We start from the raw sequence: 72089 nt of genomic DNA on the forward strand, positions 1-72089 counted from the left end.
ACTTGTGGGGCACAGTGAATCTCAAAAGGGATATAGAATTCTACACCAAGACACAAGCAAGATGACCATCAGTAGAAGTGTAATTGTCGATGAAACTTCAGTGTGTTCAAAATTTAATGAGCAAACACCTCAAACTGAGGAAAATTCCACATCAGTGTCAATTGAAGATAAGCAACAAATTGACACAGAAATAGAAGTTAACAGAGACAATCCAAACACTGTAAAATAAGAAACGAGGTCACAACAGACTTCAATCTAGAAATCTACCAGAAGCAAGAAAGGCATCCCAGCCAAACGTCTGTCCTATGTTGCACGCATAGCATTAAAACCAGAGCCAGATTCATGAGACGAGATGCAAAGACTTGAGAAACAAAAGTGCATCACATGCTTTGACAAAACCTCTTACAAGAAACAGATTAATAGAACTGAGATCCAAAATGGGACTAATAGTAGTTATTGAGTGGGGGTGTTGGAATACATTGTTCATGTATTTTTGTGCAACCCAACTACTGTACATCAGTATCAGTATTCAACTGGTAGATGGCAGTGTTTGTTGCTGCATCTATGACTATACTCTTTTTCCTGAATAAAGTTTCTGTGTCCTGTTTGTAGAGAAGCAGCAGATAAACACACGTCGACTGTCTGCTGTCTGTTTTTTAGGGCTATATACATAATCTCTAACACTTTCTAGCAACAAAAAACTGTCAGAAAGAGTCTAGCACACTATATAAGGACAACAGAAACTTGAACGTAATTTGGAAAGCGTGTAGAAAAAAAGGGAAAAAACATTCATGAGTGCCTGCACACAAAATCAAGAACTGAAGTTTTTTCATCATCCTTGGCTGTTCAGTGTTCTCTCTTTTCCATCCAAAAAGCTAGGTAAAATAATAGATTTTAATTTGTTTCAAACTAGGTTTTGAATTATTTAAATATTTAAATTTATTTCCATAAAAAATGCACAGACTATTAAAATATAAAAACACAGCCAGTTATTTTCAATTCTGAGATTATCCCCACAGTATTTTTTTTTTTTTTGCTGCTTTATGTATAAAAGGATGACAATCAGCCAAATGATCAGAGGATAATTTTATTAAATAGGTGCAGAGTAGGATTCAGAGTTGCCAACCCCCCAAAATTTGTTTTTTTACTGACAAACAGGGAATATTTACTGACACAGCACATTTTATACTGACAACTTTAAATATGATAGAAATCCCTATTTAAAAAAAAAAAAAAAAAAGTTTAAACAGTATAACTTACATGTAAACGTTAACTATACGCATAGGGATAATCTGCCTGGCTTTGCCTTTAAAAATTCAAAATGGCATGTGAGCATGACTAGTGTAGCCAGGTGCTTGGCTAAGAATGGAGAGTGAGAGAAACACTGGCTGCAGCTGCTATCTGTAGCTGCTGCCCTGTGGTGCTCAACTAATTAGCAACTACAGAGGTTGAACAAAATTATAGAAACACCAGGTAAAATAATGAAATTGTTACATAATATGGTATTGGACCGTGTTTGGCATCCAAGACAGTCTGAATTATCCTGGGAATTGACAACTATAAGTCTTGAATGGCAGATAATGGAGTCTGATACCACTCTTCGTGCAAAACTCCTTGCAGAGTTCTCACAGAGATGCTGGCGGTGGAAAATGAGCCCAAACTTTGTTCTCCAAAATTGACCATAGTGGCTTTATTATATTGAGGTCTGGCAGCTGCAGCACCCAGGGAAGGGGTGAGACTTAATCTGCATGCTTGTCAAACAATTTGACAACACTAGCTGTGTGAATTGGAGCATTATCATGGTAATTGGCAGTGTCTTCAGGAAACAATGTCTGCACCATGGGGTGCACATAGTCTGCTAAAATTTGAACATAGTCTCTCGCAGTGACTCTACCTTTCAAGGTGATGAGGGGACCTGCAGAATGGCAAGATATGGATGCCCAAACCTTGATTGTGGCGCCACCAATGGCACAAGACAGTCATGATCATAAGCATGGGATGGTGTTTGCCACACATTGGGAACAGTATGAAGCTCAATTCGTCCGAACATATTACAGTCTTCCATTGATCGATAGTTCACAATTTATGGGTGTCGCAACACTTTCTCCTCTTCTGAGCATTAAAATTGGTCACTAGTGGTTTGGTGATTACAGCTAGCCGGGGAATGTTTTGTTTATGAGCTACCTCGGTTCCCAGTTTTGTGGACACAGGCTTTGGAAGACTGAGATTGAGCTCTGCAGTCACTTTTGCAGCAGTTGTTTTCTTATTTCGGGTCACAATCCTGCACAATGTTCTTTTGTCTCTATCGGCCAGTTGACCATGTCGATCGTGCTTATGCTTATCAGATGGTGTTTTCCCGGAAATTGTATATTCTGTCATAACCTTTAATACTGTACCTCATGACACTGCAAATATACTGAGAAATTCAGTAAAAAGAACAGCTAAATGGGCACCAACAGTTTGCCCTCATTGAAACTCCGTAAGCTCTGACATATTACTAGCAGCACACCCCGTGAATGAGGAAAGTGAGGCTTCCCACCTGTTAGCTAGGTGTCATCATCATCTCAGAAACTTTACTGTTATCTGAAAATCTATATATCGCTCAACTCTTTAACTACTTATTTACTGATCTAGTTAATATGTCTCATTTCCTTTCACCTACAGCTCAGATCTCACATTATTATAAGATTCCTAATTGTATATCACCACTAGTCTGATTGCATTCATAATTACTGGTCAGTCCCGTTCCCTTACCTACAGTATAATAACCTTTAGAGCCAGTTCACACTACATGTGTTTCAGTTGCTTTTTTTCTGCATCCAAAACACACAGAAAGTGGGTTATATGGCTGTCAATGTCATAGTTCACATCAGTGCTTGCAGTTTCAGTGCGTTTCGGTTGCAGAAATAAAAGTAGAACAGGCTGCGTTGTTTCTGCACAGAACTGTAGTGGAACATTGTAAAGTGCATCAAAAACACACCGGAATGCACCACAAATGCACTGGAACACACATATCCCTAATTAAATTGAAGAAAAAGACAGGACAAAATTAACTGGAATGCATAAAAAATGCACTGGAACACATTAAAAAACGTATAAAAAACAGTGTAATGCGCTAAAAACATGTCAAACACGTGCATGCAAAAACGCATCTGGAATACATCTAGACGGCTTTTCTATAGTGTGAACCGGCCCTTAGGACTTGTTCACACCATTTGTGGTGCAGAAACACATGCATTTTTCAGCACAGCAAAGAAACGTAATGCCCTTTGCAGATGTGCGCAGGTACCATGAATAATTAATTGCAACTCCACATATCTAGCAAACACAGATGCATTCACAGCCACCATTGAAATTAATGGGCTGAGGAAAAAGGTCCTCTATCCTGTACAGCATGAATGAGTGGGTTGTTCACGTGGCTGGAGCCACCTGTTACTCTATGGGGACACAGCAGCTGTATGAACACAGGTTTTAATCTGACAGGTGTGAAGGCGTGGGGAAGTGGCCCTGAATGCTCACTGTCTGTTCAGGGCTGTACACCTGCACCCATATGCTTGTCAAATTAGGACCTGCAGTGTTTCCATAGGGTAACATAGGTTGCCTGCTAACTGCTCCAAGCGGCTCCAGGCACATAAACAAACCACTGATTCACACTCTACAGGCCACAGCACCCATGTGAATGAGCCCCAAGACCTCAATTACGCACACAGCTTTATTAACTCAGTACAGTTTATCATTTAGATTTAACAGGAGATTTGTTGGGATTGTGTACATTAATAACGATTTTAGTGTATTTTTACCATAAATATATTTTTGATATTTTCACTGGCAGGGGGGCCTGTCAGGTAGGCTGTTCGGGGCCCTGTGACATCTAACAGCGGCTGTTCTGTGTGTCCAATCTAAGCATTGATAGTGTGATCTCTGTAACTTACAGTTGTGATGAGATAGCGATAACTTGAACCTCAGTTGGGGTCCACAGTCAGTGACTCAATCAGAATGATATCTTGCAGATCTTGTGTAGTTTATTCCATAAACTGACAGAATCTTACAACAATAAACATTCGATAGGTCGAAAGAACATACTGTTTCTGCTTCTTGCCATGAGGCTTACTGCAATGCATCTCTGGGAGAGGGGGAGGGCTATCTATGCAACATTAGCTAAACTAAAGGAAAGGGAGGAGCAGAGACAAAACACTGAAAACATTTAAAGGCATATGACAGTCAATATGATAGCCATGCGAAACATGACAGCGTCCCTTTAACCACTTGACTTCCAGAGGATTTACCCCCCTTGATGACCAGGCCTCTTTTTGCTACTCGGCGCTGCACTAATTCAACTGATAATTGCGCGGTCATGCAATGCTGCACCCAAACGAAATTTACGTCCTTTTTTTCACACAAATAGAGCTTTTTTTGGTGGTATTTGATTACCTGTGTGCTTTTTATTTTTCACGCTATAAACAAAAAAAAGGCCAAAAATTTTGAAGAAAAACAATATTTTTTACTTTCAGCTATAAAAAATATATAGTAAACTCAAAGTTGGTTATAAATTTAGGCCAAAATGTATTCTGCTCCATGTTTTTGGTAAAAAAAATCCCAATAAGTGTATATTGATTGCTTTGTGTGACAGTTATAGCGTCTACAAACTATGGTGTAGATACTGCAATTAACGCAATTTTTTTTGCTATACAGCGCTGCGCTAGTTTAACGGACAATTCCGCGGTCATGCAATATGGTACATAAATTAAATTTATATCCCTTTTTTCCCACAAATTGAGCTTTCTTTTGGTGGTATTTGATCGCCTGTGCGTGTTTTATTTTTTGCGCTATAAAAAAAAAAGGCTGACAATTTTGAGGAAAAAAAACAATATTTTGGACTTTTTGCTATAAAACATGTCCAGCAAAAAAAAATTTAAAAATCAAATTTAGTCATAAATTTCTGCCAAAATGCATTCTGCGACATGTCTTTGCTTAAAAAAAAACCCAATACGTGTAAATTAATTGGTTTACATGAAAGTTATAGCGTTTACAAATGGCGGGAAAGATACTGGGATTTTTAGGGTTTTTTTATACTAATAATGGCGGCGATCAGCGACTTATGGCAGCGATCAGTGACTTATGGCGGGACTGCGGCGGACATTCTGACATTGGGGGGCACTGACTTGGGGTCACTGATATCCCCAGTGACACCAATACAGTGATCAGTGCAAAAAAAAAAAAACACTGACACTGTACTAATGGCACTGGGGAGGAAGGGGTTAAGTTTATTTTTCAGGGAAAGGGTTAACTGTGTGTGGGGAGTGTTTTACTAGGGGGCGGGGGTGTGTACTGCAGAGAAGACCACTGATCGGGAGAGAGAAACTCTTCTGTCCCGATCAGCGTGTCCTGGTGCTGTCAGGGAACTGACAAAGCACAGCTACTGCAGCTGTGCTCTCTGTTAGCAATTGCCGCCGTGCGCCGGGACATAGCCGGTAACGACCGGCTGTGACCCGGCGACTGACATCCGTGGCTGTGATCGGAGGGACAGGTAGGGTGGCGGCATTTATACAGTGGCTGCGCGGCATGTGGTTAACAGACACATCATTTTGGACTTAAAAATAGTACAGCTATAGCCTATGTATGGCATCCTTTATATGTTCTACAATATAAAAATGAATCCTGTTGATGCAATATCTCAACAGGCTGCAATTGAAAAATAACAAATGACATCCTAACACTACTATAGTACGTGACTACAGAAATAAAACTGAACAAAAAAAAGCCACTAGAGGTCATCAAAGCACCAGAAATCTATAGAGATATATTTTATAAATACAACACAGAAAAAGTACACTGTATATGATGATGATGATAATAAAAATAGAACATAACTTTATATTGTCTACTATATATTATGCATTCCCAAAAAATGTTTGTCATACTTTTCTTTATCATTTGGTATAAAGCAGATAAACGGTTTCTTATGTACTTTTGATTTGGAAGCTTATCTTCTCATAACCAATAAAGGGACAAATTCCACTGGGTTTTTTCCACATTAATTCCTATCCTACCAATATCCCCCAAAGGAGTGATCCAGATTTCTCTTTTGTAGACTTTATATGACTGTGCACTATCACAATGACATATCTTTAGGTTTAGAAAAAACAAAATTTTACATAGGATCCTGGGCAAAAGTTTTAATGATTCTTCTTAAAATATAACTAATGCCTAAAACATTATATGGATCTGGGATTTTCTTTTCATTTTCGATGATAATGGTAAACAGGACAAATAAAGTGGGTGAATATCCCTTACCCCTGGTTCACATATCTGCGTTCCTGCGGTCTGCGTTTTGCATGGGCACAAAAGCCCATTCATTTGAATGGACTCCCGTGCCCCGGGACATGCAGGGAAGAAGTCCATGCACTTCTGAAAACACAGCCCACACGGGAATCTCAGTTCCCAGTACGGTTGCGATTTCCAGTGCGGGCGGTGTGCCATTAGAATTAATGGCACCCGCCCCCGGGTCCGCATTCTTCTGTGTGGGTGGTGGACGGATTTTTGTGCGGATCCACAGCAGCACTACCCGTACATACGTGAACCTAGCCCAACTGGGGAACAGACAGTAATAAAAACTGACAGGTGCTCTATCCCCTCTCCACTCGATCCAAAACTATAACAAAATGTTGCCTTTAGTTACACTTTATCTCTTCTGGGTACCCTTTCTCCACAAGCATTTTTATTGTCTTTATTGTACACAATCCTCAACTACAGTTGCATGCAAGTCAGTCTGATTGGCTGTACAGAAAATTCCTAATCTAATGTACAAAACACCCCAGAAATATCATATTATACTTTTAGTATGATACACCGATTTTCTCAGAAAACTGCACAAAGATACAAGTAACATTTATAGGCATCCAGTGCAACAGGAATTTCATTTTGCTGAGATTCTCCTTTAGGCTCATCTACTAAAGAGATTTAGACAGTGCAGTTTTCCTCATTAGAATGCTAACATATGCTCAGATAGTTATAATGAACCAAACCTAGGAATTCAGGAACAAAGCATGGCAAAAAAAACACCTATTTTCTTCAGAACAGAAAAAGGTATGCATTTGCAATAAAGTTTGTTTAAATTTTGACAATATACATAGATTACCCAGAAAGGATTTTGTTTTTAACAAAATTGGAGTTACAATTTTAATATGCCTCCTTATCAGCCATATTATGGCAAAAAGTCAAGGATATGAAGCTTTAACAAATACCAATACCAGTTGTCAATCTAAACCAGGTAACTCTTCCTAAACTGACTAACATTTTTCAAAGACCAGAAACATTTTATTATAACAATGTTGCATCCAAGCCAGATTGGGGAGCGCATCTCCTGCACAAACAGCAATGCACCCTACTACCCTCTCGGCACTTTGGGAAGGACAGGCATAGCCCACTAGATTTGACCAATAAGGGCTCATCTATAATAGTTACCAGCAAAACTGTTGATAAATGCCGGATTTAGTTCAGAAGCATGTTTCAAAATGGGGCTGAAAAGTCAAAGTGGCAGTACCTTCACTTGGTAAAGGAGACAAACTGATACTAAAAGAGGTTCATTGCTACTATTGTACTTTTTATCCGTGGCTGAATGAGACTTGTACAGCCCACAAGGGATGAAGCCAACCTTTTTTTGTTCTGTCCAACACACCATGTGCAGTATGTTCCTAAACTTATTCTTTGAACCTTAAGCTAGGGAATAATTAATAGTTCTATATTATCCAAGACTAATCATTTTCCAGTTTGTAAATCAGTAAACAGCTATAGATACAGACAATGAAAAACCAGATATCTAAACAAGACAGAACTCTGACACAGCCTGGAGAACAACTACACTGGACACGTCACATGAAATCACAAAAAAGGTATTGCAGGGGAGATATATCAAACGAAAATCACAGATTTCAGCTCTTCATTTTTTTAAAAATTTCCAAATATGTCTAAGTAAATCTGAAAGTGTGAACTTTAACCTAATAGATAAAGATTTCTAGTGTAAAGTCATTTTTTTAGCCCAGAATATCTCTAGTACAACCCTCCACCTACATTTTAGAGCATACATGGGGAACGTGTACTGGTATCATATTAGTTATAAATTTTGCAACAAATAGCACATGTACAGAGCAAAGGTTAGCTTCAAAGGGTTGAGGTTAGCTTGTGGAGGCTAGTCACACATTATGCACTTGGGCTTCGATCCAATTCTATCAGTACACAGATCTGCGTTACTTTAAACAATCACTGTGGATTCAGCAAACAGTAGGATAAGCAGTTCATCGCTGGAGGTTAACCCAGACACAGTAAGTGTGTATGTATGTATGTATGTATGTATATATATAAATATAGATAGATAGATAGATCAGCCTCTTATGACAGGTTGGTTTATTTCTAAACGTTAAACTGAATGCTATCTGGGGACTCCAAAACTATCTGGACCTGGTGACTAATCTTTAAGCTTGTATAGAAGTAACTTAGGAAAAGTTATATGTCCAAAATATGCTGTTTCAAGTGGAGCTCCACCCAAAAGGGAATGTTCCGCTTTAAGGAATGGTCCGCTGCTCCCCAATAAGGATTGGCACCTTTGGGGAGTGCGGGGGGGGTTGCTTTGGTGATCGGAAGCAGATGTTGTCCTCCCCAACCTGTGAAATGTCCCAGAAGACTATGGGACCATTCGCAAAGCACAGGGCTACTCGCACATGCTCACTCTGAAAATGCTGGTGCCGGGAACACAGGGTGGCCAGTGAAATGGGCTGCGGGATCGAGGGACAGGTGATTGGCTGTTTTTTAAAAGTCAGCAGCTACAGTTTTTGTAGCTGCTGACTTTTATTTTTCTTTATTTTCATTGGAACTCTGCTTTCACGTTTAGCCCATCCAAAAGTTTTCGGATTAAATTTTCAGTTTTCCGCAAGTGCTGTAGTGTTAAATCCCCCAACAGTTTGTTCTATCTCTCAAGTTCCATCAGACAGATAGTTATGATGTGCCCTGGCCCTGCAGTGCTATAGTTCTGGCCATGAAGGGTCATGTTAAACTGCTACAAGGAGACCACCACTCTCACCCAAAGAACAGAGGCGGTCAGCTCAAGGCTACAGGTGAGGAACTAACTTGCAATTCTATCATTTGCTGCACGCTGTCTTTTCACAACTTCAACAAAGACTTAAACTGGGATTTAATGGAGGCCCCATGAGCACCATATGTTACTTGTTTCATTAGTAGAGAACTGATTGTCTCTTTGGACAGGTTTCTGGTTGTGTAGTGCAGCACTTATTGTGTTTCTGGTTGCGTTAATACAGTAGTAAGTGTGTCTTTGTGATTGTGTCTTAGTAGAGAATTTTCTGGTTGACTCAGCACAATGGTGATTGTGTCCTAGTAGACATTTTTCTGATTGACAATAAAAAAAAGGAAAAAAAGATTCAAAATCAACTTGCCAGCCAGCTTGCCAACAACCGAATTAACCTGTCTAACAGTATGCATTAAAAACAGGGGTTTAGTTAGCACACATTTGCAAATACATACATACATAAGCCACAGAGCCACACCACGGCACCCTGGTATTCTGTTGGCCTAGCTCTTAAAATTTTGAGAGCCCCTATACTAGAGGCACATGTATTTAAAGGATAGATCAAGGGCAGGTGAACCTAAGGGAGCCCACCCCTCTTAAAGGTACAGGAGTGCACTGGGCACATAGCACAATGGCAGCCAGGGTGTCCAGTGCACCACTCACCTACAATTCAACAGTACAAAAGATAGCACCCGCCCCAGTCTAAATCTGGCTTAAATACATGTGCCTCTACTATGGGGGCTCTCAAAATTTGTAGAGTTAGGACCATAGAAGACCAGGGTGCCGTGGTGTGGCTCTGTGGCTTACATATGTATTTGCAAATGTGTGTTAACTAAACCCCTGTTTTTAACGCATACTGTTAGACAGGTTAATTCAGTTGTCGGCAAGCTGGCTGGCAAGTTGATTTTGAACCTTTTTTCTCCTTTTTTTTATTGACATGCGTTGCCTGCTTCATGTAGTCCTTGCTTCAAAATCCAGTTATAGAATGGGGCGGGTGCCATCATTTTGTACTGTTGAATTGTAGGAGAGTTGGTGCACTGGACACCCTGGCTGCCATTGTGCTTTGTGCTGGGTGTCCAGTGCACTCCTGTACCTTTAAGAGGGGTGGGCTTCCTCAGGTTCACCTGCACTTGATCTATCCTTTAAATACATGTGCCTCTACGGTAGGGGCTCTCAAAAGTTGTAGAGCTAGGACCACAGAATACCAGTGTGCTGTGGCTTACGTATGTATTTGCAAATGTGTGCTAACCCCTGTTTTTAATGCATACTGTTAGGTTAATTCGGTTGTTGGCAAGCTGGCTGGCAAGTTGATTTTTTTTAACTTTTTCTTTCATTTTATTGACATGTGTTGCCTGGTTCAGGTAGTCCTTGCTTCAAAAACTGTTTTGTAATGTTTCTGGTTGAGTCAGCACAATGGTGATTGTGTCCTAGTAGACATATTTCTGGTTGTGTCAGTACAATAGTAATTGTGTCTTTGTGTACATGTTTCAGGTTGTGTCAGCACAATGGTGATTGTGTCTTAATCCTATCATTTTGCTGCATGCTGTCTTTCCACAGCTTCAACAAAGACTTAAACTGGGATTTAATGGAGGCCCCATGAGCACCATATGTTACTTGTTTCATTAGTAGAGAACTGATTGTCCCTTTTGGACATGTTTTCTGGTTGTGTAGTGCAGCACTGATTGGATTGTGTCTCTGCAAATGTGTTTCTGGTTGTGTCAACACAGTAGTAATTGTGTCTTTGTGATTATATTTTTTTTTTTTTGTCTTAGTAGACAAGTTTCTGGTTGTGTCAGCACAATGGGGATTGTGTCTTTGTGGACACGTTTCTGGTTGTGTCAGCACAATGGGGATTGTGTCTTTGTGGACACGTTTCTGGTTGTGTCAGCACAATGGGGATTGTGTCTTTGTGGACACGTTTCTGGTTGTGTCAGCACAATGGGGATTGTGTCTTTGTGGACACGTTTCTGGTTGTGTCAGCACAATGGGGATTGTGTCTTTGTGGACACGTTTCTGGTTGTGTCAGCACAATGGGGATTGTGTCTTTGTGGACACGTTTCTGGTTGTGTCAGCACAATGGGGATTGTGTCTTTGTGGACACGTTTCTGGTTGTGTCAGCACAATGGGGATTGTGTCTTTGTGGACACGTTTCTGGTTGTGTCAGCACAATGGGGATTGTGTCTTTGTGGACACGTTTCTGGTTGTGTCAGCACAATGGGGATTGTGTCTTTGTGGACACGTTTCTGGTTGTGTCAGCACAATGGGGATTGTGTCTGAGTATATATTTCTAGATTTGTCAGTTGTTTAAATTGTCTCTGCAGTGACATTTTTGATAGTACTGTACTGGTTGTGGCTCTACAGACATTTGTCATTGTTTATTTCTTTTGTGTTTACTTATATTTGGGACATTCTATTTTTCAATACTGTTTGCTAATTAATATTTAATATATTTATATGGAAAGCATATGGATAGTACTGTAGCTTAGTGGTTTACATGTCTGCTTTGCAGCACTAGGGTCATTCTTCTGAATCCCAACTATGACACATGGAGTTTGCATGTTTCCTCTGTACTTGCACCAGTTTCCTCCCACACTCCAAAGACATGCTGGCAGGTGAACTGACTTCTATATAATTTGGCTCTAGCACTTGTATGCATGTGAAATATTTGGCTGTGATAAATGATTAAGCTTTTGTTGTGAGAGGGCAGCACCAAGTAGCTGGCCTAGGGAATAAAAAAGATATAAATATGGCACTGAGGCTGCATTCACACTTGAGCGTTTTGTAGCTTGAAGCTCAAAGCTCCAAAAAAAGCACAAACTTAAAAAATCAATTGTTCTCTATGGTGCCTGTTCCCTCGGTCAGATGAGAACAGGCACTTTAGAGAACAATTGTTTTTTTTTTTTTGTTTTTTTAAGTTTGAGCTTTTTTTGGAGCTTTGAGCTTCAAGCTGCTATATGCTTAAGTGTGAATGCAGCCTAAATGTGCCTGTAGGATTTTTTTTTTCTAACGCTTTTAATAATTATTTTTTATTTTAGGCTTTCACTACATCAAAAGAACATACAGCAGTCCAGTTGTCTATTGTCACAATAACGCACAATTTAAAAATGAAAGGCAGCTCAGAAGATTTATCCACAAATATAGTGCAGCTGAAGAGGGAGATGTCACTTCTCCATGCAGTGAGTATGGTTGTTGGGAATACCATTGGAGCAGGAATTTTTGTTTCAACAAAGGGAGTCCTTATGTACACTGGTTCTTATGGATTGTCACTCATTATCTGGGTGCTGGGAGGAATATTTTCAGTAATCGGATCTCTCTGCTATGCTGAACTGGGAACAACAATTACTAAGTCAGGTGGAACTTACATATATATAAAGGAAGCATTTGGAGGATTTGTGGCCTTTTTATATCTGTGGAGCTGCACGCTAATAATCTCTCCTGCCAGTGAAGCTATTCTGGCTGTGACCTTTTCCCAGTACCTCATTCAGCCATTCTTCCCAACATGTACTCCTCCTCAGTCTGCAGTGTTCCTGCTTTCTGCGGTATGTGTGGGTGAGTATCTTAGTGTTCTATTACTAATCATAGAGTTGCATTATATTTGATTCAAATAATGGGACTAATCTATGTTGGGTACCATGCATGTTTTGTTACTAACTCAAGTGCACAGTACAGGGAATAATTACAAACCAAAAACTGTTGTTGTTTTCATCTTAACATTCGTTGTTTCTTTATGAGCCTGCAACCATCCAAAATAAAAGTCAATTATTTTTTTACACCTTTTATCATTTGCAGGTACATTCCACCCCTTCATAATGCTCGAAGCAGTGTGATTGCAGAGGACACTTGTGCAGGTGTACGGTTTGGGTCTGGCTTCAACATTACTACTACATTAGAGCAGTGGTGTCATGCGGGTGACACCATCACAAGGGGGTGCAGGATGCCAGCAGAGCTTCTGGGCTCTGTGGGGGTCCTGGCCAGTTATTGGGGTTATCCCGGCACAGTGAAAGCTGCCCCTGCCAGGGCTCCCCGTCCATCCCCACCTCCCCCACCTCACTACAACTCCACAACTAACTTACAAACTTCCATCGCTGGGCTGACGGGGGGGAGTGCTCAGCCAATCAGCGGCCGCGACACAGCCATGACACCTTCCCGGATACAGACTCAGCCCTCCTCCCACTGGGGACTGTACGGACACTGACCTCAAGATCTCATCTCCTTCCAGGACCCCCTATACAGATCCCCTGGACCGATGATCACCTCCCCGAGACTGGACCATGGAAGGATCACACTAGAGGCTCCTTCCTCTCTGGAGGGGTGGCATCAACCCTAGTGACGCCTCTGCATTACAGTGCCCACCTTGCTTTGGCATGCTTGCCATTTGGTAGTGTGATGCCCAGCTAGTACCAGTCCCTACCGCAAGATCAGTAGTCCCTACAAGTTTTTACTAGGAGAGATGAGTTGATCTGCCTGGTTTCACTAATCCTGCTTGAAGATTGCATACTTTGCAGTGAAGCTCATTAGAGCCTATGAGGAGAATCTAGTTACTCAATTCTGGCCATTTGTAGGGCTAATCAAGATATTGTCAAACAAAGGGCATGGGAAATTGGGCACTGCCATAGGGGGCATACCTGTATAACAATGCTAAAAAATATATAAAGTAAACCATATCTTGTACACATCCAACACACATTGACAATATGGTTATGAACCCCTCTTTTATATAAAGGGGGTTAGTCATAATTTGGAGGGACTGTCCCTCTTTTTTGAAACCAAATCCCTCAGTGCCCCATGCAGTCTCAAAATGTACTGCTTTACTACCAAAAGTGTTATAGAGCTTGGATAAAATGGGGGAAAAAACAAACAAACAAGGGTGCACTGTCATCGTGCATTACCGTGGTAATCCACGTATTTATTAATAAAAAGGATTATATACTCACAAACCAACGTGATAAAAAGCAGTAAGGTGGTCCACAAAAACAGTCACAATATGGCTGTGTCTAGTGATGCGGATATGCTAACGCGTTTCGGGAGCTCTACCCCCTTCCTCAGAGCCTTTTTATTAATAAATACGTGGATTACCACGGTAATGCACGATGAGAGTGCGCCCTTGTTTGTTTTTTTTTCCACTAGTGGCCAGATTACCCGATCTCAGAAGGGCAGCACCTCTTCAGTTGGCATTTTGACATGTCCTTGGTTTGCATGAAGATTTGAGCGCTGGTTCTGTTTTGTTCAGCTTGGATAAAATGTTTTAATACAGTATTTGCAACTCTGAAAAGCCAATATAAAATAAAATGGAGATCAAAAAAAGCAATCCTTAAAGTAATGGTGCAGCACACCATTACTTTAATTATTGGCTATTGGAACACATATACATGAATGTGTTGGGGTGCTGGCAGCTGTTTGTTAGGGAATAATCAGCTCCCAAAACGCATACAAAAATATAAAGCACTTGATGAATTTTATTTAATCATTTTCGGCTTATTAGATCTTTGTGGTTCATGTAATTGGGGCCATGACAGGGATCTATCCTTCACCTACATACTGTGTGCTAAAAGGTGCTACTCTTCATCGTTTCAGAAAGCTGGGAGGTATATGGCTTAGTTACATAGTTGGTAAGGTTCAATAAAGACACTGGGCCAACCAGTTGAACTTAAGAGTGTTTATGTAACTACCATTTTTAATTTCCCTCTACATTGCGTTCACTAAGAAACACAATTGTGAATTTATCTACACTCCCTGTTGACAGCACCAACTGTGGAAGGAAGTTCCACATACTTACTACTCTAACAGTAAAGAACCCTTTACACAGTTTAAGACTGAGCTGCCACATGTGGCCTCGTGTCTTCTTTAGAGACCTTAAATTAAATAGTTTTCCCAATAATACAGTCACCATTTTAAAGGATTTGTATATTGCGATCATATTAGCTCTTAAATTTCTCTCCTCAAGGGAAAATAAGTTTTAATTGGTGTAGTCGTTCTAACTAGGTCTTCTTCTAAAGTTGCTATATGTTGTTGCAAATTTACTGTCCTGCTTAGCTTTGTATCATCAGCAGACACTGAGATTGAACTGTTTATTTCCAAACTCTATCGTTCAAGTTAAGCAGAATTGGTCCCAGGAATCATTTTTTGTGAATGGGTAGAAGTACTATGTACAGCTAACTTATTCAAATTGGGGGCGGCGCAGTATCTTGGAGCCCCGTTATCGTTAAAGATGTCTTCCAGATTTCAGTAAGCCCTCTGCCTGCAGACCCCTACAATCACTAGTCCAGAGTTGTGGGGAAGAGGCCCTTGTACTCATCAACATGGAAACTAGGTGCTTTCCCAGGACAGTTCTCCACTGGCAATGTACCAACCCATGATGAGGGCCTGGTATGTTTCAGGAGCAGGAGGGTGCACACTTGACTCTCTTTTCTGGCCTGCCTGACTGCATGCTTGGATAAGGGTCTGGTATGTATTTTTGGAGGACCTCATAATAATTTATTTTTTTTGTGCATGAGTTTTCTCCATAAAATCCATACCGGACACAAGGGACCTGGGATGATTTAGGGGGGAACCCCATGACATTTTATTTTGTGTGTGGGGGATAACAGAGGGAATCCTCGCCTGCTTTCATTACAAGCAGAATTTTTTTTTAGCTGAAACTCCCCTTCAAAAGAAGTAGTGTGTGTTGTGTTTTTTTTTTTTTTTGTTTTTTTTTTTCCCAGTCTGAAAACACCCCTGCCAAAAATGCTGATAAAAGCCTATGTGTGCATAGACACATTGGATAATGTGCTGGGGAGTTTACTGGTTATAGAAAAAAAAAAAAGCCTGACGTCCACAACAGCAGCTGTAAAAACGCCCAGTGTGCATGAGGCCTTAATAATCAATATCAAACTTTAACTGTACTATTTGCAATATTGTTGATCATCATTTTGTTTTTACTTAGATTTGTATTATGGAAAGTATAACATTTTGTAGATTATATTTATTATATATTTTTTTTTCTTCTTTTTTTATCCCACCATTACAATACTTGAACACTGTAAACACACAGTTACAATTTAACAGCAACAGTTTCCTATCTCATCCATGTGTACCATCTTTGAACTATTAATTACAAGTCCTTTGATATATAGTAAGTTGGTGCCAACCCAGGACCTGTCCTGAGGTCTATGTATATTATTCACCTGGATTCATTGCTGACCTCTGGCTATAGCAGGTGACCCTCAAGTATTGCAACAATTTAAAGTGTTACTTGACCCACAACAGTAAAATCCAGCTGTATATACGGTAGTTTTTTTGATTGTTATATTCACTGTGGAACCTAAGGGGTTAATCCTCCGCATTGTGTAAAGGATTTTTGATCCTGCCTTCACTGATCCTCCATTTCTTTTACTGTCCCCAATCCATCTGCTGATAGAACAGGGCCTTGGGGGCAAGCTGCACATGCTCAGTTTGGTGCGTATTGCTAGAGAGTTGTGTTTTTTTTCTTTTTTTCTTTTTTTTTTTCTTTTTTTTTTTCTTGGGCACGTGCATGTGATCAGCACAGGGCCAATCAGCGCTGTCCAGACAGAGAAGCAGGGGTTATGCAGCCTCATAGGACAATCGGGAGAATGAAAACTCCTCCTAAAAGCTTTAACCAGTGCTCTGTTGGACACTGATAGAAGCCACAAGACTGCTCTAACTGCTGATGAGAAATGGTATTTAGCAGTTTATATTTTCTAAAATAATTGCACTTCCATGTTCTGTATACTGTGGGAGACCAGATATAGTGAATGCAGGGTCCTGGGTTTAATAACACTTTAAACACTGGATTGGTTGAGGTTTTATTAAATGGCAAGATATTAATGTGTTACCTAACCTTATTTTTCATACCACACAAGACACCAAACGGCTAAGTCATCAGTGCTCCCAACTGCAATATAGCAGAAGTACTGCTACAGGGCTGCGGAAAATCATGTGTATACATGATTTTGTATTGCCGGAAGGGGGCACACGTGCCGCCATTGGCGGATACAGATATTGATCACCGGGTCTTGCCAAGTATCACTGGCAGGGGAGAGACCTGTGTGTAAACAGCACAGGTCTCTCTCCTGCCTGCAGTAACCTACTGCTGTGTATTTCTCTGCACAGCAGAGAAATGCACAGCAGTAGGTTTCCCTAGTAAAGCACACAGTTAACCCTTTGATCTTCCCAGATGTTAACCCCTACGTGCCCTGTCATTAGTACAGTATCAGTGCTTTTTATAAGCACTGATTACTGTCATTGGGATGTCGGTGGCAGTTAATCAGCCCCCCCCCCGGTGTCAAAATGCCTGCCGCAGTCCTGCTATAAGTCGCTGATTGCTGCCATTACTAGTATAAGAAAAAATGTGAAACAAATTCCAGTATATATACCGCCATTTGTAGACGCTACAACTTTCATGTAAACTAATTAATATACTGTATATACTCGAGTATAAGCTGACCCGAATATAAGCCGAGGTACCTAATTTTACCACAAAAAACTGGGAAAAACTATTGACTCGAGTATAAGCCGAGGGTGGGAAATGAGGCACCTACTAGTCAATGTAAAAAATAAAGATGGAGACCAATAAAATCACATTAATATTTATTTAAACGAAAAACAGTAATAGCTCTGTAAGTGGAACATGGGGTCAACAAAAACAATATGGTATCAAAAATACCGTATCTTTAAAAGTACATCAACCTTAGCTTAATCAGCAACCAAGCTAACACACAAGAGCTAAAATCCTTCAAAACTGGAGTTCTCCTCCTCATCATCGGTATGTCCAAACAGAGCTTCAGGTGCTTCAGCTCCTGTGATGTTATCAGCATACACATTGTCATCATCACTGACTTCAGTCATCACCATCACTGCTGTCGTTCTCATACAATGCGCTGTCTTCACTGCCATCCATAGCATTACTAATGCCACATTTCTTAAAGGCGCGTTGCACCAGGTCCTCTGGAATATCTTCCCATGCATCACGAACCCACTGTGCTATCAATTCTATGTCTGGCTTTCTCAGATTTCCAACTTTTGTCAGTTGAGCTTGACCAGATGACATCCATTCATGCCACATCTTTCGCACGTGGTCTTTGAAAGGTTTATTTAAACACACATCTAGGGGCTGCAATACAGATGTAAGCCCACCTGGAATAACGGCCAAAGTAACTTGAGAAGACTTTGCCAATTTTTTTTATGTCATCAGATGGGTGTGCGCTGAACATATCCCAAACTAGCAATGATGGGTTTTTTTTTAAGGCTACTCCTGGTCGTCCATTCCAAATTTCTTCCATCCATTTTTTTTGTTCCGTCTTCATCCATCCAGCCTTTAATATGTGCACGCACTGTAATTCGTGGTGGGAATTTGACCTTTTTAGGCAAGGTCTTTCTTTTGACAGCTTCTGTGCAATCTTTGTTCTTTGCCGCAAACATAGGCCAAACCTATTCATGAAGCGGGTACACCATCCTGCTGATGCAACAAATTTTTTAGTGCCTGGTATTTTAAATTTTTCATCTTTAGCCATTTGAAGGGCATGTAAGCGAATTCCCATGCGTGTTACACAGTAACCATTTTGACGACACTCCATAACCCATTTATGCAATTCAGTCTCTAGAGCCCCATATGAAGTCGTTAAACCATGTCGAGCTTTTTATGCCTTTTTGGAATCTTTTCCAAGTCGGCTTTCATTTTCCACCACTCCCTTACTTGTTTTTCGTCAACACAAAATTCCCTACTTGCAATACTGTTGTTGCTTTCTTCTGCTCTTGACACAACATTAAGTTTTAAAGCAGCTTCGTATGACCTGCGTTTTTGTTTTGGCCCAGGATTAGAAGTACTGGCACCGATATTGGGATCCATTTCTAACAGGATAAAAAAAAGAATTTTTAGGATGGGGAGGGGGGCGTCATGCCCCGTCCCTCCTTTTTCTCCACTTGAAAAGTTTAACTTGCATTTGGCTTTATAAATCAGTCCCTATATTACTTAGGTGGTCAGTACATTAGGCAGTGGACAGTACATTTGGCACTGGACAGTACGTTCGCTCGGCAGTAGATGGTACATTAAGCACTGGACAGTACGTTCCCACTTAGGACAACTACCTTAAACATGGGCAACACAACTATCATGTTAAATAAAAATACCTGTAATATAGCACATTTTAATTTTACTTTCCCCTTCCTCGTGGCTCAATCTGCTGAATTTACAGGGGCTATGTGTGTGTTTTCACTGAGAGGCTGGCACATACATACATACAGAGGAGGAGCTTGTGCCTCTGTGTGATGTGCCAGCCTCCTTAACGCTGCCTGTGACAGCCCAAGCCTGTCACACTGTCCAGGATGTGCTGCTGCGGGTTCGAGGGGGGGCCAACTCTGCTCAACTACAGGTACCTCTGCGGGGGAAGTCGGGGAGGGGGGGGGGGAGGGTCCGTGCTTACTACAACTACTTCTGCGGGCGGCAGGTGACAACTTAGCACCCGCCGCCCGCACAGGCACGGCACACACTGTAGGAATGCCCAGCACATCACTGCAAAGGTTTCCATATCTGCAGCCGCGGTTATGGAAACCTTAGCTTTAGAAGCAGCGCCCCCTGCTAGACATCTGCAGACGTTGACTCGAGTATAAGCCGGGGGGGCCGTTTTTCAGCACAAAAAATGTGCTAAAAAACTCGGCTTATACTCGAGTGTATACGGTACATGTATTGGGATTCGTTAAGCAAAGATATGTAGCAGAGTACATTTTGACCTAAATTTATGATGAAATTTGTGGGTTTTTTTTGTTTTTTCCGGATATATTTTATAGCAAAAATTTTAAAAATTGGCTTTTTTTCAAAATTGTGTTTTTTGTTTTTTGTGTTTTTTTTTTTTTTGTTTATAGCACAAAAAATAAAACACACAGGTGATCAAATACCACTGAAAGAAAGCTGTATTTGTGGGGGAAAAAAAAAGGACATAAATTAAATTTATTTACAGCAATGCATGACCGTGCAATTGTTAGTTAAAGTAACATAGCACCGTATCACAAATGGCCTGGTCAGGAAGGGTAGTAAATCCTCTGGAGGGCAAGTGGTTAATGAATGCTTTACCAGGAATCGAGCAATTATTATTCAGACACAATTTTTAACAGAGTTTATACCAGACAAAATAACTTTTGCTAGAAAGAATGAAACTCATGACTTTGTGATAAAATCCTCTAACCCCTCTTACATGCCACCCTTAAGTTTGCAGCTACTACCGAATAATAAAAAAATAAGATTTTGTACTAACCATAAATTCTTTATCTTCTAGTCTATTGAGGGACACAGGAATATAGTAAATCAAAGATGTGTGAGTTATGTTGCTGCCTTTAAGAGGCAGATACTGGAAAACAGAAAAAAAATTATAAAGGCCAGTTCACTATAACCCCACTCCTAATTGTCGTGCCTCAGTTTTGTGATTCATTGGACTACAAGAAAAAAAATCTTGAGTACAAATGTTATTTCCTTTTATCACCCATTGAGGGACATAGGGATACAATAAATCAGATGTGTGGGGCGCCAAAAACCAATTGAACTGAGGGGTGGGCAACAGACATTGAGAGATCCAATGGGTGTGTAAATCTTACTAGAGGAATATCCAAACAAAGAATTGGCTAGCAAGCCAGTGAAAAGATGGGAGCAATATTGAAATTCCTACTATAAAAAGGAACAAAGCATGAATGTGGTGTACCAGAGAGAGACAGGTAGTACCACTTGGGGAGATTGTATCTGAAAGGAGAATGCGCCTCAACAACAAGTAAAAGACAGCCCACCAACCAAAACAAGGACACAGCAGGTGAGGGGAAAACTCAGACTAAAAGTAGTCAACAAAAAAAAATGTTTGAGGTAAAGGGATTTTTATCTTATACTATGGGTGGGCAATTATTTTACTAAGGGGACATTTGAGAAACTGGGACAGAGCCAATCTGAGTGGCTCTGCACCTTGTGATCACTGTGAGCCGATCAGACATTACACATGTAAACAATAGAAGTGGTTACAAACAATCAGTCTGTCAGACATTGGAAACTGAATTTTCTAAATGCAACATGAAAAAGTATCATGACAGGTTGAAGGTTAAGGTGGAGGATCTTAAAGTGCTACTGGCCAAATGATTGTGGGATGTTTTTTTTTTTTTTTTGTTTTTTTGTTTTTTTTAAATAAAGGAGGGGAGTTAAAATATCACTGACCATAATGGCTGCAGGATTTTTTTTTTGTGGGGAGGGGGGTGGTTAAGGTGCTACTGACTGTCAATAATTGTGGAATTTTTTTTTTTTTTAAAGGTGGAGGGAGTTTAACCACTTCAATACCAAGTACTTTTACCCCCTTCCTGCCCAAGTCAATTTTCAGGTTTCAGCGTTCTCACACTTTGACAACTGCACGGTCATGCAACACTGTACCAAAACTAAAATTGTATCATTTTTGTTCACACAACTAGAGCTTTCTTTTGGTGGTATTTAATCTCCACTGAGGTTTTTATTATTTAAAAAAGACCAAACATTTTGAAAACACATTTCTTTGTTTGCAAAAGTAAAAGTTTGCAAATAGATAATTGTTCATAAATTTAGGCCAATATGTAATTTGCTACATTTCTTTGGTGAAAATAACCCAAATTAGTATTTATTTAGTCTGTAGGAAAGTTAGAGTTCACAAACTATGGGATATATCTGAAAATTGGCTTTCAGTACTTCAGGATTGATCAATCTAATTTCTTGAGGCCCAAAAATGTCAGAACAGTACAGACCCCTTTTTACAAGTAGACAGTCCAATATATTTCATAAGAGGCATGGCGAGTTTTTTTTGAAGTTGTAATTTTTGTCAGTTTTTGGAAAATGAAGAAATTAAAAAATTTTCACTTACACAGATCTGTCATCGGCCGTGTCTGAAGTACACAGCCGGTGACAGATCTGGCCACAGTGCGGCCCTGTGGGCACGCGCAAAGCGCGATCCAGGAAGGACACATAGGACGCCGTACTGGAGGGACAAGAGGCTCGCCCGGCCGACTGACCATTCGGGTACTAGAGCACTGCCCGAGGGCCCAGGGTCAGTAGGGGGCCCCATGAGATGCCCCTAGTACCTTTTTTTTTCATAGGCTTTTTTTGGGTGTGGTTTTAAGTGTGGGTGAGGACACGGGGACCCATGATTTACTTTTTCCCAGAGGCCCCATGAGTTGTCAGTCCTCCCATGTCCCCGCCCCCTGCTTTTCAGAGCTTAGAGATCCTGTGTAAATTCTGAACTTTGAATGGAAGAAGGGGAAATGCCACTGTAGATAAACAGGTACAACTTATGTAGTTCCTGTGTGAACACACAAGAACTGTCACAACTCTGGGTTTGTAAACCGTGCTTTGCTAACAGGCACAGTACAAGGGCTGGGAGGTGTTATGGCAGAGCTGAATGTCCATAGGAGGCATATTAAATTTGCATCAAACAATGCATATTATTAGAGACTAATGTAGTACCTCTGCTCCAAATAATGTCAGCACAGTTTTGGCTAATGGACTCAGAACACACATAGTTTTCACAGGAAAATATCAAACTGGGTTACACTGAAAGTCTTACCACTGCTCTAAAATTTGGGTAGCGTTCTATGACCAACTGACCAGTACAACACTTACAGAAAAGATATTCCCTAGCAAGGTAAGTGTGTCATAGGGAAACACGAGACTGGACACCTAAAAGGTTGTATCACTGCTCTAAAAATGGAAAACGCTCTACAGCCAACTGACCTAGTACTCCCAGGTCTAGAAAGCACCCCATGGACAGCTTATAGTGCAGATACCGCTTAACAAGGAACTTTTGTCAGAGAAAATAGAGACTGGGAACACCAGAGGTTGTACCACTGCACTAGAAATGGACAGTGCTCTGCGGCTAAATTACATAGTACCCACGTGTCTAGAAGGCACCAAAATGTGGACTCTAGTGCCCACAGATCACATTCCAGTATATCTTCAACCTCCATGGGCTCACTCAAAGAGTGAAAAGCACTCTGTGCCCAATAAACTAGTACATGAGGTGTCCAGGAAGTGCCACAAGCAGAGCCTAGTGTCCTAGGGTCACCTCAGTCTGGCCCTACAACCTTCCATCCCAACAGGGTTTTGATATGGTCTCCAAGGCACTGCAGAGAATTACCTTTTCAGATAGCTGATATGTAGAGATGAGCTTAAGCAGCTTGATAAAATCTTGATTGAAGGAATTTTTTTTTCTGGGGGAAGTAGAAGTACCCCAAAGTACCAAGAAAGTTGATAGAGGAGAATAAATAGTAAATCAATCGTTTTTCTCAGCAGAGGACATAAAAAAAAAACTGAGGCATGGTGGTTAGGGGTGGGGTTATAGTGAAATGGTCTTTAAAGAAGCGGTTTGTGTTACGGCGCTGCTTTACCTTAACTGACAATTGCGCAGTCATGCAACGCTGCACCCAAATTAAATTTACGTCCTTTTTTTTTTTTTTTTTTTTTTTTTTTTTTTTTTTTTCCCCACAAATATTTGATCACCTGTGTGGGTTTTTTTTTTTTCTTTAAAAAAAAAACTAATTTTGAGGAAAAAACAAACAATTTTTTGGGACTTTTTGCTATTAAACATGTCCAGTAAAAATCAAATTTAGGCCAAAATGTATTCTGCAACATGTCTTTGCTAAAAAAAAAAAAAAAAATGCATGTAAATTGGTTTACGTGAAAGGTATAGCGTTTACAAATGGCAGTATAGATAGTGGATTTTTTTTTTTTATATATATATTAATGGTAGCGATCAGCAACTTATAGTGGGACTGCGACGGACATTCTAACACTCGGTGGAACTGACTTGGTGTCACTGACATACCCAGTGACCAATACAGTGATCAGTGCTAAAAAACAGCCCTGACACTGTACTAATGACCCTGGACAGGAAGGGGTTAACATGAGGGACAATCAAATGGTTAACTGTGATGGGAGTGTTTTAATAGGGGGCGGGGGGTGTGTGTGCTTCACTGTAAGCACACTAATCGGTATGGCTGTGCTCAGCCCTCCTCCCTCCTTCCTGTCGGTAATCACTGGCCGGGACCCGGTGATTGACACCTGGGGCTGTGATTGGCGGCGCAGGTAGGGCCCCCTACCCGGAAATGCAAAATCACGTTCATATACATGATCCTGCGCACAGGGGCTGCCCTGTAGCAGTAAATGTACTGTGGGTAGTCCTAAAGCAGTTAATTTTTTTTTCTGTTTGCCCACCTCCTGAAGGTAGCAACATAACCCACGTGTCTATAACTTACTATCATCTCTCAATGTATGTTGAGGAAAAATAATTGCCACCCTAATAAAGAAACTTTTTCCCCTTTAGTATTATACAGTATTTATATAGCGCCAGAAGGTTTGCTCAGCGCTGTACGTTATAGTGGGGGACAGTACATGGGACAATACAGTAACAAAACATGAGGGGATTGAGGGCCCTGCTCTTTCAAGCTTACAATCTAGGAGGGAGGGGATAGTGGTACAGGAGGAAGTGGCTGTGGGGGATGGAGTGGAGGAGATCGGCTGTTAGGTGAGGGTGGGGTAGGCTTCCCTGAAGAGATGGGTTTTCAGGGTGCTCCTAAAGGTGAGGAGGGTAGGTGACAGTCTGATGGATTGGGGTAGTGAGTTCCAGAGGATGGGGGAAGAACATCCTTCAGTAAGAACATTTCTTTCAATCGGCTATTATCTATGCGCTTTCTTTCTGGGATGTACCCAGTCTGACAGCGTGTTCTGCATTTTATCACTGATGTTCTCTGTCCCCCATTTTAAAAAGAAGTGTCTCCGTTCCAGTATCACTCACAGCAAAGCATGACTGACTACATTCCTGGAGTATAGCTAATTAAACCATATTGCAGGCAATGACCAATTATCCTGTCTTAAAGTTATAACTAAAAGCAAAACTTTTTTTTAGTTTTGGAGAGAGTGCAGAGGGATTCTAACGCTTTTCAATTTTTATTGCTGTCTTTGCCCCTGTTAAGGAGATTCACCCTCTCTATTTGCCCTGTTTACCATTATCATTGAAAGTGAAAGTAAATCTAAAATTTTGAGTTGTACTCAGAAAAGTAACAGGGGAAATATTCCAATGGAGACACTAGTTCTGGTGACCTGGGGGTTGCCAATGAATTCCCTTAATTTGCAGGGATTTCCTCTCACTTCTCCTGGTTTGGTTATGAGACAGGGAGTGAAGGGAAATCTCCGCAATGGGACGCCGATGGTAAAAAATAAACACAGGGATTAAAACCCTCCCTTACTCTATCTATCTAAAATGAAAAAAAGTTGTGCCTCCTATAGTTCTAGTTTAATAACCATTAACAATTTTCAATGAATATCACATAACTAGAAAATTATTCAAAAATTATTAAGTTACTGTTTTTGTGTTTTTAATTTATTATGTTTTTCTAAGCTATAATGACCACACTAACTTCATGACTGTATTATAGTATTGTTAACAGCAGTGAACTCTGCAAAAGTGAAATGGGGGGCCTGGCTTCAAGTATTGTCCACATTTGGCAAAGTCTTAGCCTTGGTTATCATCATCATCACAGGAATTGTACGACTGTGCCAGGGTAAGTGTGATCATTAACATCGCATTACAAACTGAGAACTAGTGTTGAAAACCCAGAATTAAAACTTAACTCCAGACCAATACACACATAACTAACTGCTCCAGCACTTTGGATGTTGTACGTTCAAAAAGTGGAGGGTTATGCCAAGAGAATGGTTGCCCTCATTTTCAGCAGTTGGCAAAGTAAAGTGATCCAGGTGGCTGTATAGCACTCAATCGCTTTTACAGTGAGAGTAGAGCAGCTGCATGGTTCCCAAGCCTCCCATTACTGGGAGCCTGCAGTAACTGAAATGAAGATTTTGTCACTTCTGGTTTAGTAATCAGCCAGGGGGGCATTCAACCAAACACAATCTATGCTTGGTTAGATGCTTTAGAATTCAGGGGAGACATAATAGACCCCCAATTTCCCCATGAAGAGTACCTGTCCCCTACCCAATGCCATCACATTGGGGTTGTTAACCTCTTGTGATAGCAATAGTTAAATTTAAAAAAATTATATAAAAATAAAATGCTTAAAAAAAAATATAAAAAATTAACTATGCCCTGTATACACCCGCAAATGCAAATGTGCACACATGGTGTGCATGTGTATGTAAACCACAATTACATCACAATCCATGTGTGAGATATTGCTGCAAATGTTGGATTGATAGCAATAATTCTAGCTCCAGAGCTTACAGTTAATTCTAAACTGATAAGTAGTAAAGGCTCTTAAAACAAATAGTAATTTTTTTTTTAGTCCTATCACAAGTGCACACAATTGTAAGACTAGGCATGTTTGGTATCTATTTACTTGACACAACCTCATCTTTTACCAAACAAGTTAGTATTTTGTATGTGTCTACACTAAACTTAATTTTTGATTTTTTTTTTTTTTTTTTTTTTTTTTTTTCCTGAAAACATGAGTTTGCTAAACAGTCACACAAGTACCATGCCACATAAAAAAAAATGCAACGACTAGCTTTTTATTCTACATGTCTTCTGCTTTCAGAAAATGTATAATGTCCTGGGGGTTTTAAGTAACAGTATAGCTAAAAATATAGATTTTTACATTTGCTAAAAATGTAAAAATTGTTCTAAAGCAAAAGCGGTTAAATGCACATATAAGAGCTGTTTTACCTACCAAGGGAAGTATATTTCTGTCCTTAGATTACACAGCATAGCCACCTCCTGACCCAATTTTTCTCTGCTAAGGTGCAATAGCATTTACAGGTCTCCTTCCCCTCACCTTCAGCCTGTTACTGAACAGTGAACAAAGAAACAGTGCGCTAATGAGATGTTACTCTGGGCTCTCCTATCAGTATTTCTAGGCATGCCAGTACTCCTTACTGGCTCCTTATGCTGCTTCTACCTCCCCAGTTGAAGCTCTGTTGTACAGACTGTACAATCGATTGAAGAGGCTGATTCAAATTCATGTTTTTATACTTACAACAAAGCATATTTAAAGATGTATTAACAAATACAGAGTTGCATTAATCCGTGTCTTTATTTTTGCTTGCCGTTTTGCTTTAAATCTGTTGGTTTTGAACCCTCTGCGTTAATATCTAGTTGAAGAAATTTTGGGCTGCAAATACAAACCAGTTTTCCACATCTGGATGCTGCAATTTCCCCATTTTTCTTGGAAACATTCTCCAGCTGTGTTGGATAGGGACCACTATTGATAAACGGCAGTTTTCAAGTCTTATCAGCTGGATTGTTCTCAGGACAGTGAGCAATTCTGAAGGAAAACCGAGGGCTGGGCCCACAGATTCAGAGGGTACACGATGCCACACAGACAGCGGTTCTTTTAAAACAATTACGTTTACTGAACAGTTATAGTGATCATGTAGCTGAGCATACATAAACAGAATAACAGCGTATAACCATACAGGAAGAATAATACTGTCTAACACTAACCCCGTACTTGCGGACTTTCCCCAATGTCCAGAAAGCAGCCTGGCTGCGCCTGAATGTTCCTGAGCAAGGTATAACGTTGGGGTGCACCCTAAGTATTGCACAATACTATTTGTAATCCAAAGGAAAGTGGAGTATGTCTCTTGTAACTTTCTGGTATATCCAAAATGTCACTGACCACGTGTGGTGCGATGTGCTGCGGCAAAGCCGCACTTACGGTTCCCTGGCAGGCTCTTGGTGCTTTCTCCTGACCCACTCCGGAACCGGACCATACAGTCACTTGTTTCTTGGTCTCGTTGTGGATCTTCCTTAGGTGCCTCGCCAGATTCCACTGTGAGCCGTAAATCCTCTTCCAGGCCCCACACAGATTCTCCAGATGTCCTCAGCATCCATCAGCCAGACCCAGACTCCACTTCCTCCGCAGCACAGGAACTCCTCCCCTTCCCATAGAGTTTGTGATGCAGTAAGTCATTTCTTAATTGCAGCCTCAAACCTACATTTACAGTTCACTATGACCCTTCTGAGGGTCCTACTCTGCCCCTAAATTCGTATTCATTAAACTTTATAGGGTAAATAAGCATTTATCTTGTCTTAGCAAAAGTCACTACAAAATCGATTCTTGTACTTTGCTGCCATCTACTGACCAAAGAGCATATTGCAGTTTAACATTACACACCAGTATTAAATCCATGCGTCACACCCTTACAATTCTAAGATAGTAAAGTATAACTCAAGGCAATTTTTTAAATTTGTTTTGGATAAAGTGGAGATGGATTAGAATCCCTGTCGTGCTTCTATTGTTTGTGGCCTGGTTAGGGAGATTTACTCTCTTTGTCCTTTTTACTATTATCATTGAAAGTAAAATAAAATACAAAATTTTGTATTCTCCCCATAAAAGTAACAGAGGGGAAATCTTCCAATGGGGACACAAGTGCTGGTGACCTGGGGGACCCCAAGGAATTCCCTGAATTTGCAGTGATTTCCTGTTTTGGTTATGAAAAAGGAAGTATCCCCACTGGCAAAAAACTGACGGGCTGTAACCCTTTGGGGGGGGGAGGGCGTGGCCGGAACAGGTGTGTCAGCAGATGTGATTCACGGAGCTCCCCCCTCTGATCCTACAATTAATTTTTTCATTGGTGTTACCACTGACAGTTCTCACCCATTCCTGTTCCTTATCCCTCCTGGAAGCTCTCTATACCCTTTTTGCTGTCACCCAACGCTGCTATGACCAGAACGAAGAGGAATGAGCCAGCGGCTACTGAGCTCAAAAATGGCTCCTAGCAGCCCCTTCCACAAAGGGAGTAAATCCTCCCACCCAGCTGGGAAAGAGATGCTGTGTGACATGCTTTACTATAGCCAGAAGCTGTTGAGCTCCTCTGAACAGGCATTACTTGATGCTCTGCATGACCAATTTGGGGGATTGAAGGAGGAAATCTCTTATCAGACAAGATCTTGAACAAATCTGGGAGAGAACGACAGCTGTGGAGAGCCGGATCAGCGTTGTGGAAGACCTGCTCTTTCATTTGACCCTATAAGGGATTCACCTGGTCCTTTTTGACTTTGCTCTTTTACTGTACATCTACCTGTTATCCATTGGCTCGCCACTAACAATGACCTTCCAGATGCACCACATGCTTTGGAGGACATCCGAGTGGGGATTTGTCCGCTCTATTGGTTTTATATTCCCTGCTTCATTTTTTCATCCACTGACAAGGCAGACATCCCTATAATTTCTTGGAATGTGAGGGGTATGCACAGTCCCCAGAAGAGAACTATGATTATGTCCACCTTGCATAAATATCCCCCTGCTATTTGTGGACTGCTGGAAACTGCGTTATTCATGGTTGGGCTCTGTATCACTCCTCACACCTTACTCTAGGGGGGTGAGTGCCCTGATTCACAGATTTATAGAGTTTCATGAATGTCTCAGATGTAGATACAGACGGCAGATATGTTTTTTTTCGAATTTTTATGATTACCTGTGTACTGGCCATGGTTTATATACCCCAGCCCTTCTCAACAAGTGTTTTGAGATGCCTCCTTTCTTTTTTGCTGGACAAGCCAAATGTCCCACTTATTCTTATGAGACACTTCAATGGCTATCTGTGTCCCCAGCTGGACAGACATCTGCCTCCTAATTGTGGGCTGAATTTCTTTTGGAGGTTGGATGGGTGGAAGCATAGACACCCACAGGAGTGTCAATTTTCGTGTTTTTCTAAATCATGTTCTTCATTGGCTAGAATTGATTGTGTTTGACTAATTCACAGGCCAATTTTGCAATTACCAAACTTTGCTATCCTCCCAGAGGGGTTTCAGACCATTCCTCCTGGTGGCTCGGCTGACTGCTAGATCTCACACTATGCTGTCCAGGGCTCCCTGGAAATTGAATGCCTACTGGCTTAACTTATTTACATCTCATGAGACCATCTCAGTACATATTGAGGACTATTTTGCCAGACCTGTTCAGTACCAGAATGTTTTGACATGGGAGACGTTTTGTATGGGAGACTTTTAAATGCTTTTTACATAGTATTTTTTATCTGAGACAACGGCAGTCAAGGTGGCCACCAGGGAGCATGAATCTCGGTTGGCTGTTCAGGTGCAATGACTGGAAGGGGCTTACGTATCAAGTTAATAAGAGTCTAACAAGGGTGAGTGGCTATCAGCTCAGGATGGGTTCTAACCCTCCCTTATTCTATCCAAAATGGTAAAATGTTTTGCCTATAGTTTCACTTTAAGGTTCTTGGTTTTTAAGAACTCCCCCACCCACCCCCAACTCAAACCCTTGCCTACATAAGCATTGAACTCCAAACTCTCAAATCAATATAATCATTGAATAACTTTATATTACAGGCATGTTTCCTTTCCATAAGCTTTAGATACTCCTTTACATCTGTTTTTTTCATTTGTGCACACTAGTTTCCATTAATAAATACTATGGCTACATTGACCATGTGTTCTTCTTGTAGGTAGCACATATTATTTGGAAAGATCATTTGAAGGATCAAAGACGAATATAGGCTCATTAACTATGGCTTTCTATGCAGCGCTGTATTCATTTTCTGGCTGGGACTGCATTAATTATGTAACCGAAGAAATGAAGAACGTTAAGAGGTATTTCCCCTCCATCTTAGTACACAGATTCCATCACATTGTCTGCTTCCTTCAATACTGATATTTTTGGTATTGTGTGATTACTGGTATACTGGATTCTTGTATCTCTAAAGGGCTTAACTAGTCAGTTGTTTGCAATTGTCACTGTGCTGTCCTACATGCTTTCATACCTTCCATGTTACTCGTTTAGAAAAGATATGAGATTAGGAAAGTCAGAAGCACATACCTGTGTAGCACTACCCCAACAGGGGTTACTTGATGATGCTTTTCCCCAGTGGTTGCCTTGACCTTGTAACACTCTGGATTCAGACATAGCTCAACAGTATGAACTAATAATGCAAGAGACACGATTCTTTAGTAACACCTCTATATTAGGCTTGTTCAACAGTAGACAGTACATCCCCAGTTAACGCATAAAAGCAAAACACTGATAAAATGGAAGTAACCAAATAGCAACGGTTAACAGATTATATGCCAAAATCGCAATGATATCTTGTAACTATGTAACTTTAACACCAGCAGCAGGAGGTGAGTGTCGGCTACAAGCTAGACAACATACCCATACGCCGCCTGGCACATGCACATTCCTGGGGCGTGCAGCAGCTTTATCTCATGACCGCTGTGTGCACGGTGCTCGTATCATGGCGATCAAATGATTACAATGTAAGCAAAACTGTCATGAATGGCTTCCATTTATGACAGTTTACTTACTGTTGTGGTGCTGTGTTTGGCCCACAGCTATCACATGGTGCCTGGCACCCTATACTATGTGATTAGCTGTACCTAATCACAGCATCACAATAGTAAGTAAGCTGTCATGAATGAAAGCCTTTCATGACCGTTAAAAATATTGCTTATACTGTAACTGTGATCATTACTGTTATAAGCAATAAGTGTAAAAAAAAAAAAAAAAAAAACTTTGATCACCCCCCCCCCCAAGAGTAGTAGTGTCACTATGGTGACACTGAACTACTCCGATGACCGTATGTAAAAAGAAAAAATGTCAAAAGAAATGGTTTTTTAAAAAAAAAAAAAAAAAAAGAAAATCAATATTTATTTTTTAACACGGTCACCAGTCAGTATCCCTGATCACTGCCACACTGTACTGCACTGATGACAATATGTAACTAAAAAATGTGAGAAATACAATTTTCATTTATTTTCTTCATTTTCCAATATATTGTGACGCAACTACAACTTCAAAAAACTCACCATACCTCTTACTAAATACATTGGACTGTCTACTTTTCAAAATGGGGTCATTTTGGGGGGTATTTGTACTGTCCTGGCTATTTAGAGCATCAAGAAATGATAGGCCATCAGTACAAGGCTGATCAAGTTTTAGATACCGTATATACCATAGTGTGCAGACACTATAACTTTCAAGAAGGCTAAATATCATACACTAATTTAGGTTATTTTTACCAAAGAAATGTAGTAGATTCAATTTTGGCCTACATTTAGGAAGAAAGCGTAGTTTTGCAAAATTTTATAGCAGAAACTAAAAAAATTTTTTCAAAATTTGCAGGATTTCTCCTCTTGTATAGCAGAAATTAAAAAAAAAAAAAAAAAACCCCAGTGGTAATTACATACCAGCAAAAGAGAGCTCTATTTGTGTGAAAAAATGTTATCAATTTAATTTGGGTATAGCATTGCATGACAGCACAATTACCAGTTAAAGTAGCACAGTGCTGAATACCAAAAAAATGAACTGGTCATGAAAGGGGGTAAAACCTTCCAGAGGTCAAGTTGTTAATATAGACACCAGTTATCAACAATTATGTGAAAACACAAAAATGAGCATGAGGTCTTTTCCAACACTTTTTTTTTTTTTTTTAACACACTAGAACAGTGTCATTCTATAGTTATCCCTCCCATAAGGGATATTTCAGTTTGTAGGTTATGAATGGAGTTTTGTATCTCTCAGATCTTTCATACCACCTAGGCGGCTAACTGTCACAACCATCTGAAAAGGGTCTCGGCCTTCTGTAAAATATTATACTACGGAACGTGAACTAGCAGAGGTGAGATTACTTTTTTTTTTTTTTAGAACAAGACGGGTGAGATCCTAAAGCAAAACAGTGAGGACCAGAATACTGTTGGATATTTCACCACTATAAATACCAGTAGATAAACCAGGGAATAATTAGTCTGTTTGCCTCTTAACTATTCTAGAATGTACTGAACCATTAGGCTCCATGTACACTGTAGCTGATAAACTCCCGTTTAGGAGCTTTTCTGCGTTTGTGTTTTTTTTTTTTTTTTTACTTTTCCATTTCCAGATGCTGTCCAAAGCCTTTTTTTTTTTTTTTTTTCCCATCATGAAAAATGCGTGTAAATCGTTTTTCCCGGAACTCAAATGGACCTGGTACACCATACTTTGAGGTTTCGCATGAAAGAAAATGTTAGACACTGCTGCAATAATTTCTGCACAGAAATGAGCTGGAACACATCCAAACACCACAAAAAAACCCCGCTAATCTCAACACATACTGCTCTCTCTGCTTCTGCTCTTTCTCTCAAAATATCTGAAATAGTTAATTTTTTACTGTTTTTCTGGGCATTTTGTAAGGTCTCCTGAGGTTATCTTTAAAAAAAAAAAAAAAGCTTCTAAACGCAAACTCTCATAAACGCGGTATGCAAACTCTGCTAAACAGATGTTAACCTACGTTTTCCAGCAGTCAGTTTCCATTCAGAAGTGTTTTGTGTACATGGAGCCTTAAGCACATATTTTGTTCACTCGAATATATGCATTACATTTAGCATACTCGGTCATGTAAAATACTGACTTGTACCATAAGATGGCGCTCATTACTAATTTGTGTTTTATTTGTAGTGTTACCCAATGTACAGTAGATGATACAACAGTATGAATCTGAAATCTGCTTTTTGTATTCGCTTCCTTTAACCCTTTCATAGCAGAAGGCCTACAAAGGGAAGAGGGACAGTGCATTGAGCTAATCAAGGGACCCAACTGTTTACTGGGGTTTAACACTTTTTTTTTTTTTTTTTTTTTAGCAGAATACCAGGATAAGTATGTATTCCCTAAATAACAGAACAGTGCCCATTCTTACTTGAATCTTGGTTTGATTTGTGTGCTTCTTCTAAACTTTACCTCTCTTCGGGAACTTCCTGTAATAAAGACCAGTCACTACTGCTCTCTATTTTTGAAGAGTGACTGGTCTTGTATCCACCCCTTTTATGTAGTTCTATGCAGGCCGCAGTAATGGGTGGGCCTGCTGGGTCCCTTCCACAGCTCTGCTTTCTGTGCAAGTTATGAGCACCTCAGTAATGAAGTTACTGCTACTTTTTTATATGGTAATGTACAACAATATTTGGGTTTGCAAGTGTATTTATGTCCTGTGTGGCGATTGATGTATATATTTAAATAAAAGTTCTTGTTTCCAGAGTTCAACTTTAACTGCTTCCATACCGGGCACTTTTACCCCCTTCCTGCCCAGGCCAATTTTTCAGGTTTCAGTGCTCCACTTTGAATGACAATTGCGCGGTCATACAACATTGTGTCCAAACTAAAATTTTATCACTTTCTTCACACAACTAGAGCTTTCTTTTAGTGGTATTTAATCAACACTATTTTTTGCTAAATTTTAAGAAAAAGGACAGAAAATTTTGAAAAAAACAAACATGTTTTTCTTTGTTTCTGTTATAAAAGTTAGCAAATCGTAAATTTAGGCCAAGCTGTATTCTACTACATTTCTTTGGTGAAAATAACCCAAATTAGGATGCATTATTTAGTTTGTAGGCAAGTTGTGGTGTGTGTGTGTGTGTGTGTGTGTGTTGTTTTTTGTTTTATATATAGAGTTCACAAACTATGGGATATATCTGAAAATTGATCAATCCTGAAGTACTGACAGACAATCTAATTTCTTGAGGTCCAAGAATGTCAGAAAAGTACAGATATCCCCCAAATGACCCCTTTTTGCAAAAGTAGACAGTCCAACAGTCCAGCCTGTGCATGTGATCGCTGTGACCATTCACAGCTAGGCACACTTGTATACAATGGATGGCATGAAAGGAAGCCATCCATTGTATACAACTGTCATGTGACCTGCTGTGATTGGTCGCAGCAGGTCACATGGTACTGGCAACGGGGCCGGTACACTGATCTATCAGCCGTGTCCAAGGTACATGGACGGTGACAGATCGCGACGCAGAGCAGCCCTGCGCATTACGCATGCCTGAAAGTACGCCATATGGCGTCCACCTGGAGGGACGAGCTGTTCGCCCAGCCGCCATCTGGCTATAGGCCGGGCGGCAACTGGTTAAAGCGGAAATACTTTTTTTTTTTTTTTTCTCAATTTGGCCCCAGGGGCTTAGTCATAATGTGCTAGTCGGGGCTTTTTTTCAGTGACAAGGTGGAAGAACGCAGTTCTGGCACTTCCAGCACTGAATGTATGTAATGACAAGTGGTGCTGGGGTGTGCTGGAGGGTCTATTGATGCTGGCTGCTGAGGGTCCTATTGTTGCTGGAGGGGATCTATATTTGTATGGGGATCTATTGTTGCTGAGGGTTTCCATTGCTGCTGGCCGGAGATCTATTGTTGCTAGGGGGTCTTATGTTTCGGGGGGGGTCATTTGTTGCTGTGCAAGCTCCACTGTTGAGGTAGGGGTCTTTTGTTGTAGGGATATCTGTTGCTGCCGGGGGTTATAGATCGTGGGGTGGATCTATTTTTGCTGGGGAGATCTATTGTTGCTGGGGGGTCTCTTGTTGGCTGCAGGGGATCTATTTCACTGCTTTTTCTTTTTATCATTAACAAATCCCATACAAATTACTTGGCACTATACAATTATACTTGATTTTGTATCCTCTTAAAGAGGCAGTACTGAGAGGTGGGTAGGTGGGTAAACTAAAGAAAACACAACAAACTCTGTACTCCTGCACTGGGAATGGACTCAGCAAAGGCTATGGTGACAATTCAGATGTCCTGAAAAATGCACTCCTTGCTGCCCTCAACGGACCGGGGTAGTCCAAAGTCACTGGATAGAAAGAAAACAGAGGGCGCACCGGATTAGTGCATTATCGTAAAATATTTATTAAAAGGCCACAGGGTCTGCCATATTCTTCCAGGTTCTGATTTGTCCGCTTGGTTGGACAGGCCGCCATGTCACTCCCTGCATGCGCATGAACCACATCATTACAGCAGAGGGGTTGCATATATTTATGCTGAGCTATGCATGTATGTCTCAGTGTACACAAATGTTGGCAGGTGGGGAGAAGCAGTTATGACAGAAGAGATTAATAGGTCTCCTCTCTCATAAAAAAAAAACTCTTTTTTTTTTCTTTAAAAAGGTTTAATTCCTCTTTAAATATGGTTAAAATGGCACTTTGATATAACTATATGATCCAGCAATCGTTTGATCTTGCATGCACAATGAAATGCTGGGACTTCCAAATCATTGAATATGGTATTTACTTGATTAGGCTTCTACTGTATAGATGACATGTGATGTTCTGCTTTTTAAATTTTTTGCCATGTGTTCCTGATATTATGCTTGGTGTGGTTTTTTTTTTTTTTTTTTTTTTTTTCTTCTTTATGCATAACAAAATATGGTTGGTTCCACATCACATGTGTAGCACCCTCCTAGGTAGGTGCCAGGATTAGATAGGATTAGTTATATTTTGGTAGGTAAATTATTTGTCACTTTGTAGCCAGAGTGTAAATATTTCCAGGTAAAAGCATAGTTGGCTCACTGTACTATGTGAGCTGTGATCATTTTTAGTGATGTCTGCTCAGGTGCTGCTAGTCTGCCTAGCTTCCTCTGTCCAGGAAACTGCTGAAGTTTCTGGATGATATAGGTGTGGAACTATACAGATGGCAGAACGACAATTGATACAGCCTCAGCCTATCCCAGAGTGAGGGGCTACAAGGCATGCTGTGTAACTGTATATATTCAGTGAGCACCCGGAGCTCTGGATCTTTCCTGGATAGGATCATCCAAGCCTGGGAGTGGGCACATTGCCCTCCTAAGCAGCTGCTGCTGGAGGCCTCAGGTGGGTTACCTGAGGGCCTGAATTGCTGAGACCTGGGTTCTGCTATGCTGACTGAGGAGGCTGTCTACTGAAGATCTGGCCTGGTATCACGGAGGAAGGGCGTTCAGCTGCTCTTGGGTGTTGAGTACAGACATCCCTAAAGGACCTTAGAGACTGTGTGTTGTTTAACCCCCTCTGGTGCTAGGATGTCAGCTGCTGGTTTAGCAAACGGAACACCGGCTGGTGTTCCGAAAATCTTTTGTCTGTCTACTACTACCTAAACAGAAACTGCTCTGGGATTCTAAAGACGTTACTGTTTAAAGCTGAAGTCCACTGTTCGGTTCAATCATGGACTCTGATATAGCTTTTTCTGAAGATTAGAAAAAGTCCTCAGTGTACATAATTCCTAATCTGGAGTATCCCACTCATCTCCCTCATCCCCATCCCTATTCAACAAAGATAAAACTGCCCTTAAACTGATTATTGGAGAAACGAGGGAATGAGCCTATGGCCTGGCTGTCGAGCAAGGTATTTGGGGAGGGCCTGGACAGTATTCCTGTGGCTCCTATGGGAGTAGCACTACACATGCATTCCTGTACAATGTTTAATTATGAGTGCACCATCAGAAATGTTTAATATGACAGAACAAAGAGTATTAACAGAACAGTAATGCATAGTACCAGATTTTACTTATCAAAGTAGATGGAGACTGGGAGATGTTTGCCAATTTTACTGTGGGGTACTGCACTTCTACATCAATAAAGCTGAAGTCCCAGATATATTAATTGCATACTTACATTGGTCCAAGCTGGACCAAAGTAAGTGTATGTAATATATATTTTACAAATTTCATAACTTGGGGACCACTGGGGAAGCTGGAAATTACTGTAGTAGTTGGCACTACTACAGTGGGAACTGTGATCTTCCGAGTCCTGTCGAGTGGCTACCCCACTGAACACCAACAGGAAGTTGCTCACATGGTATTGCCACCATCCACAGACCGCTTTTGTACTTTTTTCAGTGAATAGTGGTCCCAGGTTTTCTCTGATTGGATGAAGTAGAAAGTTAGAATGGTATTCATTGAAAAAATACAAGGCATTATGTGATTTGCGTCAATGCCAATTGGGGTCAGTGTACAGATGAGCAGCTGCTTGGCACAGGACACAGGAGATTGTGGCAATTGCTGTAGAAGCACTGATTACTACAGGGATTGTCACCTTCCCCAGCTGTCTCTAAGGCATGAGCTATGCATACTCGCATTGTACCAACTTGACCAATTAAGATCATGCCTGAAGTTCAGCTTTACATAAAGTCTTATAAGCATGTAGAGGTGTGTGACATATTTTACCAACATGATCTGTCATTGTTATAAACCAGCCTTTTTCAACCGGGGTGCCTAGAGGTATGTTCAGGGGCGCCTTGGCAAAATGCTTTTTAAGATTGCCCAAAAACTGTATACAGGCCCGTCTTTTAGTTACACAAAACCACAGGTTTTCATTGTGCACCATTACCACTACCCAGCCATCGACCTAAAAACAATGTCATCAGTTGATAAGGACATCAGTCCTCTGCACAACATTCTTGCTTGCCCCTCCCCTGTTCCTCTCTGTCAGCACTGGGGTCACATTAGCTGAGTGAGGAAGAGAAATTGAGGTAGAAGAGAAACCATGGAATACTAGTCAGTACCAGTGTGCAAAGGGGTATTTGCTTTGGAAGAATACATCACCTCTGCCATTGGGTATCCCACTTTGCAGATATTGCTTAGTTTAGTTTTTTACATTTTGTAATAGGAGCCCCACAATTGTACAGAATTGTAACGGGTGCCTCAAGATTGTGCAGAATTTTAAAGGGTGCCTTGACTGAAAAAGGGTTGAGAAACACGGCTATAAACTATTATACTGTTTTTCCCTAGAAATCTGCCACTATCAATGGTAATCTCCATGCCAATGGTTACAGTAATTTATGTCATGACAAACATTGCATACTACACAGAATTAGACGTGAACACCATTATGGACAGCAGTGCAGTGGCTGTGGTAAGACTTTACTTCTTTTCATCTTCTTTAGTAGCTTGCATGTTACATTGGGGTTGATTTACTAAAACTGGAGCGTGCAAAATGTGGTGCAGCTGTGCATGGTAGCCAATCCGCTTCTAACTTTAGCTTGTTCAATTATGCTTTGACAAAAAACAAAATGGAATCTGATTTGTTTCTATGCAGAGTTGCACCACATTTGCATTCTCAAGTATTAGTAAATCAACCACTTTGTCTCTCTGTATTAGGCTTCAGAATGGCAGCTAATGTGGAAATTAGGATTTTTGAACCTTCCAACACCTAAAAATGTGTCCCAGTTTTTTTTTTTTTACTTTTTCAGTAGCAATGATCCCTGATGGTGCTGCTAGAAATTAACTAGGACCCCATTACCTATTCAGAGGCTGTCCACCCTGCTTGTCCCAGTAACACACTGATAACTTCAGGCTCCTCCAGTCTAGAGGCCTTTTTTAAGATTATTTCAGGTCTAAGCCAAAAATGGAGGAGAAGGCTTGAGGGTGCAGGATACCCAAAGCACATGAAAAATGTGGAAGATTGCTTCCTGAAATATTCCAGTGGTAGTAGTAGTAGATCTTTTAGTAGCAGCCTCAAACATATACTGGTGGAGAGGGAGACGGCTAAGTAACCCGTGACTCTGAGATCAATCTTTCAGTAGCACCTCATCTCTTCTGACCAATTAGTACCTAAATACCTAGAGCTGTAGGTAAAAGGTCCTACTTACAATGTTCAGGTGGCAGCTTCTGCCCAGCCCTCCTGCAGCACTCTTCAGTAAGGCCTTGTTCACACCATACGTGCATGAAAACTGATGTGCAGATTTCACTTGCAGAGACAACAGTTTACATCAATTTTCATGCACGTTTCAATGAGTTTTATACATGTTGCAGATTTCTGCACAGAAAAAAATCTGCCCATGATACTAGTGTTGTGGTGTGAACAGGGCACTTAGAGAACAATTGACTCTATTGTGCCCTTGCAGAACACGTTAAAAAAAAAAAAAAAAAAAATCTCTGCACCATGGTGTGAATGAGCTCTAAATGTTTCCCTTGGGTAATTTTCCTCGAGCCACCAGCACATAGCACCTGCTGAGGCCTAGTAGTGGGTTTTTTTTTTTTTTTTTTCCCTAGGCTTTTTTGAGTTTGGGCAAGGATATGGGCCGTATGATCCCCTATTGCCCGGGGAGTCAGATAAACATTTTTCACTCCTGTGATTGACCCTCCCACACTATTGCTGGAAAATTCTTCTAACAGCAGGCAGGAGTAATCAACCACCAGGTATCAGGAGAACCTGATAAGATGTAAAAATTGCAGCTCAGCTAGCTACAGCTCAGCATTACCACTAAATTTTAGTAAGCCCAGAGCAGGGGCACTGCATTTCTTATTAGGACAAAAAAAATCTTTTTTTATAAACATTTTAGCCAGGTAAACATTACATATTGTATTTCATATTTAACATTCGTAACCAGCAGGGGACCCTTTAGAGGCAGCAGTTTAATTTTTCACAAAAAGGATACCATATGATGGTCGAGCATAGACAATTCGAAGATATTTTACCCATTCTGGTGTCTACCATGCATGCATTTTAGGTTTTTAATAGAAATTCGATATTAGCTTACTGCATGGAAGAGCAAAGCTCTCACTAATTCCTCTAAAACTATGAAAGCGCAGTGCCTGGAATTGGGTTGTAAAGCAATAATGTCCGTACCACAAGGGTACTGAACAGGCTGCAGGCAGACCCTTTTTTATATGGCCTTCCATTGCTGGTGGTGCCCAGATTCCCCAGCAACTATATGATGCCATACAATGAAAAGAGAGACCTAGCTCTGTCTTATTACTGGCTCATTATGTGATTCCTTCTGACTGCCCCTAGTCATTTAGTCACCGGAAGCAGCACAGGCTATGTACTGTAGATGTCCACTGCTGCATCTAGAGAAAGAGGCATACTGGAATTTCTCTGGACCATATGATGTGTTTGCCAGGTGAGATACCCCCAAGAATGGCCACTACTGGCAGCTAATGTTGATTCGAACCAATCCCTTAAATTTGACCAAAATATTGTTAATGACGTTCTGGGACTACTAAATTGAGCTCTACGGATTGGATGTGTGTATCCTCAATACGACTTCGCACCTGGCACACTGTAGGAAGGTTACTATTGGGGTTAATTTAAAACATAGAGTGGATACCCCATTACAGTTTGCAATACTACTGCATAGCACAGCCTGTCAATCTACAAAATGTGGCCATGGTAGGCAACCTGCAGCATCCTACAGAGTTTTGTCAACGCAACTCAGGAAACAGAACTCCATGATTGGAGTCCCAGTCAAGTGACTGAGCTCTCCTCCCAACTTTTTGTTACTTTTTCTGTCTTTATTCATTTATTAGCACTCCACCAGGTTCAGAGTCCTGAGGCTGAAGGGACACTATGCACATGACTGAGCTTTAGAAATGTATGTTCTTGTTTTTTAAAGGATAAGCTCATCTTTTGTAACAGGTTACATGTTACACCCATATTAATGTTACAAAACGACTGACCCCTGCTAGCTGTCACAATTTAAAAAAAAAATGTGGCTGTACAGGGCTCCACCTGCCTGGCTGCGCCACTCATTCACGATGTTCTGTGAATGGGAAAACTGCAAGTTCATTGATTCTTCTTGTCAGTACACTGACAGGGCTGCAGGAGACCTACATGGTAATGTTTTCCAGGCTCCCAAAACAAAAAATAGTAAATGCAGATTTTTTTTTTTTCCTGCAAAAAAAATGTGCATTTATTATTTTATGTTAAAAGGTGAACTTATCCTTTAAACAGTGGTGTGCCTATGGTAAGCCCATAACAGTGTTTTTATAAATCCGTACCTTTTTGGGTTCTTGCAATGAAATATACATTCTATTCTACAAACATAATTGCAGTAGTTTTATATAACTGGTAATTATGAGAGAGTAAAATTGGTATCACCTTTTTTATGTTTGTTTTTACAGATATTTGCAGAAAGAGTCCTTGGATATGTAAAGTGGTTAATCCCAATAGCAGTGGCTGTATCATGTTGTGGTGGATTAAATTCTGTTGTAATTTCAGGGTCCAGGTGAGAAAAATTATGTAAAAATTAAGCAGTTTTTTTCTATTCCATTTTGCACATTGCCAAAGTTTGTTAGAGGAAATGTTTCCCAGATAAACATGGAGGCTGCTGTTGCTCACCTCTCAATATCCAACTCCTCTTTAACTGATCGTGTTGGCAATCTCGTTCCAATACTGTGAGTGAGTAACTCAAAATAAGTCTGCATGCTCTGTCCTCACTACACATTTCCATGTATGTAACTCGGCATGCAGCTAAACCCTCCTATTCTGCAATAAGCCAAACTGAATGTAATCGTGAAGCTTTAACAAAATTGGGTGGGTGAAACAGGAAAAACAGATGTGAAATGCATACAATCAATATTTAAAATATACAATGAATAATTAGGCTATAGATGGTGGTCAGTGATTCTCTCCAGCTATGCTGCCTTTAGGGATACAAGTCTTAATCCAAAATGTGCTCTGATAGCTGGTTCCTTCTCTTAGTTTCTAGGATGCAGTCTGAGCTCCCAAGATGCATCTCTTTACTTTCAGAATTTTGGGAATCTTTATTAACTCTTACTGTTTTACAGAAACTATAGACTGTTTAGATAAATGTATTAAGGGCTCCATCTAGTGGTCAAATTTTGATATTGCAGGCAGGATAGGCATAATATATTCCCCTGCTGGAGGCAGAACACTGCAGATAAGGATACTCCTTTTTGTTCTGGTTTCCTTAACTGATGTACTTGTTCCAAGTCAGTAACTAAAGGGTCAGCTTAGCAACCCAGCAACTAGCATTTTCAGAAGGTTGCTATTGGCACCTTTTGGTAAAGGTAGGATTTAACAAATCCTCCCACCCCTCTGCAGACAGGCTGAATGTATACTCTCCTTCAGTCTCAAACAGTGATGTTATCTCTGACATGATCCCAGGTGCCTTCTCCTTGTTCTGCATGCCACAGGCATATGGGCAATGGCTGTTCCAACAGAAATTTATTTTGCATGTGCAAAATAAAAAGGAATCGCTAGGACCTTTTGATGAAATTATGATTGCTGAATCAAATGCAGAAAAACTGGATTGTTAGCTACAAGTGAAACTTTATACAATCCAACAGCCATATGATGAATTTTGGTCTCTAATAAATTAGTTAAAACCCTATGTGTTTAGCTGAAGCTGTCTGTCACTGCACCCCTTGCAGTACTCCGCAATACATGGACATCACCCCATGTTTTATGTCTCTAAAGACCCCACACTGAATAATACCTGTTGATCCTGGCATACATGCGTTCAGATCCTAAATTCCTGTTGTAGGCTGACAACACTGTGCCTCTGTCAGGAATATGAAGTGTTGGTATCCTGTGAAACAGGCGTAACCAGAAATGGGTGGACTTAAACAGAGAACACCAGGTACACGTATGATATAAAATAATGTGGCTTATTAAAGAAAATGCCGGTAAAACCATATAACCCATATACACCAATATAGCCAAATCCCCAAGAACCTAAACCAGTGAAGCCTAAGGGGTGAGAGATCACAATAAATAAAATTAAACCAGATAACCAAGATGCCTATATACAGACGGCAGGGTAAGACTAAAGGAGTAGTTGGTATCAGAGCCAGGGTCATACACAGGAGGTCAGGCAGAAGGAAGCAAGCCAGGACAGGGAGAAGGTACGTGGGAGCAGGAACAAGCAGGCAGGTGAGGTGTTGGGATACAGGAACATGGTACGCAGGTCAGAGGCACACTGATAAACACCAAGGCACCAAAGAGTACATAGATACCAATATTTAAAAAAATTTTAGGGACACTTTTTTTTCCTGTATGTCCAGAAAGACGGTGGAGGTGAAGCAATATGTTAATTAAGGGTGGGGCATCCATTCGTGGGCATAGTCTAACCTAAAAAAAAGCTGGTGGCATGCAAAGATCACAGTGCCAAAAATGGGCGTGGTTTAAATTATGTAAAATGTTGGACTTGGCTTAAAGGGGTGTGGTAAACAGTCTGAGATTTTCTTTGGCTCCACCCATGCAATTTTGCTCTCCACCCAACATTCCAAAAAAACAAATACACACTTATCTAAAAAAAGAAAAAAATTGTCAACATTAAGAACTGGTCCACACTCACTGGTTGCTAGAAGTTACAGCACATTATTACCGATCACTGATTGGTTTCTAGAGGTTACTGCAGTTAGTACAGGACTAGGGTCAGAGAGTGCAGGCGTACTACAGGAGAGGGTCTTTGTTTAAAAACTTTGCAAAGCTTGTCACCCAAAAAGGAGCAGGAGCTTCTATTTGGGGGCAAGCATACATAGGACAGCCCATTGAAGTGAATGGGCTGCCCTATGTACCACATACAGAAATGTGCATCAATCTGTGTATGGTGCCAGGTACTTACACTCTGCAATGCAGATCACCAAATCCATTCTCTTCATTGCTGAAGAGTCTGGACTTCTCAATCCCCTGGTCCAATTTGTCCCGTCTCATGATTTGGAGGGAGACTTTCCTTTTGCCATTTGCTGTGCAGGAAGGGGGGCCTTGGCAGACAGGGGACTGTTGCGTGTTTTTTTTTTTTTTTTTCTTCATTGCCGGCGGACTAATGTGCAGTGCAGAGGCTCCTGTGAATTAAACTAATGTCCTGGCCTTTTCTACATCAATCCGCCCATGGCAATCTGGCAGATTGATGCAAAAGTGGCTTGGGGTTTAGTTGATCAGAAACCGCGGCACTGCAGATTAGTACGCCGGACCCAAAAGTGAAGAAATAGTTCCCAGTCTGCCGTGGCCCCCTTTCCCACATAGCAAATGGCAACAAGAAAATGTTGTTTATTTTTTTCACTGGCCTAGGCTCATGCAGAGTTAAGAAGCACTATCTGCGGCTGTCCCTGCCATGATCTCAGATTTCCAGGATACTGACCGGGACTGAGGACAATGTCCTGGAAATCATTCAAAATATCGGGACTGTACCGGGTAATCCATGACAGTTGGCAACTATGAAAGCACAGGCAGGGCTTAAAGTATAAGTTCACCTTTGGGAACATGTTACATGTTCCACCTGTTTGTGAACTCCACTGTTCAGGGTTTCCTAAGCAGAGTGTTTGATTTCCCCACCTGTCTTTAGAAGAAGCTTCCAGAATATAGGACATGGAGATGCAGGTAACAATTATGAATATTTTTCCTGTCCCAGCCAATCCCTGGAAGGAAGCTTCCAGAAGGTGGGTGGAAAGGTGATAAATGTTTGGGATGCTCTGGGTGAGTGTGTTCCTCCTTCAGGGAGTTCCAGTCTCCTGGAGGAGGGGGGGGGGGAGCTACTGCCCTTAGAGTGTTTTTGAAACTAGAGATTGCAGTCTGGGTCTCAGCAGGAGCGGGGCTGAGGGCTCAGGGAAGACTGCTAAATGAGTATTTGCTAGAGGGCACTGTTCCAAAGTTCAGGGTCTAGAGAGGGATCTTTTTATCTCCTTCCCTGAGGATCTACCTGTGGAGTATGGGTGACAGACAGCTCCTAGGACATTGTGAGTAAAGATCTTGCTGTGGACCTTGCTGTGGACTTTGGGTGTGCTTTTGCTAGAAGGGAACTAAGTGCCAGAGTTCACTACATGGACTGGGCCTGGCTCTTGTGAAGTTCTAGATACACTGGCTATTCACTGTTACCTCCAGGAAAGGTTGCTGTATGATTTTAGTAAGAAGTTTGTCCTCCCATTATTGCAATTGTTAATTTTAAAGTATCGTGTGATGCTAAACCCCTCTCCTGTTAAAGTTTCTTCAAGCGATAACTACTAAAAGGACATCCCCTAGACTGTCATTGGAGCCATTGTGAATGGGCTGGTGGTGGTGGGCAGCCTCTGTACGTTTCGGTAAGAACTAGTTATTAGTGGCCCCTGACCCCTGGCCCCCTCATCATAAATAACACCCATCCATCTTCTACTTGACATACAATGGGGAGGTGTTATGTAGTTCAGAGTAGAACTGGAAGGTATGCTTTTTCTTTAGATAGCACAGGAGACAGGACAGCTCTGGATTTCTGGTAGGATAAACAGGTTTTCTTTTTTTTTTTTTTATTTGTAAAAAAAAAAATAACAGAATGCATTTGATTGTATATTTCACACTCCAAAAAGAAGTTAATAGTTTGTTAGGGCTTACATTCACTTTAAAGGCTTAGTGTCTTTTCTTCTTTCTTTACAATTATCTAAATCTCAAATCAATCATAACTCTACCCTTCTAAGTCTGCCTATTCCTGCACTTAAAGCACCAAACCCTCCTTATCCTTTACAGCAAAAAAAAGCTCATCTTCCCCTCAGTTTGATCTGCAGTTGTCATGGTGCTGAACATGTGATCAATTATGACACCAGCCATTTGGTGGCTTGACAGTTCCATTAAGAGAACGGGCAACTGTGATAGTTATCAATCACGTTATGCCCAGAATGTAACTAATTTGAGAAACTGTTTAATCAATCAGTATAGTTCGTTTATAAATATAACCTACAAGACAGAAATTTGATTTATATATTTTGTTCATATTAAACAAAATTTTTTTTAATTTCAGATTGTTCTTTGTAGCATCAAGAGAAGGACAGCTTCCTGATTTTCTGTGCATGATTCATATCCATAGATACACTCCTATCCCTGCATTACTTTTTAATGTAAGATATATTTTCACAAATTATTAGCGATTTGCATCTACATACACATTTATAGTTCTCTTGCAGCACTAATGCTATTTACGTAAAGCTTTTTTAGCTTTCTTCAATACTTTATTAAAACTTGTTGGAACATTACTGCAGATATGACTCTTACTAATCAAGAAGTTGCTGGACACATGGATAAGCCCTTTTTGTTTTACTGGCAAACCTACAGGAACATAGAGCCAGGAAATCATAAACCAAGAAGTTCCACTAGAAAGAATGTTATGTTATACATAACCATCTAGTGGTAGAACTACTAATCACAGTATAATATGTAGCACTGAGTATGTGTCAGGGAATGGGAAGATCGCCACGGTGATCAAAACTGCACATGCGTAGAATCCTGACAAAACATACAGGCAGGCACTAGGACCCAGGCGTGCCTGTCACCAATGATGGCGCCAGGCAGGCACTAGGACCCAGGAGCGCCTGTCAGAAGTCGGGCGGGCTATTTAAACCCAGCTCTTGCAATGTTCAAGTGCCGTATGGTCTTGCCTATTTCCTGAGGTTCCTGTTTAGTAGATTGTCTTGTTGCCGACCCTGCCTGACCCTGATTTGCTGTCTGTCTCCTGTTCTGATCCCTGGCTTGTCTGACCATTCTCCTGTTTAACCCTGCATATTCTGATCTCCTGTTAACGAACCCAGCTTGTGACCTGTTTATTCCTCTGCCTGCTGATTTTGTACCACGCCGCCACCACTGTTACAGACCCGGCCTGCCTGACGCTGCTCTTGTGACCTCCTCACATCCGACTCTCACCTGCTATACACCTCCAACGGTGCTTCTACCGCAGCTGGGTGAACTCGGGGGGCCGCAACCTGGTCTCGGCCTGCTCCAAGTCCATCCCCACCATCAGGGGCCCTGGTGAACAAGCAGGTAGGGACTTAGATTCCACGCCTTAGGGGAATCCGGTCTGTGGAGCGCTAGAGGCTACCGCTGTAGGATCCCTGACAGAATGTTTGTGTTCCCTGTCTGTTCTGAGCCCGGTTTGGAAGCACAACCCCTGCTGACACCACTGTGAAACTTTGATCAGGAGAATCCAATCCCCTGGCCCTGAAACACAAAGTAATCACACAGTTTAAGGTGAATCAATGTTTTGACTGTATCGAGATCAAAGTGGGAAAATAGTACAAGCACGAAACAGATAACCGTAAGCGTGTATAAAAGATACTCTGAAAAAGCTCAGCAAAATGATCAAACACCGTATCACTTTAGAACAATACCAAAATGTCCTGCAGGACCAGAGGTTAAATGCCAATTCCTGCACTGAGATATCTTTCCCAAAATTAGCTGAAATAGAACCCAACAGTGAGGTAGCCCCAAACCCTGATAGCCTCAGTGACTGGAAACCGGGTTTAACTCTAAAGATGGATAGGTAGATAGTAATATCCCCTTTAGTACCACCCTGGAATATAAAAAAAGTTCTTCTGCACACTTGTTGGGGCTCTAGTTAGTGCACATTAAGGTTGAGGTCCTTTTTTTATTTGAGAGCAACACTTCCTGAAGAAAAGGCACAGTAGTAAGAAAATTTAGTGGGGTTTTTTTTTGGTTTTTTTTTTAAACTTTTATTTTTTACATAGACGGGATCTCTGCTTTAAACACACCAACTGCACATGTTTCAAGCTGTGTGAAATCTTACAGCAGTAAACTACAGAGAATGTATATTAAAGTAAAATGAATAGCATTAGTAGTTAACTAAATGGATTCATTTTCTCCTTTGCACACTGTTTTAACGTAACATTTATATTTTACACTCCTACAGGGGTTTATGGCTCTTATATTTCTTTGTGTGGAGGACGTCTTTCAGCTTATTGATTATTTCAGTTTTAGTTACTGGTTTTTCCAAGGCTTGGCAGTTGGAAGCCAAATTTATTTAAGGGTCAAGAGGCCAGATATGCCTAGACCTGTAAAGGTATGTACGAAATGCATGTTGATAAACCTTTTTTTTTTTTTTTGTCTTTCAAACCAATAATGTTAAGATCAAGATCTCAATATTTGAGCTGTGCAAATCCCACACCTAATTGATTACTACTAGCTACATATATGTATTGGAATGTGTAATTCTGTTCAGTCACTCAACTAGACTTGTTATGTTAAAGACATTTCATTGCTTATCTATGCAAATACTTAAGTTCCAATTGGGAATGAGAATTATTAGAACAAAAGAAGCTGAATAGGTTTGGATAAGCAGGGAAGGTCTTCAACATTACATTCCAGCTGTATATTGACTAACTACCAAGACCTGAATAAACGAGAACCTTCACAAGCATGTTCACATACAGGGGCGTCCCTAGGCAGGTGTGGGGGGTGCGCGCCGCACCAGGTGACACCTATTGCATGGGGTGACACCAGACCCGCTCCAAGAAAAGGTAAATTCTAAAGCAAGCTGATGATCCCCACAGGGAGGATTGGATCTGCAGATTGGGGAGGATAATGGATCAGACTTCGATACATTATGCTCAATCCACAGATTCGATCCATCCTGCTGGGATCGTCAGAGGGGGTGTCACCAAGTGTTCCAGCACCAGGTGACACCAACCCTAGGGATGCCCCTGTTAACCACATATATGTAATTTTATTGTAAAGTTCTTCACATTGAGTAAAAGTACAGCTTTGAATCTAGGTGTACAAAAGGTATGTGCAATTAAAAATCTTGAATACTTTGTCCACAATAAATGCAAAGTACATTAAAGTAGAACTATAGGCAAAACTATTTTCTTATCATTTTGGACAGAATAAGGGAAGGTTATAATCATTCTGTTTTTTATTTGTCCAACTTTGTCCCATTAGGGATATGTACCTCTACTTCCTGTCCCATAGCCAAAACATTGAGAATCCCTTTGGGCTCCCCAGGTCACCAGGACCCATCAGAAGATTTCCCCTCTAGTACTTTTCTGGGGACAGCCCAAAATGTGGGATTTTCTTTGACTTTCATTTTCAATGATAATGGTAAAGAAAATCCCACATTTTGGATTGTCCGCAGAAATGTAATATAGGGGAAATCTTCCAATGAGGACACTAGTTCTGGTGACCTGGGGGCCCCAAGGAATTCTCTTAATTTGCAGGCATTTCCTGTTTTGGTTATGGGCCAGGAAGTGAAGGTAAATCTCCCTATGGGACACAGCTGGCTGTGTGTGGCTGTTTGGGAAATTCCCCCTCTCCATTGTTCCTGTTTGACTTTCATTTTCAATGATAATGGTAAACAGGAACAATGGAGAGGGGGAATTTCCCAAACAGCCGCACACAGCCAGCTGTGTCCCATAGGGAGATTTACCTTCACTTCCTGGCCCATAACCAAAACAGGAAATGAGAGGAAATGCCTGCAAATTAAGAGAATTCCTTGGGGCCCCCAGGTCACCAGAACTAGTGTCCTCATTGGAAGATTTCCCCTATATTACATTTCTGCGGACAACCCAAAATGTGGGACTTTCTTTTACTTTCACTTTCCATGATAAACAGGACAAATAGAGAGGGGGGATCTCCCTAACAGGAGCACACGCAGCAATAAAAACCTAATAGGTGCTGTAATCCTTCTCCAGTCTATCCAAAACTAAAAAAAAAAAGTTTTGCCTTTTTACTTATACTTTTAAAATTAATTTATGGCTGCAGCCTACCTGACAACAGCCCGTTTCAAGACATAACAGAAATCATCCTCCTAGTATTTCAGCCCCACCTAGAACCCCTCCTTCCCCCTCTGGAACAGCAAGGAATTTCCCTGTCCTAGTACTTTAACACTTCCTAATGTTCTGTATATAGTACTGTGCAAAAGTTATAGGCAGGTGTGAAGAAATGCTGTAAGACTGCTTTAAAAATATCATCAAGCTCTTTTGAAGAAGCACAAAGAAACTGGCATTGTTGAGGACCAAGGAGTTCTGGAAGTGATAGCTTGGCCCCCACAGAGCCCTGATCTCATAATCCTTGAGTCTGTCTGGGATTACATGAAGAGACAGAAGGATTTGAGCCAGCCTACTTCCACAGAAGATCTGTGGTTAGTTCTCCATGTTTGGAACAACCTACCTGCTAAGTTCCTGCAAAAACGGGGGGGGATTATTTATTAAACAGGAGAGTGCAAAATCTGGTGCAACTCTGCATACTGTGGGGGAAAAAAAAAAAAAAAAAAAAAAAATATATATATATATATATATATATATATATATATATATATATATATCATACATACGTACGTACATACATACATACGTACGTGTATATATATGATTTTGGGTCATAGCTGTTTTACAAGCTATCCATGTGACCATTCAGTTGTTTCAAGTATCCTTATATCTATATTCCAGACTGATCTGTCCCAGGCTGGCATTAAGTTGTTTATTCCTCAGAATATGTTTAGAACACTGACCAGGGATACAGGGCCCGATTTCTAATTTTAAATTATTCTGAATGTAGGCACTGTCTGAAGGCTTATTAATAGATTTGTGTTAAATATAGTAATCACTTTTACATAGTATTCTAAAAAAAAGATCCAGTACAGAAAAAACATAAGCAACATAGTCTTGACAAGGGTTTAATTCCTCTAATTCTAAATTTTCATTCTCTAATGAAAAAATTATTTAAAGTTTAATCTGTACATGCCTTAAATTCTATTTCATATTTACTTAGATTTACGGGACCTACATATAAAACGCATACAAAAGCTTCTTACAACACAATATGCATGTACATTTGTTTATTAAGCAATATTGTTTTTTGTTGTTTTGCAGCTGAGCTTGTTTTTCCCAGTGGTATATTGCATATGTAGCGTGCTTCTGGTAGCCGTCCCACTCTACAGCGATCTTCTAGATTCACTAGTTGGAGTTGCTGTTGTGCTTTCTGGGGCCCCTGTATACTACCTGTGTCTTCACTTTTCTCCTGAAAAACAACCAGCATTTCTTCAGAAATCCTTAGGTAAGAATGTTGCTTTATTGTTGGTTAAAATGTTACTAAACCCAGGACCCTGCATTCACTATATCTGCATTTCCATGTTCTGTGTATTGTGGGAGACCAATTATTTTAGTAAATGCTAACTGCTAAATACCTTTTCTCATCAGCAGTTAGAGCAGCCTTTTGACTCCTCCTACAAGCTTTAACCAGTGCTTGGCTGGAAGCTGGTAGGAGTTTTCATTTTGCTCTAGGAGGATGCAGAATCCCTGGCCTCTGTCTGGACAGTGCTGATTGGCCCTGTGCTGATCACATGCACTCTCCCAATAAAAAAAAAAACTCTTGCAATACACACCAAACTGAGCATGTGTAGATATGTCTCATCAGGAGATAAGAGGGGGACACTGGGAAAAAGGGGAGGATCAGAGAAGTCAGGATCAAACAGTGCTTTTACACAACGCAGAGGATTAACCCCTTAGGTTCCACAGTGATTTTAACAAGCATGCTTTACTGCATATACAGACTGATTTTACTGTTGTGGGTTTAGTAACACTTTAACTCTTTTCAGTATCAAGCCCTGTAGAAAGAGAAACTAAAAAATGTTTTCCTGCACGTTTTACAGATATACTATGATACAATGATCGCTGAGTTCTCACAGCCGCTCTGAGCAGAGAGTAGTTATTGGCTCACTGGAGCAGTGGGTATTAGTCCACTGTCAGCTAAAAACGAGTCACAGGAGTGAAGAATGAACTGCGCTCCTGTGATCCACAGAATCTCCTTTAAATACAGAGGTTTTAGTTGCATACATTTACAAATATATGTGAAAGCCACAGTGCCTCACCAAGGTTCCTTTGTGTACTGACATCCTAACTACATAGTTTTGAGTCTCCAAGTTGGAGCACATATAGCAGTGGATAAATTAAGGGCATGTCTGCCCAGAGGGGGCCCACCCCTCCTTAAAGTATGTACCCCCCCTTATCTTGTAAAACAACGCATTCAGTCTAAAATATACATGAAAACCAAAACGTGTGTGTGTGTGTGTGTGTGTGTGTGTGTGTGTGTGTATATATATATATAAAAAATTATAAATTATTTTTTCCCCTTATTTATATGCGATCATAGTCCCTCTGATCTTAGCTGCATAAGAGCTAGTAGAGGAGAAAGTACAGCACACTGATCTTCCCAATGAATGGCTGTGCATTCCCACATGGAAGAAAAATATATTTGAAATACTACATTTTTGGCCATATTCACTATATTTCAAAATATATTTAAATAAAATATATATCTATATCTCATGTTTGAAATGTTTTTATTATACAGTATATTTGAAATGTATTTTGAAAATATTTTTCATATATTTTTGTCTTTAAAAATACAAATCTACATTTTTGGAATGCATTTACAAATATATGCAAAAATATTTTTTAAGACATATAGTATATTTGAAATGTATTTTGAAAAATATATTTTGTAATAACACATTTCAAGATGAGAATATATATATTATTATTATTTTTAATTTAAGTATATTTGGAAATATAGTGAATATTGCCAAAATTATAGTATTTCAAATATATGGCAATATATTTGGGAAATATATTTTTCTTCCATATGGGTTGGGGGGCATGTCAGCAGAAGTCTGATCATTGGAGGAGAGCAAACTGTGAGAACTGACCACATTGTGCTTTGCTGCCTTGTGTGGTCAGTTTTTAATTGGATAGCAGAAGGACTGGCGGGAACACCAGGGATTTCACAAAGAAAGCAATACAAGGAGAACAGGATACTTTTTCATACAAGTGTATGGTACAGCAGGCACATATCATGAATATGGAATGTTGGGTTTACGTATGCTTTAAAGGCGCTTGGACACCCAGAAAAAGCACAATGACAGCTGAAAGCATCCAGTGTGCTCCATGCGCAAGTCAGTCGACAAGCTGTGCAGATAAGTGGTAACCACCACAATCTAGAACTAGCCTTTACAGTAAAGTGCACATGAATGGTGATATGCACATTACAAGGAATAGAATGTTTTCTAGCACACTTACCAGCTAGCCTGCAAAAAAATAAACAAATTGGCCCTGTTTAACAGTTTGTTAAAGACATAGGGTTTATTTGCACACATTTGCAAATATAAGTGAAAGCCACAGTGCCTCGCCAAGGCTCCTCTGTATACCGCAGTCCTAACTCTATTGTTTTGAGAGTCTCCAAGTTGGAGCACAAGAGGGGCAGCCAAGGGGGATGAGGAGGTTGATGTGCCCACTAGATACTATATAATGCCTATTAATTCAAAAGGATCCAACTTTTGCTAGGATTCGCTATCTTTTTCGCAAGTACATAGGTTACACACAAAAACGAAGCAGATATCGGAACCACAGCTGCGTAGGACTCCTTTAAGACCTTGGGCACTGACTCTGTTTACGCCTTCCCTAACATTGGCCTGGAACGTTTAGTTTATATTTGTGTCCCTCTGTGTTCTGGCATTTCATTGTCAGCTGAAGATAGCTAGTATGATCAAGAGACAGTCTCTTGCTGCAGATCCTCTGTAGCTTGCTGTATAAAAAGCACACTGACCTCAATAAATGCAATTGTTCTTCTCCACATCATATGAGAAATTACAAAATATTTGTACAGAGATATGTATTTATGATCATCAGAGCTATTTTTGCCCACAACAGTAAATATGTGTTCTTTCATCTAGGTCTCATTTCTTTGTACACACAGAAGATTTTTATGTGCTGCGCTGCCCAGTCAACAGAAGATGGAGAAAAGTATAAATAGGCAAATGCTGAAGGTGCCGAATGACTATATTTAATGCTGAACTCTAGGCGGATATAAAAGATACATATAAATGCAGTTCTGTAGCTATTACATTATTTTTTTTTAAATGCAGTCTGAATTTGACCCGGTATCAGCCTTCTGCAGACCCTGTACAGCAGGGCTGCAGTGCGAGAGGAAGAAGCAGTACAAGGAGCCAATCAGTTCATTTGCTGAAGCATTCTAATAGAAGAAAGAGTGATGGAGAGATGAGCTAATCCCTGTGCTGCTTCTTCTTTTCACTGTCCAGTCATTGGATGGAGGAAGGGATTGTCAAGGATGACTTGGGTTTACAGGAAGTGGGTTGTATGATGCTGGGCGTCAGACTGAGGACATCTTGTGACAGAAAAAAGTGTTGTGGGGAAAAACTCAGGATTAAAGATTTTACAGCAAAAGATTATGAATTTTATTTTTAATTAGGATAATAGCCATTTTAATTTTTTTACTTTTGGCTGAAGTTCTGCTTTAAGATTGAGTTTCCCTCAGATGGTGTTACCACATGGACATTTTTTACTGTTGATATCTGCAAAGCAGGATTCAATCAGGATTGTGATAATTTTGCCTAATGAGGATCTCCACAAATTTCTGTATATGTGAACCTAAAATTATTGTACAAATGCAATTTCCTGTTAGTTTACCCAAGCTGTTTTGCATTTAATTTTTTTTTTTTTTTTTTTTTTTTTTTTTTTTTTTTATCCTTCAGGTTTATGTAAGTGAGACTTTTTTTTTTTTTTTTTTTTTAAAGGACCACCACCTATTTGCAGCTACTTGAAGGCCTGGGATGTTTTGATGTTTTTTGGGGATCTTGGGCCTTTAATCCCCTCTCTGAGTTAACGAGCAAATAAGCTTTTAAACCGGAAGCCTGGTTGTTGGCACTGTTGGATCAGAGTGTTTTTGAGTGCAGCTACAGGGAAGGTCACCAGTAGGAAATGCAGAAGATCCGGTAAAAAAGCTCCTTCAGTGCTACATATACTATATTGCCAAAATATTGTCCCATTATATTGGAACGCCTGCCTTTTTACACACACATGAACTTTAATGACATCCCAATCTTAGTCCGTAGGGTTCAATATTGAGTTGGCTCACCCTCTGCAGCTAGAACAGCTTTAACTCTTCTGGAAAGGCTGTCCACAAGGTTTAGGAGTGTGTCTATGGGAATGTTTGACCATTCTTCCAGAAGCGCACTGATGTCAGATGAGAAGGCCTGGCTCGCAGTCTCTGCTCTAATTCATCCCAAAGGTGTTCTATTGGGTTGAGGTCAGGACTCTGTACAGGTCAGTCATGTTCCTCCACCCCAAACTCACCCATCCATGTCTTTATGGACCTTGCTTTGTGCCCTGGTGCACAATCCTGTTGGAACAGGAAGGGGCCATCCCCAAACTGTTCCCACAAAGTTGGGAGCATGAAATTGTCCAAAATGTCTTGGTATGCTGACACCTTAAGAGTTGCCTTCACTGGAACTAAGGGGTCAAGCCCAACCCCTGAAAAATAACCCCACACAATAATCCCCCCTTCCACCAAACTTTACCCTTGGCACAACAGTCAGGCAAGTACTGTTCTGGCAACCGCCAAACCCAAACACGTCCATTGGATTGCCAGACAGAGAAGTGTGATTCCTCACTCCAGAGAACACATCTTCACTGCTGTACAGTCCAGTGGCGGTGTGCTTTACACCACTGCATCCAACGCTTTGCATTGCACTTGGTGATGTAAGGCTTGGATGCAGCTGCTCAGCCATGGAAACACATTCCATGAAGCTCTTTACGCACTAACTTTACTAATGCTAAATTGAAGGCCACATGAAGTTTGGAGGTCTTTAGCTATTGACTCGGCAGATAGTTGGTGACTTCTGCGCTTCAGCATGCGCTGACCCCGCTCGGTCACAAAGTTGTAGGCCACATGAAATGACAGAGTTGCTGTTGCCCCCAGTTGCTTCCACTTTGTTATAATACCACTAACAGTTGACCGTGGAATATTTAGTAGCAAGGAAATTTCATGGATGGACTTATTGCACAGGTGGCAACCTATCACAGTACCACACTTTAATTCACTGAGCTCCTGAGAGCGACCCATTCTTTCACAAATGTTGGTAGAAGCAATCTGCATGCCTAGGTGCTTGATTTTATACACCTGACCATGGAGGTGATTGGAACACCTGAATCCAAAGATTTGGAGGGGTGTACCAATACTTTTAGCAATATAGCGTATATAATTCCACTGTTTGTTTTAGGATTGCAAGTGTAATGATGGAATAAAATTTGCGTATGTTTAATTTGTTTGGTGAGACTTGGTTTAGAATACTAGGTTGACTAGGTCATCCTGTAAAGTCTTTTTAATACAAAATGTTTTTCTATTTAAATTTATATAGGATGGGGACACTTATTTGTGGTTATACATTTTATATACTTCTACCTCCTTACCCTCTTGCTGTCCACATATAGCATTTGTGCAGCAGCAAAGAAAATGGGCTTTAACAACCACATGCCACACCTATGTTTACAAGAACGGCTGATGTTGCTGTGCTGAGTGTTCATTTCACACTCCTAGTACAGTGACCGAGCTGTCACAGACAGCTCTTGGTCTCTAGTAATGATCAGGGGCTGAGAGGACCAGCTCCCCATCATGTGACTATTGTGACAGCCAATTAAAGTGGTCACATGATTGGGCAATCCTTCCTGCCCCTGAGCATAAAGGGATTCCAGGGCTGGACAGGGAGGGGTTAAAACTGGTTTGATCTATTCAAAACAAACTATTTAAATGGTTCATTTCTATATTGTTTAAGCAAATCTGTCATTGGAGTAAGTTATGTTGAAGCATTTGATGTCATACTCATATTATTATAATCGGTCACGACTTTACCAATGCTAAACAAAAAACTGCTTTTATACTAGAAGAAACAACCACTACAGTCTGTCAACATTCCAAACCGATTAAATACGTCACACATGCACTTTTGCCTTTGCCCCTTTCAGCCCTAGGCTACACCCACAGATATTGAACATGTCCAGTAACTAGCTCTGTATGGGTTTCACATGAACATAGGCAGCATATTGTTTTTATATTAAAATGTCACTAAACCCACAACCGTAAAATTTAACCTGTATATGCAGTAAAACATGCTTTGTTATACTCACTGTGGAGCCTAAGGGGTTAATCCTCTGCATGGTGTAAAAAGGCTGTTTGATCCTTTCTTCGCTGTTCCTCCCCTTTTTCACGTGACCACCACTTATCTTCAGACCGAACCGTAGGCATGCTCAGTTTGGTGTATATTGCTAGAAAGGTGTTTTTTTTTTTTTTTTTTTTTTTTTTTTTTTCTCTTGGGAGAGTGCATGTGATCAGCACAGGGCCAATCAGCACTGCCCAGACAGAGGTCAGGGGATTTCCATCCTACTAGAGCAGAAAGAAAACTCCTCCTATAAGCTTTAACCAGTGCTGGGCTGGACACTGATAGAGCAGTCTTGTGACTTCTAACTGCTAATGTGAAAAGGTATTTAACAGTTTATATTTACTAAAATAATTGCGTTTCCATGTTCTGTGTACTGTGGGAGACCAGATGTAGGGAATGAAGGGTCCTGGGTTTAGTATCACTTTAAATTGTGCATAAGGAATCAAGTAATTGTATTTAGAAATCTAAATGGATATCTAGTGTTGCAGTTAGGGATGGGTTACCCATAATCCCTTCTTGACCCTACAGTGTTTTAGCAAAATAGGGTTTGTACATATAAGGGTAATCTTGCACAAGGTTTATAGGTCCATATTTATTTAGAATTTTTAAAGGTTGGCATGTATGTCCTGTTTTAAGGCAAAAAGGTCCATTTGCCTCAGAAAAACCACTTACTATAGGGTATATTTAGAAAAATGTTTGCAGAGCTATTCATCCTTCAGGACTGTATGTTCATTCATTATGCGCGAATGGCAGCAAAATCAAATGTTACTAGGTTATGTGCCCTGCGAAACTGCAGGTACATTCATTTTGTGCAAATACTGGCAAAATCATATGTTAATAGGCTAGTTTCTGTCCAGGATGAATGTTCTTTCATATTCATGTGAATCAGAAAAACGCAGCATATGATATCAGCAAATACATACATATATATATTTTTGATTTCCCATCATCAGCTCCACCTAGTGACCATAATGCAGTATTTTCCTAATTATTCTTAATGAACATCCGACCTGGAGAGAAATAAAGCCTAGTAACATTCTATTTTTGCAGGCATTGGCACAGAAATATTGTGTATGCAGTTTCATAGGACAAATAACAATTTTTCATAAATACACTTCTTAGAAATCAACCTTCATATGCAGAGCTATGCTAAATTATTGCAGCAGGTTAAGCTGGCATAAGCCTGTGTTCACAAAGGCAGATGAGGTCCATCCACCCTGAGGCTTTTTTTTGGCCAGCCTAGTCGTTATACCTATCAAGTAGTAGTAGCCTCACACTCATGGCACAACTTTCTTTGTGGAAAGAGCAGCAATCAAATGAGGTTCTCAAACTTCATTCATCTTCTGGATGATAATGGATTAGTAGTGAATGTTTTTTGTTTGTAAATGAGCAAAATAAACATTTATGGAAAATTAAAAAGGGTGTTTTTCTGTTTTTTTTTTTTTTTTTTTCTTTCTGATTTGAAAATGGATGCAGTGACAACACTTCTTTTCATAGAGGCATTGAGCTTAACAAAACGTGTTCAATTAGTTGGTGAGACAAGATTGTCAGCTGTTTCGTGGGCTTGTTTTGGAAAGGAAATTTACAGTATTTATTAACAGATTTTAAACAGATGGGACATGATAGAATATTTTTTTTTTTTTACTAGTACAATCACATTTACTATGTAGTAATGTGTATTACCTTTACTGTCTTGTACAATATTGTAAAAGGTAGGAATTAAACTATTGTATTATCCTACTTGAAAATGTAACAGATTGCTCGTATTAGGAATTTAATTTAGGGAAGACCTATTACCCTATCAAGATAAATATGACCAGTCAGTGCCATGACATACTTGTTGCTGTTGCACTTATGATGGATAAATTCCACAGTGTGATAGGGGCGTGTGTAATTGAGGTGTTTAACCGCCTCCCGCCCGCCATATAGTAAAATGACAGACGCAAGGTGGTTCTCTCATTCTGGGAGGACTTCATATGACTTCCCATTCTAACCGCACATGCGTGGCTCTGGAAGCGCACGGCGATCGGCGTGTCCGAGGGACACTGCGGATCACCGATCAATGGAAAGAGCCAAAGATGTTGACTTGGTCATCTGATCAGCTGTGTCCAATCACAGCTGATCGCATGTAAATGGGGAAATGCTGGTTATCGGCATTTCTCTCCTCACGAGCTGACAGCTCGAGAAGAGAGTTGGTAATCGGCATCCCTTAGAGGGGACATGTACACTGATCATCAGGGCACTGATGATCAGTGTGCCCTGATGATCAGTGTAGCCCCAGCAGTGCCCCCTATCTGTGTCCATCAGTGCTCATCCGTGTCAATCAATGCCACATTTCAGTGCCTACCATTGCACATCAATGCCACATATCAGTGCCCATCTGAGCTGCCTTTCAGTGCCATATATGAATGCTGCCTTTCAGTGCCCTTCAGTGATGCCCATCAGTGTCCATCAGTGCAACCTCATTAGCACACATCAGTGAAGGAGAAAAATCACTTTATTTACAAGATTGTATAACAAAAACTAAGAACTTTTTTTTTTTTTTAATTTTCTGTGGTTTTTGGTTTAAGAAAAAATAAACCCAGAGATGATTAAATCCCACCAAAATAAAGCTCTATCTGCCACAAAAAATGATAATGTCATATGGGTACATGGCATGACCGTGCAATCGTCATTCAAAGTGCAACAGCGCTGAAAGCTGGAAATTGGCCTGGGCAGGAAGGGGGTATAAGTGTCCTGTAGGCTAGTGGTTAATAGGTGGTAGCTGCAAGACACATGGGACATACATTTTTAGCCTGGAGGATCAGGGTGTAACTGAATAAAATTTCCCACCAGAAATGGTTAACTGGTTTTTCCTTTCCCCCTACTGTGCAGGCAGTGTTCTAGGAAATGTATACCCTTTACCGCGCAGGATTATGGTTCCTGGCTGCTGTTGCACATATCATAGAAACCAGTGGTGTATTTGGGTTTTGTGTTGCCCTAAGCAACACAGAAATTGGCGCCCCCCCTGCAGAAAGAGCGTGACACCTGAACCTTCTACTACCACTGCCCACATACACCAGCCACCATCCCCCATCGTGAGAGAGACACTCACCTTCACAGCGATGGACATCCCCTGGAACGAGAGTCAGGTTGTGCATACACAGTCATGAAGCCCACAGCATTTCTTGGAACCCACCAGGTCCCCATGACTCTTCCTTCCCTTCTTCCTTCCCTTCTTCCTTCCCTTCTTCCTTCCCTTCTTCCTTCCCTTCTTCCTTCCCTTCTTCCTTCCCTTCTTCCTTCCCTTCTTCCTTCCCTTCTTCCTTCCCTTCTTCCTTCCCTTCTTCCTTCCCTTCTTCCTTCCCTTCTTCCTTCCCTTCTTCCTTCCCTTCTTCCTTCCCTTCTTCCTTCCCTTCTTCCTTCCCTTCTTCCTTCCCTTCTTCCAAGGGGCAGTGCTGCCCCCTCTGAAAAATGCCGCCCTAGGCAAATGTATTGTTTGCCTTGTGGTAAATACACCCCCGATAGAAACTATTTAATATGAACTTTGTTCTTGAGGGGTATCTAATTTTATACATTCTTTACACTCTCACCCACAAGATTTTATGTCGTCTTCGACATAAGAAGATGGCCTATGATAAAGCATAGTTTTCTTGCAGTCTTACAGTATCTTTATGAAGCCATAGGTATGTAGCAATCCAGATTGCTAGAGGAGACCTCTCTGTGGCAACTGCTCCCGTTGTTAAGTCACAGTTTTTCGCTAGGCCTATTTGCGCTAGTGCAACAAATTTAGTACCCATTTTACACATCTTTGTGTAAGTTGCTGTAAATGAACTAAAGATAATGGAAAGCTAGGGGACACAATTTTTCCTTTTGTCCCTTTCTTTAAATGAGTAGCAGAAAACTGAATGCTTGTTGGCAAGGTCAGCTGATAGTCTCCACTAATAACCTCATCTGTTTACTCTCTTCCCATTTCCGGACAACCACCCCCCCCCCCCCTTTTTTTTTTTTTTTTTTTATTTATTTAAATCTAGTTCCCTCACCTAAACTGCTTTTCCCTCTGTCATAAGCATGTATCTCTGATCAAGTGAAAGTAACATACTTGGTAGAACTAAATAACCATGTCACAATGAATAACCTTTGAAACACTATACATAACAAATTCTACCAAATGTTAGATGAGGTAATGTTAGGGTAAACAGGTAATGCATGACAACGGTTCACGATCTGTACAGGTGAGTTTCTGGTAACAGTACTTGGTTGACCCAAAGTGTCATAAGTCAAAATCTTTGGTTGTATTTTGTCTCTGCTTGGTTGTATTCTTCTTGAAGGTAGTGAATCTGAATCATGCTGTATCTCATCTCCAACATTTTCACCACTTTTCTTCTGAGTTTGCTGGTGCTGAAGCCTCACCTTCCATGTTTCTTGATAAACATTCAGTTAGTTTGATTTCATCTCCCGGATTGGCTTCTATAGCTGTCTCTGTAGCATCCTCACTTGTTTCTAAGTGACAGGGGTAGAACTCTTCAGCTTCTGGATTCAAACCTGGTGTTTGTATTAGTGTGATCGCTTTGAGTTACAGGAATCAAAGCTGTCCAATGCTCTTATCCATTGTCAGATTCATTTTCTGAGTCATCTTCCGAGATCTGTGTGAGTGGTCTTGTTGTACTTCAAATAATCACATGGCAATAACAAATTGCTCTGTAGGATTCTTGCCCTACCTTTCCCAGTCTCGGGTTTGACTTCATACACAGGACTATCTTCACACTTCCTTTAAAGGATGACATATATGGTATCTTCCCAATAGGATCTCAATTTTCCAGGACCTCCTCCTTTTTGCTAAGGTTTCGTACAAGAACTATACTGCCAGGTCTTAGTTCGGTGCCATGAATTTCTTGTTATAATGGTGTTTTCCTCTCTCAGCTTGGGTAGATGTTTGTGAAGCATCTTAAGCTTTGGTCATTCTCTTTGTCCATGTGTTCACATATTCAGAGTGTTTTTTGTTTTTTTTCATTTACTGAGGTCTCAAACATGCTGTCAATGGATAGTCTTGGGGATCTTCCAAACAGTATGAAAAAAAGAATATCCTGTAGCTTCACTCTGGGACATCTACACTGATCATCAGGCACTGACAATCAGTTTAGCCCTATTAGTGTCACCTGTCAGTTCCCATAAATGCCACCTGTAAGTGCCTACCAGTGCACATCAATGCCACATATCAGAGCTGCCTATCAGTGTTGCCTAACTGCTCCAATCAGTGCCATATATGAGTGCTGCCTGTCCATGCCCACACATGATGCCTGTCCTTGCCCATCAGTGCAGCCTCATTAGTGCACATCAGTGAAGGAGAAAAATTACTTATTTACAAAATTTTATAACGGAAACGAAGAAAAAATGTTGTTTTTTTTTTACCAAATTTTTAGGCTTTTAGTTTGTTTAGCAAAAAATAACCCCAGCAGTAATGTTTTGGCACAGACATATAAGTTTTATTGACAGGTGTGTTGTCTTTAAAGGCGAATCTGTAACTGTAAGGAAAGAATACAACCGAAGTCGGAGTCATCTTTTGCAAAAGCATTGCATACTTCCCGTAACATCTTTTGGACTACTTGCTGGTCCTCGTTAGTGAGGTGTTCGAGAGGCAGTGGTGGAACCCATAACTCTTGATTAGCATAGTTTTCAAGAGAATTGACCTTGTTGAAATTGTCTATCTGGTTTTCTGAGCTTGTTGTAGATGCATGCAGATCATGACTTACTGAGTGAGGTACCTACATCCACTACTTGTTTCAGTTTCAATTATGCTGGATATGCTGTCTTTATCACAAAAACACATCTTAATATGGTTCAGTAGCGCAAAATATCATATAGTAAAACAAAACTAAATATCCAAATTTAACTTTTAATGTGAAAAGTGTAAATAAAGTCCCACAAAAATCTTCAAATTCTCCAAGAGAGTTCACCATGTGTACAAAATAAATGTCCCCCCTTTCAGGTGTACCCTCCACAAATGAATTTGCCCCCTACTTTCATGGTTGGCTAAATCACTTAAAGAAAACAATCACCATCTCCCATACACCAAGATGTCACTCTCTTCAGGATGCACAGGTATCATTCCATGGATTGGTTGGTAATGGATATACAGGCACTGAAAATGGTCACAACCACCCTTCTTCCTCCTCTGTAGTCACCTCCCAAATGGTCATGTAAGGGAAAAAAGACAAAAGAGAAACCCAGATGGGGCAGTACGAAATGCCTTCTTTATTGACCCACATAGCCATTTACAAGAATAAAAAAATATAAGCTCAAAAATGCTGTAGATAGTGAAAATAAACCATGTGAAGCCCTGCAGTGCTCTCACCACCACCAAGTGACACAAAATGATCCCAATCACGTCTCTTCCAGTTTCGCTTTTGTCACTTCTGGTTGCCGTGCAGTCGCACATCTGATGCGTTGCGTCACTTCTGACTTCATCATAGGGCCCGAAAGGGGGAACATTTATTTTGTACATGTGGTGAACTCTTTTGGAGAATTTGAAGATTTTTGTGGGACTTTATTCAGGACTTTTCCACATCAAAAGTTACATTTGGATATTTAGTTTTATTTACTATATGATATTTTGGCTACTGAACCATATTAAGTTGTTTTTCAAATGTGGTCAATCTGGACATTTGGCAAAAGGATGCAGAGTGACAAAACAGAACCAGTTAAACAGGAGAGGGTTGCTGTAGAGGGACAGACAGTAACCATGCCGCCCCTGCATCTTAAAGTCCCACACTTCCCTGTATCAAAGAAACTAGTAAGACAAATTCCCACACAGCAATGAGTACCCCCTCTAAAAGTCTAAACTCAGACTGTCGCAGAGAAAACAGAGCTGCATTACCCGGTAGTAGGTACCCACCCCAGACTGCTGATACGCTGTCGGCCACAATGGACTGTATTACCTCAAAACAGCATAGGTTGCTAGTCTCATTAGGAAAAGATGCTATGTAAACTGTCAGACAAACAACATTCCTGTCTATGCTTTATGGGATACAGGCTCTCAGGTCAGTATAATCAATGAGGGCTGGAGACAGCGATTTTTTGCCACATGCGGTGCTCAGATCATTTGAAGAATTACTCGGACCAGGAGTTTTACATGGAAAAGCAGCCAATGAGACTGAAGTTCCCTTCTCCGGATGGGTTGAAGCAACTTTCCAGCTAACATCAAGTCATAATAACACCAAGCCGATATTCGTGCAACTTGTATCAGAGGATGATAAAGTAGCAGGGAAGCCCATCATTGGCTATAACATCATTGAAGATATATTCAAAGAAACCTCTGCTAAGGGAAAGAAATCCATTCCAGGGTTTGTTAACACACTAAGAACAGCTTTAGATCTGTCAACAAATAAAACAGAGGTCCTTGTAAATTTATTACAAGCTAATTGTAGGGAAGACCGTGGTGCTCTACTTAAGACTGGTACCAAGAGCCAAAGAATTTCTGCAAATAGTGCAACCCACATCAGGTGCAATGCCCACACAGGACCCATCCTGCAAGTTCGGAACATTCTGTTTACACTGAGTAGCTTTCATCATTTGCCTGATGGGTTGCATATAAGTGAAACTCTGGAGAACTGTCTTCTCTGAATTGTTACTAAACAGACAATTCCAGTTTGGAATACAACCAAACAGGACATTGTTTTACCAGGCCGAACCAAACTTGGATGCCTTGAGCCAATAAAGACAGCATACAAAAACAATCAAAAACTGTGCTTAAATTAACGTGCCAAAAAGTACAATTAGTGCTCAAATCATTGCTGCCACTTCTAATAAATCAATATGACAAAAAACAACTTAATGTGGTCCAGTAGCGCAAAATATCATATAGTAAATAAAACTAAATATCCAAATGTATCTTTTGATGTGGAAAAGTCCTAAATAAAGTCCCACAAAAATCTTCAAATTCTCCAAAAGAGTTCACCACGTGTATAAAATAAATGTTCCCCCTTTCGGGCCCTATGAGGAAGTCGGAAGTGACGCAACGCGTCAGGTGTGGGACTGCGCGGCAAACAAAAGTGACAAAAGCGGAACCAGAAGAGACAGTCTTTTCACAATACTCACAACTCCTTATTCTTGTTCCCAACATTTCTGCCGGCCCTTTAAACCCATGATCATGTCTACCTCCTGAACTTGGAAGAAGCTTTTTCATTTCTATCATTTCTTTTTGCATCTGCAGTATCATCTTTTCAAGATCGAGTTTAATATCCAGAATTGGCTGAGTTGTCTGGCTACTCACTTGTGGTTGGGGCAATGGTACTGTGCAAGCCGTGCTAGTAATAGCAACTGGTTCTTGAGTACAACATAGAATACTGGACTGGCATTCGCTGAGATTCATCGGTTTGCTGGCCTTAGATTTCCTTTGCTTCTGTTCTCTTTAAATCTCCATGTTCGCCGCTTCATTCATTTTTTCTATGAACAGCTCATCTGAAACAGAAGGGTCATCTAGATATCGTTTTAGCTGAAATTTGATATGGTCACTTCTCAGTCCAGTACCTACTGACCTTAGGAATTTCTTTTTTATTAGTTCAGTCCCAAAGGGTTCATCTGAACTTTCTCCTTGTAAAACAAATAAGAGGTGATCTTTCAATTCAATGGCTCTAAACAAAGGGTTCTGGAGGGTCTCTTTGTTATTTTCTGAGATGCTAATCAGCTGTTGGTACATATCTGATGCATTTTCTTCCTTGTAGTGACTTTTCAATTGCACTAGGGTCAGCTCATTCTTAATTTCCAGCATTCCCCTAAGACTTAAGCTAGGACTTATGGCCTTGACTACTGCTTCCACAATCTCAGACTCTGAGTATCCTCTCTGTAGTCCCATATCAAGCTAGTGCATGAGGTTAATGTAAGGCAGTTTGTCTTTCTGTCCCCTTTCACTTATCTGACTGACAATTTTAAAGTCCCTTCTTATTGTGACTTCTGGCAAGTTACCCTGGTGAGATTTCTTATCAGCTCCAACAGGTTCTGATTGTAAACAACTTTCCCTTGAATTTTTGTTTGTAATGATCAGCTCTTTAATCTGCTCCTCCATCATCTTAACTGTTTCTTGGAATTTTTCCTGCGTAATATAATAGTCTTTTTAAAGATTCTAATTGTTCATTCTGGGAATCTTTGTCACTATTGCTTGGTGCCTCAGCATTATTTCTTTTCTGTAACTCAGAGATGAATTTCTTAGTCACCTGTAGAAATTCCATGACAGTCCCTGCATTCTCAGCTCATCAGACTAGTTCATCCAGCTCCTCATTAACTATCCTCATGTAATGGCAATGGGTTTTGCCTTCAGCAATCCTTTCTTCTGAGGCTTTCATAAACTGACAGGTTTCAATCAGCTCACTGATTATCATCGGAGTTAGAGATTGGCTGATTTCATCTTGTACGCTCTCCATCTCCATTTGTAAGTGTGACATCCCTAGCACAATATGGGTTAGTTTGTCATATATCCTTCACAGCACCACACCATAGGCCCTATGGGCTTTTTCACATGAATTGCAGAAGTTCTCTTTCACTGTTTCCACCTACAGGGATCACTTCTGTGACTTTTCTGTGTTCTGTTCACCCTAGCCCCACGTTGGGCACCAGTTTTGTTGCACTTATGATGAATAAATTCCACAGTGCGATAGAGGCAGTGCAATTGAGTTGTTTAACCACTTCACGCCCGGACACTTTTACCCCCTTCCTGTCCAGGCCAATTTTCAGCTTTCAGCGCTATCACACTTTGAATGACAATTGGCAGTCATGCAACATTGTATTCATATACATTTTTTAGCATTTTTTTGAGACAGATAAAACTTTATTTTGGTGGTATTTATTCACCACTGGGATTTTTATTTTTTTTGCTATATAAATGGAAATGTCCCAAAAAAATTTTAAAAAGTGTATTTCTTATAAGATTTTGCAAATAAATAATGTTTCTTCATCAATCTTGGCCAAAATGTATTCAGTTATCTTTTTAGTAAAAAAAATAACCCAAATTTAGTTTATAACCAAAAATTATGATTTTTCAAAAACTTTTTTTACATTTTTATTTTTTATATTATTATTTATGTTTTGTTTTTTTAACATACTGTCACCCTAGCAGTACAGCGTCACTATAGTGACACTGTACTACTTGTGGGGGATGATGAAGATTTTTTTTTTTTTTTACACTGATTGCTTTTACACCCATATAGGCTGTAAAAGCAATCAATTCTCTTTCTCTCTGGCTGCATTCTTGCAGCCATTGTGAAATACTGTGTGAGCTGTGATTGGTCACAGCTTGTCACATGGTACAAGGCTGTTGTGAATAGCCTTGTACCATGTGATCTCTGTGATCATTCACAGATTTCACACATAGTAAGCAATGATGTCAGGAAGTGACATTTTGCTTACACTTATTCATGTGATCACTGATTGGCCAATCAGTGATCACATGATTGGGACCTCACCCAGAGGTCCGGTACAGCGATCACAATCCAAAATGGAGAGCGCACAATCCAAAATGGTGGGCGTCGTTTATGAACGGCAACCCGCCCCTGCACTGCCATCGTCCGGCCGTTTATATATAGTGGCCGGGTGGGAAGTGGTTAATAGGTGGTAACTGTAAGACACGTGGGACATACATTAGCTTGGAGGACCAGGGTGCGACTGAATAAAAGTTCCCACCAGAAATGTGTTACTGTGTTTTTTCCTTTACCCCTACTGTGCAGGCAGTGTTCTAGGAAATGAGTCCCCTTTTCAGAGCAGGATTTTGGTCCCTGGCTGCTGCTGCACATATCATAGAAACCATATAATATGAACTTTGTTTTTAAGGGGTATCTATTTTTATACGTCCCTTACATTGCTGTTCAGTACACATCCATTCACAAAATAGCTATTATATTAGCTGTGCTTATTTTGCTAGCACCATCAGGATCAGGCACACATCACAATGCTAGTGTGGTTAAACAATTCTTTGAAATACCATTACCTTTTCCATCCTCCACTTTTTGAAATAGATACCTTGTTGTTCTTACACATATCATCATAAAGGGGATGTGCAAAATCACGTATATATGTGTGTGTGTGTGTGTGTATATATATGTCAGAATGCCCACCGCAGTCCCACTATAAGTCGCTGATCACTGCCATTACTAGTATAAAAAAAATATTCCAGTATATATACCGCTATAGACGCTATAACTTTCACATAAACCAATTAATTTACACGTATTGGGATTTTTTTTTAGCAAACACATCTAGCCAAATACACTTTGGCCTAAATTTATGATGAAACTAAATTTTTTTTTAATTGGATATGTTTTATAGCAAAAAGTCAAAAATATTGTTTTTTTTTTTTTTTCAAAATTCTCAGTCTTTTTTTTTGTTTATAGCGCAAAAAATAAAAAAAGCAGAGGTGATCAAATACCACCAAAAGAAAGCTCAATTTGTGGGGGAAAGAAAGGGCATAAATGTAATTTATGTACAGTGTTGCAATTGTCAGTTAAAGTAACACAGCAACGAATCAGAAAAAATGGCCTGGTCAGGAAGGGAGGTAAATCCTCTGATGTTAGAAGCTCATTGGCTACCATGCACAGCTGCACCAGATTCTGAATACACCAGTTTTAGTAAATCCCCCCAATATATTACATTTTTTGTACAACAGACATTCAAAGCCCTAACATAACAATATGTAACATGTAACAAAATAGTTAGAAATTTTTATATATAGGCGCACTCACCATATTTGTTCTTGTGTGCTTTTCCTTTCTTTTTAAAAAATAATTTTATGTTACTCCCTGTGTTCCATCTGCTGACACGTGTCATGCCCATCCCAGGCCCTCATGTTGGACAGTGGAGCCCAGGGTACATGGAGGGGGCAGTTAGGTGGGGCATTGGTACCTTCAGTGGGTTGTGGAAGTGACTGGGTGGCAGTAAAGTAAAAAGCTGAAACTGCACTGCCGAGTGGACAAATTTAACACAAGCCGACAGCCTGTTTAAAATCCTCTTTTACCAGCCATGGTTTATAAACAGCACTGGTAGAGAAGTGCTTGAAAAGTTGCCCTTGCACTTAGGGCCGGTTTACACCATAGAAACGCAGTCCAGATGCGTTCCGGATGCAATTCTGTATACTCGTTTTTGACATGGATTGGGCACCTTCCGGTGCGTTTTTGATGCATTTGTGGGGCATTCCGGTGCATTTTTGAAGCTTTCCGGTTCATTTTTTCCCCTATTTTTCTTCAAGTTAAATAGGGACATGTGCATTCCAGTGCATTTTTGGTGCATTTTAGTGCGTTTCAGTGTGTTCTGGTGCATTTTTATGCGTTTTACCACGTTCCAGTACAGTTTCTGTGCGTTTTGGATGCAGAAACTAAGCACACTGAAACACATGTATTGTTAACTGGCCCTTAATGTTCAAGTATGTATGTTCAGAGCTAGCTATATTTGCATGCACAGGCTAATTTCTTCCTTCCTTGTGCAATTGTCTCATTGCAACAAGAGCTTACATGATTAAAGATGCCCCACAATGTGACAGTGTTCAGGTCTGCCAAATGATCATTTAGATACCCAGCTGCATAATGGGATGAAGTGGACTAAGTATCAGGTATTTTATGGGGCTCTAGCCGGCAAATGGGGCAGTGGAGAAGTATGGGGAAGGTATAAGGGGGAGGAAAGTGTGCAATATCCAGTGTACCTGTAATTTGTCCCAATGGAACAAAGTATGGGTTTGCTTCATGCTCCCAATTTCGTGGGAACAGTTTGGGTATGGCCCCTTCCTGTTCCAACATGACTGCGCACCAGTGCACATTGCAAGGTCCATATAGACATGAGTGAGTTTAAGGTGGAGGAAATTGACTGGCCTGCACCAAATTCTGACCTCAACCTGACAGAACACCTTTAGGATGACTTAGGTGTCCGTTTATGAACCAGCGGTAAATGATCTCTGCTCAGTTCTCCAGCATTCTCGGAGAACATAGTTCTCCTGTGAATGCCTTTTATGAAGCAGTTCTCCAATCAAAGGGAGAACGATCTACAAACGCTGGAGAACGGTCTACAAACGCTGGAAAACGGCTGATTTTACTATAATCTTGCGAGATTACAGTAAAAGATCAGTTTACTAAGAAGAGGTAAATTATCGCTGCTTAGTTTGCGGTCCTTCTGATTCTCCAGCTCTGGGCTGGAGAATCTGGAGGGAGATTTCACAGATCTCCAGTAAAGGGCTGAACATGTTCTCCGCTGATCTCCTGAGTGTCATAAACTGTGAATGACCAGAGAATAGCTGCGATCCTCTGAATCGCAGCTATTCTGTGTCATAAATGGACACCTTAGAGTGGAGACTGCGAGCCAGGACTTCTCCTCCGACATCAGTGCCTGACATCACAAATGCACTTCTGGAAGAATGGTCAAACATTCCCATAAACACACTCCTAAACCTTGTGGACAGCCTTCCCAGAAGAGTTGAAGCTGGTATAGCTGCAAAGGGCAGGGCCAACTCAGTAGTAAACCCTATGAACTAAGACTGGGATGCCATTAAAGTTCATGTGTGTAAAGGCAGGCATCCCAATACTATTGGCAATATAGTGTGTGTATATATATATATCTCAATCACAGTATACTCGTGTGTTTTTATATATATATATATATATATATATATATCACAGTATACTCGTGTGTTTTTATATATATATATATATATATATATATAAAATCATTCTGTCTGTAACTACATTACTGTCCTTGCTGACTCATATAACACACCTGTTCTTTCTGTATACAGGAGGATGGAGAGACAGATTCCTTTAATATTCATTAGCATGAATAAATAATGTTTTCCAATGTAGCAACAACATTCGTAGTTCAAGAGAATTATTCTTTTTGCACAAACCATGCTGTCAAATTATCACCAGAACTTTATGCATAGGTCTCCATTGTATGTGGGACAATAACACAGCATAATCCTGCTTTTAAAGAGACATTATCTCCAGCCCACATTGGAACAAATGACAATTCACCTTCATGCATAAAATATCTGTCTCTCTCAGGACCTGCTTCTCAGCGATTGGTTGTCACAGGTGGCAGCAAATGACAGTATGTTGCATGACTAGTTCTTGAACGCAAACTGGGAATAATGGAGTTTTCAAGAGATGTTTCCGAAGGTGGATAAGTTTTTAATGGATGCCCTTCCATAAAGCTTATTTTACAGGATATTTTATAAGGTCATGGATGTTACATCAAGATTACGATGGATACGAAACAGGCTGTTGAGAAACAGAGGACATGGCAGGCGCTTTCACAGTAAGTACCAATGGTATTTAGGATATAAATAATGGATTGATGGACTGACTTGGTAAATTCGAACAATACATTGTCTATACATATTGGCATTTTCTCTCCATTCTGGGAAATTAGGCGATTTTGGTTTACTGTGTTTCATTATCTTGCCATGTTTTGAATTAATTAAGTAGGCAATGTATAAACCGTTATAAAGATAGCATGTCTGTTGCTTAATTGTGCCTAATTCTATCGTTTTAAGGGGGGAGTTTTCCACATACAGTTCTCAGTAGACTATATTGTCCTTGCTCAATGTCAGACAAAAAAATATGTATTCTAAGCTTCTTCTGTTGACCTGTGTAAATGCAGCTATAGTGGACACTCTGACACCGATCAAGCTGCACATGCTTGCACCAGATCAATGACACACCAAGTAGTGGGGCTAGAGGATAAGTGGTACAGCCAGTCACCAAGCATTTTGAAAAGTATGCTGATGATGGCCGTTATATCTCAAATGACAGGTTCCCTTACGGAAGTGCAAGATGTGTTGTCTACAATGCTGATCTTCTAGGAAATACTGTAATTAAATGAAATAAACA

The 72089-nt window shown here is 40.5% G+C and overlaps 1 protein-coding gene across 1 annotated transcript; it reads left to right on the plus strand.

Moving 5' to 3' along the window:
- The first annotated feature begins 12120 nt into the window (after positions 1-12120).
- LOC149458375 (Y+L amino acid transporter 2-like) lies at positions 12121-54481 on the plus strand. The gene is made up of 9 exons (XM_089682236.1): positions 12121-12628; positions 25499-25624; positions 30486-30630; positions 38534-38657; positions 41648-41751; positions 46258-46354; positions 48157-48306; positions 51113-51296; positions 53971-54481. The coding sequence occupies exons 1-9, from the start codon at positions 12184-12186 to the stop codon at positions 54048-54050; spliced, it is 1455 nt and encodes a 484-aa protein (XP_089538362.1). The 5' UTR covers positions 12121-12183; the 3' UTR covers positions 54051-54481.
- Positions 54482-72089: the final 17608 nt, after the last annotated feature.

This window comes from Staurois parvus, unplaced genomic scaffold, assembly GCF_062004578.1.
Source record: "Staurois parvus isolate SC_StPar_1 unplaced genomic scaffold, SC_StPar_1.0 ptg000287l, whole genome shotgun sequence".
Classification (NCBI taxonomy): Eukaryota; Metazoa; Chordata; class Amphibia; order Anura; family Ranidae; genus Staurois; species Staurois parvus.

What these genes read in the sequence shown, in the direction of transcription:
- LOC149458375 (XM_089682236.1), top strand. Translation starts at nt 12,184, where the DNA reads ATGAAAGGCAGCTCAGAAGATTTATCCACAAATATAGTGCAGCTGAAG. An exon ending in GCTTTCTGCGGTATGTGTGG is followed by an intron (nt 12,629 to 25,498) that starts GTGAGTATCTTA and finishes ACTGTATTATAG; the next exon opens with TATTGTTAACAGCAGTGAAC. An exon ending in GAAATGAAGAACGTTAAGAG is followed by an intron (nt 30,631 to 38,533) that starts GTATTTCCCCTC and finishes GTTTTTCCCTAG; the next exon opens with AAATCTGCCACTATCAATGG.